The 72,089-nt window shown below is 38.0% G+C and overlaps 5 protein-coding genes across 8 annotated transcripts; 3 read left to right on the forward strand and 2 right to left on the reverse strand.

Moving 5' to 3' along the window:
* The first annotated feature begins 18,453 nt into the window (after positions 1 to 18,453).
* CSR1 (chlorsulfuron/imidazolinone resistant 1) lies at positions 18,454 to 20,730 on the forward strand. The gene has a single exon (XM_089628665.1). The coding sequence runs from the start codon at positions 18,598 to 18,600 to the stop codon at positions 20,581 to 20,583; it is 1,986 nt and encodes a 661-aa protein (XP_089484791.1). The 5' UTR covers positions 18,454 to 18,597; the 3' UTR covers positions 20,584 to 20,730.
* A 1,309-nt stretch (positions 20,731 to 22,039) lies between these two features.
* LOC149383256 (coiled coil protein) lies at positions 22,040 to 26,361 on the reverse strand. 4 transcript variants are annotated; one of them, XM_089628992.1, is made up of 8 exons: positions 25,924 to 26,361; positions 25,669 to 25,795; positions 25,244 to 25,583; positions 24,196 to 24,777; positions 23,816 to 24,037; positions 23,458 to 23,698; positions 22,717 to 23,047; positions 22,040 to 22,599 (listed from the first exon to the last, which is right to left on the reverse strand). In XM_089628992.1, the coding sequence occupies exons 1-5, from the start codon at positions 26,289 to 26,291 to the stop codon at positions 24,021 to 24,023; spliced, it is 1,434 nt and encodes a 477-aa protein (XP_089485118.1). In that variant the 5' UTR covers positions 26,292 to 26,361; the 3' UTR covers positions 22,040 to 22,599; positions 22,717 to 23,047; positions 23,458 to 23,698; positions 23,816 to 24,020. The 4 variants fall into 4 exon arrangements, with proteins under 4 accessions (XP_089485118.1, XP_089485117.1, XP_089485116.1 ...); XM_089628991.1 differs by having other exon boundaries at positions 22,040 to 22,595; positions 23,458 to 24,037; XM_089628990.1 differs by having other exon boundaries at positions 23,458 to 24,037.
* LOC149383257 (glucuronoxylan 4-O-methyltransferase-like protein (DUF579)) lies at positions 22,146 to 23,273 on the forward strand. The gene has a single exon (XM_089628994.1). It carries the CDS (start codon positions 22,215 to 22,217, stop codon positions 23,118 to 23,120), a length of 906 nt encoding a protein of 301 aa, XP_089485120.1. The 5' UTR covers positions 22,146 to 22,214; the 3' UTR covers positions 23,121 to 23,273.
* Positions 26,362 to 51,465: 25,104 nt separating the features above from the next.
* On the reverse strand, positions 51,466 to 52,375 carry LOC149383258 (SHOOT GRAVITROPISM-like protein). The gene has a single exon (XM_089628179.1). It carries the CDS (start codon positions 52,261 to 52,263, stop codon positions 51,691 to 51,693), a length of 573 nt encoding a protein of 190 aa, XP_089484305.1. The 5' UTR covers positions 52,264 to 52,375; the 3' UTR covers positions 51,466 to 51,690.
* A 2,626-nt stretch (positions 52,376 to 55,001) lies between these two features.
* Positions 55,002 to 56,697, forward strand: LOC149383259 (uncharacterized). The gene is made up of 3 exons (XM_089627724.1): positions 55,002 to 55,223; positions 55,317 to 55,464; positions 56,618 to 56,697. Exons 1-3 carry the CDS (start codon positions 55,002 to 55,004, stop codon positions 56,695 to 56,697), a joined length of 450 nt encoding a protein of 149 aa, XP_089483850.1.
* The last annotated feature ends 15,392 nt before the right edge of the window (positions 56,698 to 72,089 follow it).

Consider the following 72,089-nt stretch of genomic DNA (forward strand, 5'->3'; position numbering starts at 1 on the left):
CAAATGAGAATATGTAAGCTATGAAATGACATGTCTCATTTCATGATTGAGGTAAGCATGATGCAATTCATACATAATGACTACGAGACATAAGAGGTTAAATGGTTTGTTCTTATTCTGTCTCTAGAAGTGCACTGGTCAATTCAGTATCTTCAAAAGATACCTAGGAAGAACTATAGAGTCTCCAACTCTCTATGTCCCATAACCAAACATCATAGATTCTCCTAACAATCATACTGAGATCAATAGTCCTTTGATCCTTAGATTGTGAATATACTATTTTAAACAAACCATGAAGAGTTTGTTCATGCAAATCTATATTTGACTCTTCATTTGTTATTAGGTTTGTTTAAGGACTAAAGACTATAGTTTACCGTAAAGCTTCAAACAGACAAGGAAGAATGAATGAACGTTTCAACTTTTATTAATTATCCAGCAGTTACAAGCAAGAGTCTTCGTGAGACTTTATTCCATCAAATGTACATAAGTAATGACTACTACTATACTTGTGGGCACCATTGACAACAGAGAGAGGAGCAACGACACATGATGACGAGAAAGGAGAGACACATGAAGAAGAGAAAGAAAGAGAGCAAGAAGATGATGACACTCAAGCCAGCGGAGAAGACATGGAGAACAAAGAGAAGCGGGTATACGGAGAGAATGACATTTTTACTCAATCTCAGGTAGTCATTTTGACTCAAACATTACAAATTTATTTATTTATTTATTAATTTATTTATGTTTGTTTATTCAATTCCAGGTAATTGTTTATGGAGAATAGGGTTTTTTTTGAAGCATACTTCACAAGAACTGAGAGATATTGAAGTGGAAGAAGAGGCCGACATGTATGATGACGATGTAGTTGTTACCCAGGATATTGTAGACCGGGTCAAAGAGCAAGCTATCATCATTTTTCGATTCACCGGAAAAACATCGGACCCGGAGGCCCCCGGCAACATACACTCCTACACCGAAGTCGCGGTCATATGTTCTTTTCACCACCGGCCCGAGGAAAATGCCATCTCGCTATCCACTCTCGGATCCAACGGCACTGCCTTCCGTAGATGATGTTGATGTGGTGAAAACGTGGTTGAAAGTTGGTCTAAAACCCGGATACAAGGAGACAAATGTCGAGATTAAATACAATGACTTTGAAGAGTCATTGTCTCCATCTTGGGACTTCCGGGACATACGCATTGGCTCGAAGACATGGTTTTACACCTTGTGGACGGCAGACGAATGGCTAACCGATGAGGTACCAAACATAAATTCATTTATTGGTATTCTTTTCAATAATTCATGTCAATAAGTCAATTGATTTATTTCTATTAATGTGAATAAACACATGCGATTTATTGACATAAATGTCAATAAAAACTTGTGATTAATTGATATTCATGTCAATAAACACAAGTTTTTATTGACATTCATGTCAATAAATCATCTGATTTATTTCTATTCATGTCAATAAATCATCTGAATTCTATTTGCTTGCAGCACATGAGTGTACTATTCTACTACATTAGGAAGAAACGGAAGTACACGGAAGTCAGCTATGCATACACGACCACCAACACGCATTTCACCAAATATGTCGAAGAACTACACAACGAATGGAAATCTTGTGAGAATCCCGACAAGTTTGACTGGTCCAAGCAATCAATTGCTCAGAAGATCGTTTTAGGGATGAAATCTTCTGGGAATTGCGTCTGTCCATGGGTAGACGTGGGTATTATTTACATCCCGTTTCACTCAAATGATCATTGGATTCTTTTGGTTATCTTCATCCCCGCCAAGTCAATCATTGTTTATGACTCATTGAGCTATCGAAAGGGAACGAGAGAGAGTATAGCCGGTTTGGTTGAATTTCTTCCCATCTTGCTAGGCTCAATTGGTGCATTTGGAAGCTTGAAGATTGAGGATCAGACTTCTGAGCCATTCAAAATTATATTCGCCGATGATATACCTCAACAACATAACGGGTAGGGATTATAAATTTCTACTTTTAGATAGTAATTAAAATTTAATACTGTGTATTATATTGACAGCGGAGACTGCGGGATGTTTGTCATTAAGACCGCAGAGTTCTTGATGCACGGGCTTCCATTGACGGATTTGAAGCAAGACGACATGACCATGTACCGCAAAAAGCTAGTCATCGATTTTTATAGGCATGACAGTTTGAAGCAAGAGAATAGATGCATGTCCAACAATGATGTGTGATGTGTTGTATTAGTGATATTGATATGTATTATTTTATTTTGCTATCCCACAACTATGATATTAGGTAGGATTTGACTGAACAAGTATGATAGTTTTTACGTGTGGGTAATCTTTTGTGTGTGGTACTATGAGATGTGTTCAGGTACACTATTTAATGTCTTTAGGGTATGTTATTTTGATATTTATTTATATCTTTTTCTCTCTTCACGTAATTGAGATCTTATTGCATCATTGTCAATAAAATTGAGATCTTATTGACATCATTGTCAATAAAATTGAGGTTTTATTGACAGTTTTATTGACAATGATCTCAATAAACCTGAGATTTTGTCAATAAAACTGTTGATTTTAAGAGAAGTAGACAAATTTCGTATTCACAAAAGTCGACATCCATAATTATAAAGTATTACATCATACTCAGAATTACAAAATTCAAACTTATTCAACGACTACTTCTCTGAGACAAAGGAACAGGATCGTCACATGTCTTTCTATTGTGCCCTTCTTTGCCGCACCTGCTACATTTACGCCCACTAGGCACTTCACATTGGGATAGTATCTTTCTCTTTTTAGGTCTACCTGCCGGACGGCTCTTGAAGTGATGAGGAAGTAATATGATTTGTTTGACTTCAAGAGGAATGTCCCATGCTTTAACACTGCCATGGGGGTGGATGACACCTAAATAACACCATTTCCAGTACTCGGTGGTATAATAGGCATAACAAAAGTCCACATGTGGAAGGTTACGAATATGACATGCCGCAATCGCATGAGCGCATACAAAACTATCTGTTTGAAATTCTAAACATGAGCATGTTTTATGCTGCAAATTCACAACCCATCTCTCTCCATCTTTATCTAAAACCTCAAACTCGAAAACAGAAGAAGGTCTCACCTACAATGAACAAGTATTCACAGTGAGTTCTGGAACAATAATGTGACATTAATGTCAATAAAAAGTCACAGTGAGTTCTTGAAAAATAATTAATTCCTGTTCTTTTTTTTTATTCATATTAATGTCAATAAACATTGGAACTTATTGGTATTGATGTCAATAAAAAGTCACAGTGAGTTCTTAAAAAATAATTAATTCATGTTGTTTTTTTTATTCATATTAATTTCAATAAATATTGGAACTTATTGGTATTAATGTCAATCAAAAGTCACATTGAGTTCTTGAAAATAATTAATTCATGTTCTTTTTTTATTCATATTAATGTCAATAAATATTGGAACTTATTGGTATTAATGTCAATAAAAAGTCACAGTGAGTTATTGAAAAATAATTTTGAGAAAGAGGATATTGTTGGAATTGATCTAGGGTTAAGAAAAATTTTAACGCTACGAGCAAGCAGGGGAATTTAAAAATTTTCTTTTAAATAAGTAAAACGATTTTACTAACCTAGACAAAGAACAAGCACATGTTTATTTTAAATTAAAACTATTAAAGAGCATTACTCGTTTACTAACCTTTGCGAAGCTTGAACGTTGAGAAGCCTTAGGAAGGTTGAAACGTTCGTGTAATATATAAACTTTTGTAAACGCTCGACTTGTGAATTTGAATAAAATAGACGAGTTTTATTTCAAATTGTTGTTGCATATGGGACGTCCTTAAATTTTAAATATTTTGGAAAATAATAATATTTAAGGTCGACGTAATTTCGGAATAAGAATATTCGAGTGAACTCGATATTATTTACGAATAAAATTATTCGGAACATACTTGGAGAGTTAAAAATCTCGAGAGTAAAAATAAATTCCGGAATCCCTTAAATATATTCAAGGTGACGGGAATAAATGAGAATTTTCTCGGTTATTTTTCAAGATTATTATTTTTAATTAATTAAGGACGAAGTTATGAAGTTTTATTCTGAAAGGACTTATGTGCAACAAAGTGAAGGACGAGATTGAAAGAAAAAGTTGAGGAGGGGCTGTTTGGAGTGTGACGTGTCAAGGAATTGGTGGGCCACTTGTTCACGTGTGGCGTGACGAGAGAGTGCCACGTAGCCACTTATTCCACTCTCCCTCTCTCTTTCTCGGCCACCTCACTCTTCATTTCTCTCTCTTTTCTTTCTTTTCTTTCTTTCTTCTTCTTTCTTTCTTCTCTTTTCTTCTTCTTCTCTTGACCCGCGCGCGCACAACTGCAGACCAAGAAAAAAAATTGTTCGTTTGTTTGCACGTCATATGTTCTGCATTAGCTTGTTTTCTTTCCTAAGTTAGACTCCCGCTTGCTGAGTTATTCGACTCATAGTTTTATGTCCCTTGGTAATGTAGATAAGGGCAAAACGGCAATGTAAGCAACAGAGAAGGAAACCGAGACGGGACGGGTATCTCTTGACCAACGGGCTATGGGTTCTGGCTCGGGAAGTAATCTCTTATATAATATTTTGTATAATATCGACTCTTCCTAAAATATCATCATGTGTATATAAGTAAAGTCGAGAGCTTCTATGTACACATGTATCTATGTATAAGGGTCGATATACGACTTCTAAGTTCTAAACTAAAAATGAAAAATTTCCTGAGATTTTTGATAACCAGTTTGTATTAACCGCACTTTAAATAAAATTGTATTTCATTTATTATAAGTTTAATAGATTATACATTTGCCTTGAGTATTTATTACATTTCATTATTCATATGGTGACATGCTCCCGCTACGTGATTTTGGTTCCGTCGAGTCGCGGCTTGCGGGCGATGTGACGACGTTCGTGGGTCGTGACAGTTCGTCTCCCCACGAAGCTCATCATTCTTTGTTCTTCGAGAAACTCGAGTAACAACGAAAGTTTCTATCACAAGAATCACTCGAGAAAGAAAGGAATTAATGTGTGGGCACTTTTAAACACGACGACTCAAGAACAAGTCAAAGAGTCAAAGAGCTAAAAAACTAGGTCAAATATGGACCTAGGTGCCAAAACAAAAACGAAAAGAACTAGAGAGAGAGAGAGTTGGGCGGCCACAAGGTCTAGAGAGAGAAGCCATCAATCTCTAACTTATGTGGGATGAGAAAACAATGAGAATGAGGTCTTTATTTATAGGGGATGGATTACCTTCAACAAAGTAGTTTCCTCTACTATAAAATATCACATATTCATGATCAAATATTTCTTTTTCCTTCTCTCCCTTTGGACGTGCAAAGAGTTGCTTCTAGAAGCAAAATTGTTTCCTCATAGAGAAAATTTGTTTTCTCTTTTTATTTTGGCAAGTATCTTCATACATCAATGCAGAAAATAATTTCTCTTTCTCTTGGGTTTGGGCGTGTACACCTTCTAGAAGGTTTCTAGATTTTTCTTCATTTGTTCATGACAACATAAGAAAAGCCCATTAAGAATTTTCAAGTAAAATTCCATGAAATGAAATTAATCCTCAAGGCCCAAATACTTGTCATGGTCGAGTGTTAATATGTCATCATATGACAATGTCAAAAAAATTTATTGACATTCATTTCATCCTATGTCCAAAAAGACAAAAATACCATTTAGACAATTTTCGTAAAACTTGTCTCGTTTTTTTTTTACTTAGCTTCTAGTTTAACTAATCCTACTTGATATGATTTGTGATAGTGACCTCATGGATCCAAATGAACAAAGCTTGAGCTAACATACTTGGACTAAAAAGTTCACAAACCTTTTCCAAGTATAGCTTAATGTCAACTGACTCAACTAAAGAGTTGACACTGAGAATCTCTCGGTTCAAATGAATTTATTTTCTACTCAAGAATTCAACTTAATTGTGGTGAGTGGATCCACTGAATATTATCTATGTTTACCCTTCATGAATATCATCAGCTAGTCGGGATTTACAAAATTACCATTTTACCCTTCTATCTGTTATTTCCTCAACTCCTTTGTCGCTTGTGAATAAGTTAGAAACAATGTATTGACGAGGAGCTAACAAGTCACATTGATTCATCCAAAAAAGTCATGACTCAATTTGGACAATGGCCAATTCATTTATTCACATTCCAATGAACAAAGCATGAGGTGATATACATTGCATTTCAGAAATCTTGTACATGAATTCCATATCTATGAGATCTTCGGAAATTTACTCATGACATCTTCATAACTTAGTACTTCACCAATAGGTCATGTTCAGAATCACATAGTGAATTCGAACTCTGACTTTCTCAAATGAGAATACGTAAGCTATGAAATGACATGTCTTATTCCAAGATTAAGGTAATCATGATGCAATTCATACGTAGTGACTTCGAGACATAAGAGGTTAAATGGTTTGTTCTTATTCTGTCTCTAGAAGTGCACTGGTCAATTCAGTACCTTCAGAAGATACCTAGAAGACATCATAGATTCTTCTAACAATCGTACTAGGATCAAAGGACTATAGATATCAGTACGATTGTTAAGAGAATCTATGATGTCTGGTTATTGGACATTGAGAGTTGGAGACTCTATAGTTCTTCTAGGTATCTTCCGAAGGTACTGAATTGACCAGTGCACTTCTAGAGACAAGATAAGAACAAACCATTTAATCTCTTATGTCTCGAGGTCAGTACGTATGAATTGAATCATGCTTACCTCAATCCTAAAATGAGACATGTCATTTCATAGCTTACGTATTCTCATTTGAGAAAGTCAGATTTCGGATTCACTATGTGATTCTTAACATAACCTATTGGTGAAGTACTAAGTTATGAAGATGTCATGAGTAACTTTGTGAAGTTTTCATAGATATGGAATTCATGTACAAGATTGCTGAAATGCAATGTATATCACTTCATGCTTTGTTACTTGGAATGTGAATAAATGAACTGACCAGTGTCCAAAATGAGTCATGACTCTTTTGGATGAATCAATGTGACTTGTTAGCTCCTCGTCAATACATTGTTTCTAACTTATTCACAAGCGACAAAGGAGTTGAGGAAATAACAAATAGAAGAGTAAAATTGTAATTTTGTAAATCCCGACTAGCTGATGATATTCATGAAGGGTAAACATAGATAATATTCAGTGGATCCGCTCATCATAATTTGGTTGAATTCTTGAGTAGAAAATAAATTCATTTGAACCGAGAGATTTTCAATGTCAACTCTTTAGTGGAGTCAGTTGACATTATGCTAAACTTGGAAAAGGTTTGTGAACTTTTGAGTCCAAGTATTTAGCTCAAGCTTTGTTCATTTGGATCCATGAGGTCACTGTCACAAATCACATCGAGTAGGAATAGTTAAACTAGAAGCTAAGTCAAAACAAGAACGAGACAAGTTTTACGAAAATTGTCAAAATGGTATTTTTGTCTTTTTGGACATAGGGTGAAACGAATGTCAATAAATTTTTTGACATTGTCATATGATGACATATTATCACTCGGCCATAACAAGTTTATTGGGCCTTGTGGATTAATTTCATTTCATAGAATTTTACTTGAAAATTCTTAATGAGCCTTTTTCTTATGTTGTCATGAACAAATGAAGAAGCATCTAGAAGCCCATTCTAGGTGTCTTAGACGCCCAACCCAAAGAAAAAAGAGAGATTATTTTGTGCATTAATGTATGAAGATAATTTCCAAAAGAAAAAGAGGAAACAAATTTCCTCTATGAGGAAAGGGAGAATTCGGCCAACAAGGAAGCTAGACAAAAGAGGAAACAAATTTCCTTTATGAGGAAAGGGAGAATCCAGTTTTCTTCGAGCTCATGAAAATCCGCAGTAAAAGTGGCATAACTCTCAGCTCAGAATTCAAAATTTAATGATTCTTGAATAAAATTAAATTTATGTTTGTCCTTTTTCCAATGCAATTGGTTTTAGGTCAAAAGGACATCGGAGCCGCCAGTTATGACGATTTACTCTGAGGTGCGCGGCTGTTCCGAAAGTCCAGTTTTTTAGAATTCCGGATTTTAAACCCCACTACCATGAGTTATAGAACTTTAATGAGAAAATTTCCTTGAGAAAAATTGTTTTTTTTTATAAGATAATAAACATAATGTGTAAAAAAAATTATTTTTGAAAGTTTAATTGAAATTGAATTTTTACAAAGTTTGAATTTTGAAAAACCGTTTTAGCTTTCAAACTTGTAAATATTTTGTCATCCAAATCAAATAAGTTTTCAAAATGTTTTCAAAACTATATCTATATCACATATATTCAAAATCTATATGCTCTTGGAAATTTGAGTGGGAGGTCTTGTCGTAGACAAGCCGAAAAATAAAAGATGTGTAATCTCAAACTTTCAAGTGTTCGAGTGAGTAGAAGTTCACACTTCCCTTATGCACTTTCCCGAATAGAAAATAGGAATATGTATGAGTATGTACGTTGTGCCTTTATGCACTAACACTGCTCTTCCTTGAACATGAAGATCTAGGATTCCTTTCTAGTAGTCCACTCTATCACTCTATAACTAGGAAATTTGTTTCCGAACTTATAAAGACGATGTGCCAACTCCAAAAACTAAGTGGGAGGGTTATACTTGTTGTTTGTAACCCACGATCCACAACACTAATGAAAGAAGCAATTAACGTGAGACTAAGAGTAACTCTTGTGGCCCTCTCTTCAATGGGAGTACTCTATGGCGTTTTTGCTTCGATCATTGCTCAACGAGCTAAGTCCGAGAGTGAGACGATGAAGACAAGGCCTCCTCTTGGGGGATTGTTTTTCAAAGTTGACCTTTTAGACTAAGTGGTTGGTTGCACACTTAGACTCAATCCCTAGTAATCCTCCCTTGAGGCTCTATGAAAGGATGTGAGTGATCAAACCAATTTAAAAGTTGGCTAGTCAAAATTGATGTATTGACATCTTGGCTAAGCATTAATGAAGTGTCATTTACTTATAAATGGAGATTTTTTGCGGCCTTCTCTTGAGGGAGTAAATTATCATTTGGTTTATAACACCTTTGGATTTTATCAAATCTTAAAAACTTAAATCCTAAACCAAAAGACTAATCATAAACTTGTTTCAACTCTCGAAGGCAAAATGTCTCTCCACCTTCTCTCAAACATCCTTTCCTTAAATAAACTCGAAAGCGAGAACTACGTAGATTGGAAACATAACCTCGACATAATACTTACCATTAACAAGCACAAATGGGTACTCACCACCCCGTGTTGTCCTCAAACGAATGATGATTCGACTCAAGAGGACAAAGACGCCTTAGCGGCCTGGCTCCGCTCCAATGAGATTGTGAGGTGCAATATCTTAGCATCTATGAACAATGTGCTGAAACAGCAACATCGTGACATTGAGACAGTCGCCGACAGGCTCTACAATCTCCATGAGATGTTTGGAGGGCAAATGTGTTAGGCCAGACAACAAGCAGTCAGACAGTTTATGAACTGTCGCATGAAGGCTGGGACTCCTATCAGGGACCACATGATGCTGATCATTAGTTACCTGAATAAGATGGAAATACTAGGATCTGAGATTAACAAGGAGACCAAAATAGATATGATCTTGGAAACTCTCCCCGAATCTTTCGATACCTTCAAGCTGAACTACTCCATGAACAAGCTAGAGTACACTGTTACCGAGCTTATGAAGGAGCTTCACACTGCTGAAGGTCTCACTAAGAGAAAGAGGAACCAAGGAGAGGCATATGCTACTGAGCACAAAGCCTCCGCCTCTAGATCTAAGAATAGACCTCACAAGGCCGAGAAGAAGAACTGTCCTGCCTATCTCAAAGCAAAGGAACATAGTATTGTACTAATTACCGAAGCGTTCTTAATAGCTGATAATGTATCAACGTGGATTCTTTACTCCGCTGCTACTAACCATATTTGTTGTTCCTTGACTGGTTTTAAGAAAACCAAAAGCTTAGAGGAATGCGACTTCTACTTCAAGTAGGGTGATGAGAGCCTGGTGTCTGCGAAGGCTGTGGGATCTGTGATGCTGTCTTTCGAAGACTGCACTTTAAACTTGAATAATGTTTATTTCGTTCCTTCCTTTGGAAAGAACTTAATATCTGTTGCTCGTCTTCTTGAGCAAGATTATTGTTTAAAGTTCATTAAGAATGGAATTCGTATTTCGTTTCCTGGTAATTCTTTTGTCATTGATGCATGTATGAAGAATGTTCTTTTCTACATCTATCCCACTCAACCTTCTCTATTAGACACCGAAATAGATAATGATCTAGTTAGGGAGCCAAAGAGGATCAAACTTTCTGATTCCTCTGATCTAATAAACTCAACATATCTCTGGCACTTAAGGCTTGGTCATATCAGTCTAGACATGATTAAGAGACTTGTGAGGGACGGTCCAGTCTAAGCCTCTAAAATAGGTTCACTACCTACTTGAGAATCTTGCATAGAAGGAAAAATGACTAAGCGACCTTTCTCCGATAAGGGTCGAAGAGCCACTGAGTTGCTGGAACTAGTACATTCTGATGTATGTGGTCCGCTCAGTCAACAGGCACGTGGAGGATACGAATACTTCGTTACCTTTGCTGATAATTACTCAAGATACGGTTTTGTCTACTTGCTCAAACACAAATCCGAGACCTTTAACGTATTTAAGGTCTTTAGGGCTTTAGTGGAAAAGCAAACTAGCAAAGTGATCAAAACCCTTCGATCTGATCGAGGAGGTGAATATATGTCTGGAGAGTTCGATGACTTTCTTAAAGAAGAATGTATCGCTTCTCAGCTTACCGCACCTGGCACACCTCAACAAAATGGAGTGTCAGGGAGAAGAAACCGAACTCTTATGGAGATGGTTAGATCAATGATGAGTTACTCATTACTCCCTCTTTCCTTTTGAGGATATGCCCTCGAAACAGCCGCATATATTCTGAACCAAGTTCCATCTAAAACGGTTCCTGGTACTCCTTATGAACGATGGACTGGCCGTAAAGTAAATCTTGATCGCATCAAAATTTGGGAGGCAAAAGACTAGCAAGTTGGCTAGTAGGTTAGAATTGTGTCTGTTCGTTGGATATCCAAAGGAAACCAAAGGTTTCACATTCTATAGTCCCGAGGACGATAAGACTTTCGTTAGCACGAATGCTCATTTCCTTGAGGAGGACTTTATGAAAGATGTAAAACCTAGAAGCAAAATTGTGCTTGAAGAAAAGTTGGGTGATGAAGCTTCTACCTCATCTGTAAGAACTGTTCTTACCCCAAGTGAAACAAAACCTAACTCATCATAATCTCATCAAGTAGTATTTCGACGTAGTGTGAGGGCTACTAAAAAGCCTGACAGGTACATGTCTTATGGAGACACTCTCGTAGCCGTCTCTGACATGGATGACCCTGTTTCCTATAGCCAAGCGATGGCTTGTTCTGAATCAAACCTTTGGCTTGACGCCATGAAAGTTAAAATGCACTCGATGTATGTCAACAAAGTCTGGAAACTTGTAGACCTTCCTGAAGGGATTAAACCCGTAGGATGTAAGTGGATATACAAGAAGAAAAGAGGTCCGGATGGGAACGTCGAGACGTTCAAAGCACGACTTGTGGCTAAGGGTTATACCCAACAAGAAGGGATTGACTATGAAGAAACCTTCTCGCCAGTCGTGATGCTTAAATCCATCTGCATACTTCTATCCATAGCTGTAGCTCTCAACTATGAGATCTGGCAAATGGATGTCAAGACTGCCTTCTTGAATGGAAATCTTGACGAGCGCATTTATATGGCTCAACCAGACGGTTTCGTGGAAGAAGGTCAAGAGACCAAGGTTTGTGAGTTACTTAAATCCATTTATGGATTAAAGCAAAACATCTAGGTCATGGAATATTAGATTCGATGAAACTGTAAAGAGCTTCGGCTTTGAGCAGTCAATAGATGAGCCGTGTGTTTACAAGTTAATGCACGAAGGTAAAGTTGTGTTTCTGGTACTATATGTCGATGATATATTACTCATAGGTAATGATGTGGGCAAGTTATCTGAGGTTAATGTCTGGCTGGCAAAGCAATTCGAAATGAAGGATCTAGGAGAAGCCGCGTACATTCTGGGGATCCAAATCTTTCGAGATAGGAAGAACCAAACTCTGTCACTCTCTCAAGCATCTTATATTGATAAGGTGATGGATCGCTTCTCGATGCAAGACTCCAAGAAGGGCCAAACACCCTTTAGGCATGGAGTCTCACTCTCTAAGGACCAGTCTCCCAAGACTGCACAAGAGATTGCGGACATGATAAAAATTCTTTACGCCTCAGCCGTAGGAAGTCTCATATATGCTATGCTTTGCACTAGACCTGATATCTGCTTTGCAGTTGGCGTAGTTAGCCATTTTCAATCTAACCCTGGACCTGAGCACTGAATTGCTGTTAAGCATGTTCTTAAGTATCTTCGAAGAACTAGGAACTTGATGCTTACATATTCAGGTACTGACCTGACTATGACGGGATATACTGACTTAGATTTTCAAGCGGATAAGGATTCCAGGAAATCCACTTCGGGATTTGTGTTCGTCCTTAATGGTGGAGCTGTTGTGTGGAGGAGTATTAATCAATCTTGCATTGCTGACTCCACAATGGAAGCAGAATATGTGGCTTCATGTGAAGCATCCAAAGAGGCTGTATGGTTTAGAAAATTCCTTAAGTATTTGGAAGTTGTTCCAAATGTCGACGAGCCCATGACCCTTTATTATGATAATAGTGGGGCTGTCGCTAACTCAAAGGAACCTCGAAGCCATAAGCGCTCTAAACATATTGAGAGGAAATACCATTTGATTCGAGAGATCGTGCACCGCAGAGACGTGGAAGTGAAGAAGATCTCAACGGTGGACAACCTAGCAGATCCATTCACCAAGGCCCTAGCGAACAAGGTCTTCGACTAGCATCGGGAGGGATTAGGCATGAAGGACTACACACATCTTCTTTGAGTCAAGTGGGAGTTTGTTGTCAATGGTGCCCACAATAAGATTTGTAGTCTTTACTTATGTACATTTGATGTAATAAAGTCTCACGAAGACTCTTGCTTGTAATTGCTTATTCATTAATAAAATGTGAAACGTTCATTCATTCTTCCTTGTCTGAATCTTTATGATAAAACTTTAGTCTTTAGTCCATAAACAAACCTAACAACACATGAAGAGACAAATGTAGATTTGCATAAACAAACTCTTCATGGTTTTCTTAAAACAATATATTCGCAATCTAAGGATCAAAGGACTATTGATCTCAGTACGATTGTTAGGAGAATCTATGATGTCTGGTTATGGGACATTGAGAGTTGAAGACTCTATAGTTCTTCTAGGTATCTTCCGAAGGTACTGAATTGACCAGTGCACTTCTAGAGACATGATAAGAACAAACCATTTAACCTCTTATGTCTCGAGGTCACTACGTATGAATTGCATCATGCTTACCTCAATCCTGAAATGAGACATGCCATTTCATAGCTTACGTATTCTCATTTGAGAAAGTCAGAGTTCGGATTCACAATGTGATTCTTAACAGGACCTATTAGTGAAGTACTAAGTTATGAAGATGTCATGAGTAACTTTGTGAAGTTCTCATAGATATGGAATTCATGTACAAGATTGCTGAAATGCAATGTATATCACTTCATGCTTTGTTCCTTGGAATGTGAATAAATGAACTGGCTAGTGTCAAAATTGAGTCATGACTCTTTTGGATGAATCAAAGTGACTTGTTAGCTCCTCGTCAATACATTGTTTCTAACTTATTCACAAGCGACAAATGAGTTGAGCAAATAACAACTAGAAGGATAAAATTGTAATTTTGTAAATCCCGACTAGCTGATGATATTCATGAATGGTAAACATAGATAATATTCAGTGGATCCACTCATCACAATTTAGTTGAATTATTGAGTAGAAAATAAATTCATTTGAACCGAGAGATTCTCAGTGTCAATTCTTTAGTGGAGTCAGTTGACATTTGACGAGGATCCACAAAATTGTGTTTCACAACATCTCCTGTGAATAGCGCCGTGGCTTTTGGATTCTTTCTAGACTATACGGAACATGTATGCTCAGAATCAAACTTATAATAAGAAGAAATGAATGTCAGTTAATATATCACAAACCTATAAAATAAGATTGTTAATAAATCACAGTATTTATTGACATTAAAGTCAATAAAACTGAGGTTTTTATTGACATTAAAGTCAATAAATCATAGTATTTATTGACATTAAAGTCAATAAATCACAGTGTTTATTGATATTAAAGTCAATAAATCACAGTGTTTATTGATATTAAAATCAATAAATCACAGTGTTTGTTGAATTTAATGTCAATAAATACTATGATTTTAGTTTCTTGAATATAACTAAATAATGATGTAAAAAAGAGAAAGATTGGGAGAAACACATACTTCCTGATCTGAAAAACCTCGGTCTCCCTTAAACTAACCGCACGAATTTCCCACTCACAATTGTCACCAAGGCAAACGACGTGGAGATACTTCTTACAAGAACTCTTTGTCGTGAATGCAAAGTGTTTACTTATTGCATACATGGTCAAATGCTTCTTCAAAGCGTGTTTGGTAGCGTATAGAGCTTCTAGCTCGACTCTGATAGGCGAGTTCAAATCCATCACTTCATTCTCCCCAATGTGCTCACGGCCAGTCCTGGACGGTTTGGTAGGGGGCTGTGGAGGTCGTTGTGTCGAGGGAGTAGGTTGAGAGGGTCCTTGTGTAGAGGAATGTGGTTGTGGAGGTGGTTTATGTGTCGGTGGAGTTGGCTGTGACGGTCTCTGTGGCGGGGAAGGGGGCTGTGATGCCAACGCACGCGGCTGTTCAAATGTGTATTCTTCCAATCCAAGAGTGGACGGAGATGCAAACTCTTCAAATCTAGACTCTCCTTTCATTGGACTTGATTCTAGGCGAGACGAGGACGGCTGATTTGCTGCCTCATCGGGCGTTAGCTTAACTATCTCAATAATAAGATGAAAATTTGACATGGAATGGTCTCGGCTCCTCAAATACAAGTAACTTTTGATGTGCCTATCATTTGTAATCTTTATTGGCATTGTTGAAAATGGTGTCTCATATTTGACCACAATGGAATGAGTGGACGGTAAGAGCCCCATCTCAGCGTACAAGGCGTCCATGAGATGGTGGTATTCAAAACCATCCAAAAGCACAAGTACAAACGATGCACCCTCCTTGTATACACATGGTTTAACTCATGTACCACTATACTTGACATACACTAAAATATCACCCATTACTGCATAAAAAGAGGGTAATCGGGATGTTAATATCCTATTTTAAACGTTTAAAATTCCTTTATAAAGATTTAAAATCATAACAAAAAAATTAAAAAACTGTGAAGAAAATGCATTTTTTTTTACATTGATATCAATAAATCTTCAAAGGATTTTCTAGAATCGTTGAAGATAAATGCAACAATGTCAATAAATCCTCAACGAATTCTTAGAAATTTTCAGAAATTTTCCAGATTTTCCGGAATTCCGAGAATCATTCTTTCTTTGGTTTTTAACTTCAAATACCATAGGAATTCAACAACTAAAACGCTTGTAGAACGAGAAACTTTTTTCATGAAAATCTCTAAACCCTAAAGCGAAAATGACGAACTATAACATAATAAAAGTGAACGAAAATGAAGAAAAAAAGAGAGCAAACCTTTTTTCCTTGAGTTGAAACCACTGAAAAACGAGTTGAAGACTAGAGAGAGAGAGACGAGTTGAAGCTTGAAGACGAGAGAGAGAGGGAGAGAGAGAAGAAACGGTTGATGGAGGAAAATGTTAATAAAAAATAATACAATAATAAAATAATCCCAAGAAAAAAATTAATTAATATAAGTAAAAGTCAAATACTAAAATAAAAAAAGAAAGAAAATGTTAATAAAATTGAGGGTATTTTTGTACTTAAAGAAAATAGGTAGTCATAATTTAGGATTAAATTGAACTTATTTGATTTTGGTCCAATGAATTATTAGAGGTTATTTTCCTTATAATAAAGCTGTAAACAGTAAACAAAATTTTAATAGAGCTCAAAATAATAAACAAATTATTAAAAACATTTGTTAACAATTTGAAAAATATTAATTTTGCTTAAATTTTAGAAGTCTTAAACTTTAATAAACTCCCTGGACTTTAAATAAATTGAAGCATCCCTCTAATGGCGGATTGTCTCAGTTGTCTGATTCTTTCGACGGAACTTACTTTACCTCCATAATTATATTATTAGTGATGTCATTAATTAGCAAGACTTTTTTTGTTTTTTTTGGAAAATTCTCATTCAAGAGCTGACTATTTGGAATCTAACAGCACTTGTGAATTCAATTAGAACCGGTGGCTCTTATCGAAGTCTTTTTTTCTACTCGCGTCTCCGGTATTGAACCATCATTTATGTTTAATTACTTTTGGAACAGTTTTAAGGCCTATGAGGAGAATATAGTTGTCACATAATAGGATAACGATTTGTGAGGAAAAAAATAAAAAAATAGGATAACGATTTAAAAATTAAAAATGACGTGGGTTTTATTCATTTATTTTTGCTCGAACTTGGGTAACTTTATTGATCGGTGGACGAGAGGCAAGTACACAATTATTTATTTATTGATAGGCACTATCTTTGTCAAATTAAGCTATGTTTGTCTTTACCCAGAAAAGTAGAACATCTTACACTAAATGTTAAGAGTGAGTGCTTAACCATTATACTAGTGAGCGCGAGAAAATAATTATTATATGCTGAAAACATTTTTCTTATTTAAGCGCACGTGACACACCTTAACTCAAATGAAGTGAAGTAAACCATTAAATAAAACAAAACCTAATTTGATTTCATATCAATACTTAAAATTTAAATATATTTTAAAAGACTAATAATAGAGACATAAAACATATTATATATATATATATATATTACTATTCACTATTTTTTTTTTCTTTTTCTTAATAATATATTTTTTTTTTTATAAATTCGAGTAACTCCAATATGATTCAACAAGCGAGAAAAAATAGCTGAAAAGTTTAGCCTAGCCCTAATACTTTATTTACATTAAAAGGATTTCAATTAAATATAAATTAAAATTAGCAAATATGTATGCGGACAAATATATTTAAAATAAGTTAAATAACTAAAATTTATTAAACATTGTCGGTATTAGACGTGAGTAATATATATATTTTTATATTGATAAATGTTGGAGGGTTTTAAATTGCTTCCACACATTAGTTAATTATTTTGGCGCTGTAAAAAAAATTAGCAACATAAAATATTTTATTTTAATTTATCACTAATTAATTAAGTTCAAATCAAGGATCGAAATACCGTTACCGTTACCGTTCCGAGCCTTCGAATTTACTGGTAACCGCCCGTACCGTAAAGGAATACCGGGGGAAGCGAGAAAAAAAAAGGAAACCGGTACCGTTGAACTTACCGTTACCGTAGAGGAATACCGTCAAATACCGGTATTTATCGAGGGGAATTCAGAAAAGAAATATACAAAAAAAACATACAAAGTACGTAGGATAAAACAAGTCACAAAATTTCTTCATAAATCAATAAACAAGTTCATCATAACCTTAATCATCACTAACTAATCACAAAATTATCAAATAATTCGGATTAAATCCAAAAAAATTACAAACATCAACACAAAATTTCTAAAATTAAAAACAAGTCACAAATTTATTCATAAATCAGTAAACAAGTTCATCATAACCTTAATCATCACTAACTAATCACAAAATTATCAAATAATTCGGATTAAATAAAAAAAAATTACAAACATCAACACAAAATTTCTAAAATTAAAAACAAGTCACAAAATATCTTCATAAATCAATAAACCACTTCATCATAAGTTCATAACCTTAATCATCACTAAATAATCAAAAAATTACCAAATAATTCGGATTAATTACAAAAAATTAGAATCATGAACACAAACCTTAAATCAACACTACATTTAAGTTCACAACTATCAATTTATACTTAATCTTAAAAAATTATCAAGAAATTTCAAGTTTTAAACTCAAAATCATCAAAAAATAAAATTTGGCCGGGAAGTGGACCGGGAAAGGGGTTACCGACGGGATCTGGGAAGATTTGGCCTTCGTCGCGTCGGGAAATGGGCGGGACGGCGGGATCCGGTCGGAAAGCTGGCAAAAATGGTCTGGGTCGCGACGGTTTTCCCGGAACCACCGGAAAGTTCCGGTTTTGGTGGTTCCGGTGCCGGGGAGCTCCAAAAAAGGGGAACCGGACCGGTTCCCGTCCGGTTCCCCCGGTTTTTAAATCCTTGGTTCAAATAGCTATCTTTGTATCCTATAAATATAATCCTATTTCTATTCCTATTTCTTTTTCTTAATAAAAAATTTCTATAAAATCGAGTAGCCCCGAAGTTCTTCAACAGTCACTCAAACAAAGGCGAAACAAAAGGGCAAAAAAAAAAAAAAAAAAAAGGAAAAAAAAGCCTAATACTTTAGCGTAACTCCGTGGCCACAAATTCGACTTTAGCCACTCTCTCTCCCTCTCTCTGAGCTATCCTTTGATGTCAACAATGGCGGCCACAATACCTTCACCGTCCTCCTCCTCCACAATCCTTCCGAAACCCTCCTCCTCCGCCGCCGCCAGATTCGCCTTCCCCCTCAAAACCCCCTCTCTCCTCCGCCAAGCCCCACGCGCCGCCAAGCCCCTCCCACTCCCCATCTCCTGCTCCGCCGTCCCCCCACGCGCCGCCGCCTCCTTCGTCTCCACCGAAACAACAACGTCACCGACGACCTTCGTCTCCCGATTCGCCGCCGACGAGCCGCGCAAGGGCGCCGACGTCCTCGTGGAGGCCCTGGAGCGCGAGGGCGTCACCGACGTGTTCGCCTACCCCGGCGGCGCGTCGATGGAGATCCACCAAGCCCTGACCCGCTCGTCCTCGATCCGCAACGTCCTTCCCCGCCACGAACAAGGCGGGGTCTTCGCCGCCGAGGGCTACGCGCGCTCCTCCGGCCGCCCCGGCGTCTGCATCGCCACCTCCGGCCCCGGCGCCACCAACCTGGTCTCCGGCCTCGCCGACGCTCTCCTCGACTCCGTCCCCATCGTGGCCATCACCGGCCAAGTCCCCCGCCGCATGATCGGCACCGACGCCTTCCAAGAAACCCCCATCGTCGAGGTAACCCGTTCCATCACCAAGCACAATTACCTAGTCCTTGACGTTGAAGACATTCCTAGGGTCGTCAAAGAAGCTTTCTTTTTAGCGAATTCCGGTCGCCCCGGGCCGGTTTTGATCGACGTTCCCAAGGATATTCAGCAGCAGCTTGTTGTGCCCGATTGGGGAAGGAAGATGAAGCTTCCGGGGTACCTTTCGCGGGTCCCGAAGAATCCCGACCCGAAGCTTCTCGAGCAGATTGTGAGGCTCGTCTCCGAGGCGAAAAGGCCGGTGCTTTACGCTGGTGGAGGGTGTTTGGACTCGAGCGAAGAGCTGAGGCGATTCGTCGAGCTCACCGGAATCCCTGTTGCGAGTACTTTGATGGGGCTCGGAGCTTACCCGATGAACGGGGAACATTCTCTTCATATGCTGGGGATGCACGGGACGGTCTACGCGAACTACTCGGTGGATAAATCGGATTTGTTGCTGGCTTTCGGTGTTCGTTTCGACGATAGGGTCACGGGAAAGCTCGAGGCTTTCGCGAGCCGGGCGAAGATCGTCCACATCGACATCGACTCGGCTGAGATCGGGAAGAACAAGCAGCCACACGTGTCGATCTGCGGCGACCTGAAACCCGCCCTAACCGGACTCAACAAAATCCTCGGATCGAAGAAGACCAAGCTCGATTTCTCGGCTTGGCGGTCCGAGCTCGACGAGCAGAAGATGAAGTTTCCATTGAGCTACAACACGTTCGAGGACGACTCGCTGATCCCGCCACAGCTCGCGATCCGGACTTTGGACGAGTTGACCGACGGGTCGGCTTTCGTTTCGACCGGAGTTGGTCAACACCAAATGTGGGCGGCTCAATACTACAAGTACCGGCGGCCGAGGCAATGGCTGACCTCAGCCGGGCTCGGAGCGATGGGATTTGGGCTTCCGGCGGCGATCGGGGCCGCGGTGGCGAACCCGGGCCGGACTGTGATCGACATCGACGGAGACGGGAGCTTCGTGATGAACGTTCAAGAGCTCGCCACGGCTCGGGTCGAGAATCTTCCGGTCAAAGTGTTGCTTCTCAACAATCAGCATCTCGGGATGGTGGTCCAGTGGGAGGACCGGTTCTACAAGGCGAACCGGGCCCACACTTACCTCGGGGACCCGGCCAGGGAGGACGAGATATACCCGGATTTCGTGAAGATCGCTGAGGGGTTTGGGGTTCCGGCGAAGAGAGTGATTAGCCGGGACGAGCTAAGAGGAGCGATTAAAGTCATGTTGGAGACTCCCGGGCCGTACCTTCTTGACGTGATTGTTCCTCATCAGGAACATGTCTTGCCGATGATTCCGAGCGGAGGCGCGTTTAAGGATATCATCACCGAAGGCGATGGAAGAATCAAGTACTGAGAGAGACTGGTTTGCTTGCTTTTTTATTTTTATTTTTTATTGTGGTTGTGAGAGAAGGAACTTTTGGTTAGTATGTAATAGAAACTTATTGTCATGTTTTAGATTTCTTGATAGTGATAAACTGCTTGTTGTGTCTTCTTGTTATAATTATGTTGCTTTCCCATATGATTTTCCTCTCGAGCACTTTTGATTGATGAGATGAGGCCTCCATCTTAAATAAAAAAAAAAAAAAAAAAAAAAAAGACTAATTCAAGGGTGTTCTCGTAAAGCATCATCAAAGCCACAAATTATGTTTGCACTATTTCAGTTGGAAAAAAAAAATAAGATTGCAATTGGCTGTGACACTTCAAATCTTCTCTTCATTTTTTTTTTTTTAATTTAAACTAAAGTTTGGATCTTTATTCTTAGACAAAAACGAAGAAACTGTCATCCACAGAAAATAAGCCCTTTATTTTCCTTTTTTTAGACTTATGAATAAAGCGTTGTATTTTGAGAGATTGAACTTTGAAAGTCGTTACTAGAAGAATTAGACTTTTAGCGACTACCGTACCGAACTTCCGATTTAGTGGTATACCCTCTCCGACTATGTATACAGAGAAGAACTGGGGAGAGGGTCAAGTGAAAGTTATTCGTTTATTAATTAGTTGAGAGAGTTAATCTAACTAAACTGATAAATAGAACATCAGAGATAAGTACAAGACTCCTTGTTCCCCTTTGAAACTAAAACGTTACTATCTTGAAAATTTCAACCATGGTTTCTCTATGTATTTTTATTTCTTAATTACTATGATGTGTGTGGTCATTGGTTAGGCTTAGTCAAATCAGCTCGAGTGTAAAAAAAAATTGTAACGTATTGACAAGTTGTGGGCGGATCTAATGAGTGCCAACATGAGTATTGCACTATGTTAAAGAGATGATTTATGATCACAATTCCTTTTTTTTTTTTTTTGAGGGAAATCACAATTCATTTTTAAAAACATGTAATTCTGTGTGACACAGTTTTTTTAGACCATGATGTTACTTACAAGTATGTAGTTATGCTAAAAATGATGAAGAATGAACATGTTTATGCATTAAACTTGAATCGTGATAATAAACTTCGAAAGCGATACCAAAAATATTCTTGTCACTTGAGTATGAAAAATTAGTGGGAGGAGTTAGCTAGACATGAGAATTTTGTTAAAATTCATTAGTATGTCTGTTTACCATTTAATAAAAATGGGGTTGGCGTACATTAAGCTAAGTATATGTGAATAGCGTCACGCATATGAATTCGCTCTGTGGAAAAACTAAATCGAGCCCAGAAACTTATGAGGAAAATAAGAATCATGATGGATATGATCTGAGAATAACCAAATCTCATGACTTAAATATTTCTAAATAGAACATGCCAACAACAGTGGGTAGTTAGGTGAATCAAAAGGGCGAGGAAAAAAAGAAAAGAAAAAAAAAAAACTTGAAACAAAAGCAAAATCATTTCCTTATTTCCCACTCAAGTGTATCCACCAAGTAGAACCCATCTCCACCATAACTAACGTAAAAATCATTAAAACAAAAAAGATCAGTACTTGTTTACAAAGGACATTGTCTGTTCTGGTTTCTGGAACCAGAACAGAGACTTTGAAAGAAAAATGCCACCAGAAGTTCCGTATTGTCGCTCGATCATCATAACGCCACGGATTCTATCCTCTATTCCACTCAACAAACACAACCCCAAAACAAAAAACATGAACTTCACCATGAAAAGACTCATCCTATTCTTTCTCTTAGTCCTTTCAACCATTTCGATTCTCAGACTTCTTCTAATCACAGTCACGACATATTCTTCTTCTTCTTTGCCTCCATTACTTGCTTTGCAAGAAACTCAAGCCCCTTCAAACTCAAACCTACTAGGAGTCTATCCGAACCTGACCGCGGTCACAGAGAAGGAATTCCAACTCCTACAAAACCTGATCGCTCAAAGAGCTCCTTGCAATCTCTTGGTTTTCGGGCTAGAACCCGAATACTTGTCCCTATCTTCCATCAATCATAAAGGCAACACCGTATTCTTAGAGGACAATCCCAACAAGATACCAAACGCGACCCTTAAAAATTCCGAAACAACGAGAATCCACAAGGTAAAGTACGACATACCGGCGAAAGAGGCCTACGAGCTTCTGAGGCACGCGAGGAACAACCGGGCCTGTGCTAACTTCTCGGAGAAATGCAGATTGGCACTGAGAGGCTTGCCCCGAGAAGTGTATGAGCTCGAGTGGGACGTGGTGGTGATCGACGGGCCGAGTGGCGATTCCATGGAGGCTCCGGGGAGGATGGGAGTGATATACACTGTGGCTTCGATGGCGGTGTCGAGGAGGGACCAGGGTTTCACGGAGGTTGTGGTGCACGATGTGGACCGGACGATCGAGAGATGGTTCTCGTGGGAGTTTCTGCGCGATGAGAACCTCGTTTCAGCCAAAGGGAAGCTCTGGAGTTTTAGGATCAGGGGTCGGATGAATTCTACAAAGTTGTTTCCTTCGAAATCGGTTGTGATAGTCTAAAGTTACTCAGTACGGTAATGTATTGTGATCATCACTCGCTTTTATTAATAGAAAACAGGATAGACAGATATAAAAATAGTTGCCGAACTTTCGAGAGGTTCACTCCTTTACAATTAGCACGTCTTTCTCCTACCACAAAAGTACTTATTTGTAGACGACTTATAACTATATGATACTCCGACCCCTAATTATCATACTAATTATTATAAATCCTATATTACTCGGATCCTAACATAATGGTACTGCTGTTAGAAGCCCAAATAAAGGCCTATGTCTAAAAAGAGTGAATATGAAAATTGTCTAGTAGCAGCTTAAGCTAAAGAAAATAAAAACTTACACTTATGGTCTTTTTCAAGATTCTACGTTCCTTCCGCTTTTGTAGGCATGAATTCGAGCGGGGAAAGACTATCTGTGTTGATGTTTAAAAATTCCAGAGTGACCATGAAAAACGACCAAAGCAGTGCAGAAGAGCCGAACCCTGAGCTCCATTTTCAAATAGAGCACAATAGTTTTGGTTTTGAAGTGGTTCAAGTACAAATTAAAGCCTGGGATATGATCATCTCTTATGCTGATAAAGCCTGGTAATAATCATGCCATATATCAAGTTCTAAATAGAATTGAGTAAACAGAAAATGGTCAAAATGACACTGTACGAATGTTCTTCAAAAGAGATAGTACAGGTATTTAATTAGCACCTAAAACAATATACCGTCCTCGCTATCCAACTTTCTAACGAGTTGCTGATGTTTACTAAGAGCGGTAAAGTTAGACCCACCACAGATACTTCTAACTGTACACCTTATAAACTTATCTTCCTCTTCCATTCTATTCTGGCTCATGTTTCGATTCCAAGCTTTTTGGAGGTGATGTAGTAAGACTTTTTAGTGTAGTAGCTCTCATTTACTCGCATCTCTTAGCTGCAACAAGAACATGAATTCAGTTAAGTAAATGAACTAGCAGAAAACCAATTAAATCAAGTTAAGCAATTTTTGTGTTTTAACTGCTGTAAAAGATAACTTTGCGAGGACATAGAATACAAGCAAAGAGCAACAGCGAACAAACTTAAATCCAATACCTACTTGAAAATTGAATTTTACCATTCGTTTGCTAACGTAAGGATGTAATTTGACCGGCTCTGGAGGCAAAGTTTCAACCTTGGGTGAAATTTGTTCCCCAACGCAAAGCTGTGTATTATCCGACTCCAAAACCGGAGTTTCAACCTTTGCTAAACTTCGTTTGCTGACATAAGCCTGTATTCTAACTGGCTCAGGAGACCGGGTTTTAACCTCTGGTAAACTATTTTTACCAGATACGAATTCTTTCCTCGACTCTTTCCGGGTACCGGATTGCCAAACTCGCCCGAAATCGGGAAGCCAATTCGCATCAAACTCACTCTTCACGAGCTCTCCTCTCTTTTCCAGCTCCATCTCGATCTTTCTCCACTCTGCCCAAGCAGCTCCAACCCTTTTTGGATTCAATTTCTTTGACTTCCCTGGATGACTTGGCCCGGAAACAAAGCTATCCAAGACTGCCTGTGTTCCCTTATTTAGTTGATCGACTTCGTGCGATTGAAGCCAAGGAGGCAGAGCTCCAGTATGCACGTTTCCTCCGGCCGATCCCAGTGCCAAATTTTGAGCGAGATTCTGATTCCGAAGACCTAAAACGAAAGGGTCTCAAGTTAAGTGATGAATCTACGAGCGTCAAACAAAGTACAATCTACATAATATCTACCACCAGGGGCGGAGCCGGCAACTGAACTCGATGGGGACCAAGTTTTTATTTTAATTAAAAGGGCCATAAATATGTAAATTAAGATTTAGAAAACAAAAAATAAATTCTTACTGGTAAAAAAATAAGAGTAATAATTTTAAAAATTGTTACAAAAATGAAATAATTAGTCTGAAATAGATTAATTAAAAATTAAGAGAGTAATGAATAATTTACTATATAAAGATATCTAAAAGGACTAAAACACACATATTTTAAAGTTAGGGTCTATTTGCTGTCAATCCGCCACCTAAAGACATCAATGCCGATACTAGTATTTTAAGTAACACCTTTTGCACGTTATAATGGACAAAACCAAACACAGACGAGTTTATAGTATAAGTAAATAATGGTACCTGTGGAACCCTTGAAATTTATTGAACTTGTGCCAAAATTCGTCTTTGACGGGAAAGAAGAGCGGGCATTTTCTAAATGCAACCCATGATTCGCAACCTCAACATGTTTCGAACTAGATTTCTGATACTCAGTCGTATTGTATTGTAAAGGCATGACACAATTTGAAACCGTTGAATCAACAGGGAAAGCATTACTACTATTATTATTATATAAGCAGCTATTAGAATTAACATGGCCAAATTCACTGTGGATATCATTTGAAGGTCCAACAACCAGTCCTTCACACGCTTTACTAGATCGAGCCTCTTCTTTCTTTATCGAATTGCACTTTTTCTTCCACTGCAATGACAAGTCAATAACATATGAGAAAAGAAAAATCTCTGTTCTTGGACCAATATCAATGAAATTTGAGAGAGATCAGTACCTTTGAAAACTCATCGTCTGTTATCCTAAATTTGTCAACCAAGCCTGAATCTCCGCCGTGTTTCCATAAAAAATGCTTCAAATTCTTCAGATGATCAATGCTCGCGAGGTGAGTGAGGATATTTTCACTGTAACCTCGTTGCAAAGCACAAAAGTACCAATTAAAATTGCACGGTGTTCTAACTTATTGAAATCCAAACATGCGATGATCTTTTGTGTTTGTAACTAGAATCTCTCAGAGAGAAGCAAATCATACCAGGCTAATGAGCTTCCGATCTCGTCGACGTCACGGTCGCAGAAGAGGCACCATAGACGGTTGCGAGAGGCGTGTTCAGGACGGAGAGTGCTAGGGTTTTTCAGGAAGAATCGTATATCTGAGAGCTTGGCCTTTAATTTGGAGAAGACGATCGACAGTGACTTCTTGTGGCTCGGGAAGTACTTGTGACGCTGACCGTGGTCGTGATTGAGCTTGCAGACCTCGCAGAACGCGAAACTGGACGCGCTCTTCTTCGTTCCCTTCTGGTCGTTCTTCGTCTGGTTCGTGATATCGGATTGTTGATTAGGGTTCGATATGCCTGGCTTTTCAATCTCCATTGTTGTACATACGATTCTCTCTCTGTTCATTCCGTTTTGGCGTTATTTTATTTTTATTTTTTTAATTCGATCCCTGTAGACGAAGATCATGAACGACATATACACTTGTCGTTTGTTTACGATATAATAGAAAAATGGTTATGGAGTAAAAAAAACTTAAATATTTGAGGCATTAAATTTAGAAAATGCTATTAGAATTTAGAACTAGAAGTGATCTTTCTATTCATCTTTTTTTTTTTTTTGAAAAGCATCTCATTCATACCCCACGTATTGTAATTGTGGGCCACAGTTACATATGATTTAATACTTATTAAAGTAATTTGGTAACAAAACAAAATCAATTGCCATAAAAAGCGGTACATTACATCTATCCAAATCTCTAGAATTGTTGAATGATTTTATTTTAGTCTTACCGTCGATAAATCAAGGGTCCAACTGTTAAATGGCCAAATAAAATTTAAAGATTTTCAAAATAGCCCAAGTTTGTCAAGTACATGCAAAATGGCCAATGAAAACAGGACTAAAATTAATGAAGGCAAGATTAAAATTAATGAAGACATGATTAAAATTAATAAAGACATGATTAAAATTAATGACAATCTGAAAATCCAATTCGCGAACAGCATGAACACCGACACGTTAATGGCGGAGCCGGCGATCGTCTTCTCAGGCCACACGTTCGAGCGAGCCTGCACCGATGCTTGCAGAGCCCTGACCTTCTCTCCGATCATGTCCAACTCCTCCACCGCGGATTTCACCTCCGTGATCCCGAACCTAGCTCTGAAATCCGCCATCGCCGCCTGACGCGAGACCTCCTCCGTCGGAGCTTCGGTTCCGCTCGATCCCGTGCGCGAGGTCGGCGGCCATCTGGATCCGCTAGATCCAGGTGTCGAGGACTGTGAAGTTAGGGTTTCTAGGGTTTCGGAGGCAATCGGCGAGGCTGACTCCAGCGAGAAAGTCGGAGACGGAGGCACCGAGGAGATTGACAATGCTAGTGTGGTGACTCCGGCAGATGACGACAATGCACTGGCGGAGGTCGGAGTTGTCGATCTCGTCGAGGCTGTGGCTCCTCAGATCGGGGACGGGGCTGAGGACCGAGAGCTGTGCTAGGTTAGGGCTGGGGCTATTTTACCAAACTAATGAAACTATGGCTATTTTGCTAAACAATTAGTTTGAATTGACCATTTCATACTAATTTTCCATAAATCAAAGGTTGATTAATACTTAATTAATATGTATATGTACACGATATATTATTATTGGGCAGTGTAGCAAAATAGCCAAAATGGAACTACGAAATTTGTTTTTAGCCTACGTTTCACAACTTTTAGGGAAATAGCCAACAGATTTATGTGGCAATAATTAAGGTCTGATTTGACTTTATTTATTAACAAATTCGTCATTTTATCTCTCTTACTTTTTTCATACACTTTTTTTACATAAAAACTTCAAAAAACCATATCTATCTCATATGAACTCAAAATTGAGTGATTCCAAATCCTACGGATTCGTGACCCCGAGATCTTCAAAAATAGATCCATTGTGTTTGATGAAAAATCATGCTTAATACCATAGATATAGAAAAATCACATTACTACATTAAATATGGAAATAACTGAATTTTTTTAAAATTATCAAAAAATAAATGGAAACGTAAATATGATGCATTAAACATAATGAAAAAATATACAATGAGTCTATTTTTAAAGATCTCGACGCCACGATTTTGTAGAATATGAAATCACTCAATTTCGAGTTCGTATGAGAAATATACGAATTTTTGAAGTTTTGATGAAAAAAAAAAAAGAAAAAATAGGAGAGAGAAATGATAATTTGTTAATAAATAAGGGCAAATCAGACATTAATTATTGCCACATAAGCCATTTGACTATATCCCTAAAAATTTTCAAAACGTAGGCTAGATCCAAAATCACATGTTTAAATTGGCCTAATTGTTACAAATCTCTATTATTATACTTAAACAAAATATTTTGGTTTTACATTTATTCTTCTTATTATCAACCAAATTTCCACGTCACCAAATTGACTAATTTTCACTGTTATTATAACGAGTAATTTTTTAAATTCTTATAAATATCTTATGGATCCGTATCTTTTTTACACTTTTTTTAAGGGGAAAAGGGTTATGAAAAAACCTTACCGCCCCCAGTAGGTGCGACGGCAAGGAAAAAGAACAATCCATAATGATGGGAGCGTGATCGGAGCCCACAATAGGAAGTACCTTGACTCCCGCCGCATGAAATTTGAGAAGCCACTCCGGACTAGCAATCGCTCGGTCAAGTCTTTCCCTAACCCGAGCATCCGCCTTCCTCCTGTTGCACCACGTGAAATGACCACCTTGGCCGCCCAAACCCACCCCCCCCCCCCCCCCCCCCCCGGACTTGTTGAAGAAATTCCTGAGAATACCGCATTTCCTTCGAGAAGCCGGGGCACCCCAACCTTATCCTCTTTGGAGCCAATCTGGTTGAGATCTCCAATCAAGAACCACGGCCTCCCAACATTAGAGATCATGTGGAGAAGAGAATTCCAAAAGGCTTGATGATCTCTCGCATAAGAAGGTCCATACACCCCGAAAAAGTCTCAATCCTCATTCCGAGTAGCTCCCCGAATGATCACCCATATCAAGTTATTATCAACAAAATTTCCACGTCACCAAATTGAATAATTTTCACTGTTATTATCACTTCCAAGTTGTAACGTGATCAAAATGACTAATTTCTAAAATTATTAACCAAACATTGACTAAAATACAAATGATAAATCTCATGTGACTTAGCTATAATTTTGTAATTTGTTACATGTAAGAAATATAATAACAAATATAAACCTATACTTCAAATGTAAATGTTTAAATAAATATAAATAATAAGTTGTATTAAAAACAATTTAATAAAGAAAATCATACGAAATAGATCCCTTAACACTTTAAGATTGCAAAATAATAAGCGTTTCAGGATTTTCAATTAAATTGCCAAATTTTTATACGTGGAAGTTATAAAAAAATATACACCTAATATAACTATATTAGTTTTCATAGTGAAATAATTTTTTATTGGATTTTCAATTAATATGCGTTTTGATTTTTCACACACACAAATTATCAGCAAATCTAGGAGAGGCAAAGTGAGATTCGGAGTCGATGCTACAAGTCGAACCTCGAGTATTTACCTTTTCTATTGTATCTTTGTTCTAACTGATATTAGTACAACTTGTAACAGCATTGATTCACGATAGCTTGTATTTAAACAATTTGACTATCATCTTTCATTACTTTATGTTCAATATTGTGGGACTTTTCTTAACTTTTATTTTTTAACTAATTTTTTTAATGCTAGAATCGGACATGTGATATGGGTAAAAGTTAAAACTAGTGCGACTAAGTAATATGATATTTTGAGAAGTTGTGTTTTTTAAACGTTAAAATGGATCTCATTAAAATCTTCCCGATATCTTAAAAAAGTGCGAAAAAAATACCTCGCATTAACAAACGGTAATAGCCGTACATTTATCCCGCACATAACTAGATTTTCCTTACAAAAAATCCAGAAACTTGAGATTCTAAGGCCCATTACAAAGTTCATTGCCCGAAATTGAAGTTTCGTCAAACTCAAACAAAAGAAATAGAATTGAAAGAGGCACTTAGGTCCACTATAGCCATAAACAATTAGGATGCATACGCCATGAAGGGTTCTTGCCTCTAGCTTCAACACTTGTATGAGCTCAGGATGTCGACAAAAAGTTTTAGATTAGAGATAGTTCTAAACCGAGCAAGGACTCCCAAGTGAATAGCAATTCACTCCGTCTCCAAGGCATTATTCCCGTGATGCATACCCCTTAAAAGCCATACGGAAACCCGAGAGCAGCAATCCCAAGGTCCAACACACAACACGCGTGGATAGAGAGAGAGAGAGAGAGAGAGAGAGAGAGAGAGAGAGAGAGAGAGAGAGAGAGAGAGAGAGAGTACTTGAGATTCGCCGATGTGGCAGCAACGACCAACATATACATAGAGGGAAAATTTGAGATTAAGGAGTAATGAAGAAATGATGAAGAATAAGGAATCAATCGAAGTAATAACCTAGGTCAAATCTTTGGTGAGAATGTCATAAAAAATTCCTCTATTTAAAATTTGGCTATACTGAATATCAATTGAATCTTCTTTGATAAATTATCCGAAGATCTTCGCAAAATATTTATCTTCAACGGCAGCATCGCGCCATATATATTAGCGAATAAATGTGATACATATTTACGCCATTTATTTCACATTTTTCTTTTCATGTGAACTTTATGTTCGGACAGCTTTCATAAGTAAATAAAGTTAATTAAAAAGTTTATAAGAATTAGTTTTGATCAAATTTCTTTTTAACTTCACGTTCTTGATTAACAATTTTCCTAAGTAAACCTAACAATGTTTAACCAAATCAAATTATATATACAACATTCGACACACTCTATCGAGACTAATTTTGGTTATAATATAGGTAATATAATATACTATGAGAGTAATACTTGTGGGATAATGATAAATTTGTTGTCTATGGTCGTGTGAATAAGAGTAGCCTAGTCATCAATGCCAGCTCAGCATATCAGGCTCGTGTGTAACTAATTCTCAGTGGCTGTAACTAACTCGTCAGTTAGGAGTCGCTGACTATATAAGTGTAATTATAACTGACTGTAATCAATCAATCAATCTGAATGAAATTCTGTTAGAACGAATTGTTCAACAGTTCCCAAATTCTCTCTCTCTCTCTCTCTCTCTCTCTCTCTCTCTCTCTCTCTCTCTCTTGTTCAGTCTTCTTCTTCTTCATTTCTTCTCTTGGTATCAGAGCATTCCGACTAGCATCAATGGCGTATCCTGGAAATGCGTTCCCAATCGCTGCTCATCTGGTTCCGACGACACTCAAGCTCGATCGCGACAATTTCTTTTTCTGGAGGTCACAAGTGCTTGCAGCGATTCGCGCGCACGACCTAGAAGGTTTTCTCGATGGATCTAAGTCAATTCCGACTCAGTTTGTTCAAATCGAAGAAAATTCAGTGACGGAATCAATGGCGATCGAAACTGAGAACACAGTCCGTGAAAACGCCTCCGTCCTCAGAACCAGGCCAAATCCTGAGTTCTTGATCTGGCATCGCACAGATCAAGCCATTATGTCCTGGCTCATGTCTTCAGTATCGGAATCTATGCTTGGCTACGTGTCGAGATGCCAAACCTCTGCTCAGATCTGGTCCGCACTTCTCCAACTGTTCGCCGTAAGTTCGAAGGCAAGGCTTCTTCAACTCCGAGTTCAACTTCAAACAATCAAGAAAGGTGCGCTCAGCATCAGTGAATTCATCATGAAAGTACGTGTGATCGCGGACAATCTCGCTGCCGCTGGACAACCAGTAAGCGATGATGAGCTACTTCTCTATGTGCTCGGAGGACTTGATGCAGAGTTCAATTCCGTTGTGGCTATCCTCACCGCTCGACCAGACTCAGTCTCGCTGTCTGAAGCTCAATTCCTGCTTCAGTGCCATGAGACACGACTTGATCAGCAAAACTCAGCTCTTACTCTGGATCTGAGCTATTCCTCGGCTAATGTTGCTGAAAATCGGTCAAGAAGACGTGGATCTCAACAATCCAGGGGGCGTGGACGTGGAGCTAGAGGACGTGGAGGTCGTGGAAATCGACTAGTCTGTCAGATCTGCACAAGGTCAGGTCATCTAGCCTCAGTGTGTTGGTTCAGGTTTGACCAAGCGTATCAGACTCCAAGTGCCTCTACAGCACAAAATCAATCTCCTCATACCACTGCACTCATTGCAACTCAAGACACAATTGATGATCCGTCCTGGTATGTTGATAGTGGAGCAACAAGCCACATCACATCAAGTCTCTCCAATCTTGCTGTCTCAGAGAACTACAAAGGCAAGGAGAAACTTGTTGTTGGTAATGGTAATACTATCCCTATCTTGAACATAGGAAACTTTGCAGCCAAAGAATATTGTTCTGAAAAATATTCTACACGTGCCTAAAATCACTAAGAACTTAGTAAGTGTCTCAAAAATCACTAGAGATAACAATGTGGTTGCTGAATTTTCGTGTGATGGCTGTGAAATCAAGGACAAGAGTTTGAGGCAGGTCCTTCTAATAGGGGAGCTCAAGGATGATCTCTACAAACTTGATCTCTCAAAGCTCAAGGACTCAAGAGGACAAGTTTCAAGTCAATCTCAATCTACATCAGCACTTCTCACATCAACCATCTCAGATAAAGATCAGAATTTACATACTTGTACTAGCAATAATACTATGTCCAGTGATCTAAACCTATGGCACAAGAGGTTAGGACATCCTTGTACAAAAGTCCTCTCTATAGCATTAGAAAAAGCCAATGTCAAAAAAGGCAATGCAAAACACTTAGACTTCTGTACTGCTTGCAAAATTGGAAAATCAAAGAATGTTGTGTTTCCAAGATCTGACTCTCATGCCAAAAATCCTCTAGACATTGTGTATGCTGACTTGTGGGGACCAGCACCTATACTAACAAGTGAGGGTTATAGATACTATATTGCTTTCCTGGATGTGTCGGGGATGATTCCCCCATATAACCATATAAATGCGGAAAAGTAATTAATTACGCTAATCATGAGCTAATTAATTCAATGATTATATGACAAGATCTAGATTTACGTTAATTAATATTATGAGAGAGCATATAAGTCAAGCAACCAAAACAAGAGTAAACAAGTACTTACATTGATTTTCGGTTCACGAACTGAAAGCTTTCACAATCCGTCTTCGTCTTGAACATACAAGCTTCCACACGATCCAACAAAGAACTCCTTCTTCAAGGACTCGATGTGATGACACCTTAGTCTTCCGAAACGTAATCTCCGAGACGAATAAGAAAGATGAGTGGGCACAGTCTTTATCTCACTAGATCACGAAACTAGGTGTCTCGAGATCTCTCTCTTATTTTACTAAGAATGGAAATGAATTTCCGAGGGGAGGGGAGGCAGAAGTGCACGGCCAAGAGGAGGCTAGGTTGCACGAAATTGCTCTCAAAATTTGCTTAAAATAATTGCTTATTTTCGCCTTCTCATGAACCCCTATTTATAGTAGTAAAAAGGAGATATTCATGGAATCTTCTAGAATATTTTATTTCCTTTTATTGTGTTCACACTAGTGGATTAAATCTAGGCCATTGGATCTCATCTAGTGAATCCTACTTTTTCTCTCATCCATCAGATCAATATCTATGAGATATTATTCTTTTATTTAAATAGAGAATAATTTATTTAGTGAGATAATAAAGGAGAATATATTATTCTCCTAAATATTCTCCTAAATACTTTCCTTTAAATAAGGAGAAAATATAGGACAATATCTTATATTTTTCTCTCTCCTTTATTTAAACAACTAAAGAGAAAATATTGGTAAATACCAATATTGAAAAAATCGGATTTGGAGGCACACGGCCAAGGGGATTTGCGCAAGTCCTTATGCCAAAATTCCCGATTCGATTTTTCCATGTGTGCAAGGCCCAATTGCTTAAAACCCAATTAATCATTTATTTACTTGGTCCAACAATAAACAAATAATTAATAATTGTTTATTTACTTGATCAAACAATAAATAAACAATTCTACCATAAATATTTATTTAATTATGCGAATACCCGTTTTCCAGAATTAATGTTGTCAATCACAATTACAGCAAGTGAGATTAATAATGATAAACATTATTATACGAAAGTTCTTATCCGCCTTTATCAGAGCCGAATCGGGGACTATGGACCTAGTAATAGGAGCTTAACAAATCCGATGAAAAAGACGAAATAGTCATTTCTCTTTTGTCCATCGATTCGTCTAATCTTGGTCAAATACTCCACCTTGTAAGCCAAGACTGAACTCTCCTTTATACTAGATTTATATTTACTCATCGTGACGAGTGTCCACTGATATAGTCAGTTCGTGATCAAGATCCTCCAGGATCAACCCGTGTCAAGAGAAGTCAATTTTCCGTTATACTTCTCTTGATACATATCAGCCCTAAGCATTGTTGCTTCCCCAGCGAAAGATTCTTTCGAACGTTACTTACTTCGAAAGTGCGCGCAATCTATCGGTTCTGGAATCAACCCTTAGGTGAGAGAAGATTAACTTTCTTTCAGGAAGGCTGAATTCCGTATCTGTTAATCATTTCCCACTCGAATTATGCTCTGAGAAAACTCCCAAGACATAAGCTGTGATTAGTATGAATAGCCTTTTAGCGAATGAGTCAAAGAGCTCAGTAACATAACCCAGTGTCCATGATCACTTCAGGATTTAGATCAAGTCTCACTGTGACCATCATAGTGGCCTCGGTTAGTGTGTCGTAACGGTCCTTAAACGACACATCTACAGCAAGACCCGTCCGGGTCGTACACTTACCACAAGTGTAGAATGCTCCCACATAGTGATCAGCCTTCACCTATGTGTTCCACATATATGACTTTAGATATAGTTTTCCAGGCGTATATCAGTCATCGACCATGTTTTAGCACACCGTCCGAACTCAGGTGCCCAGCACGTGACTCAGTTAGATACGGAGGCTATGGAATAATGAATGTTTAATAAATCTCATTAAATAAGAAATAACGCTTTCAATTCAAATAGATAATAAATGTCAAACTTTATTTTATTAATAATTTCAACGAGAATTTACATAAGTATCTTCTCGTGGGCAAGAATTCCTAACAATCTCTCACTTTGACCTAGAGAAGATATGGCATGTATCTAAGGCCCATTCCTTCCACGTGTTTCATGAACACATGTTCAGATAGTCCCTTTGTCATTGGATCCGCAATGTTGTCCAACGTCGAGATCTTCATGACTGCCACGTCTCCTCTTCGAACTATTTCTCTTATAAGGTGGTATTTTCGTTCTATATGCTTTCCTCTCTTATGGCTGCGAGGTTCCTTCGAGTTTGTGATGGCTCCAGTGTTATCACAGTGGAGTTGCACATGCTCGTTCATTTTAGGAACTACCTCCAGTTCAGCTAAGAAATTCTTAAGCCAAACAACCTCTTTGGCTGCCTCGAAAGCTGCAATATATTCAGCTTCCATAGTAGAGTCTGCGATACTAGATTGCTTAATGCTTCTCCAGACAATCGCTCCTCCATTGAGAGTGAACACTGATCCAGACGTTGACTTCAACATGTCACGGTCTGCCTGAAAATCAGAGTCAGTGTATCCTTGTATCACCAAGTCATTACTTGTGTATACAAGCATCATGTCTCTAGTTCTCTTAAGATATTTTAGGATATGCTTAACAACTATCCAATGTTCTTGACCAGGGTTTGACTGGTATCTACTAACAACTCCCACTGCATAGCATATGTCGGGTCTAGTACACAACATGGCATACATCAGACTCCCAACTGCTGAGGCATATGGAACTCGACTCATATCCTCCACTTCTTGCGGTGTCTTAGGACACTGCTCTTTCGACAAGAACTTTCCTGAACGAATTGGCAACAACACCCCATGGGCATTTTGCATCGAGAAGCGAGAAAGTACCTTATCTATATAAGTACCTTGAGACAGAGCTAGTAGTTTGTTCTTCCTATCACGAATGATTTGGATTCCTAGAACAAAGGCAGCATTCCCCAAATCCTTCATTTGGAATTGCTTTGCCAGCCACTCCTTTATGTCAGACATTACTTTAATATCGCTTCCTATAAGGAGGATATCGTCCACATAAAGGATTAAGAAAACAACTACTTTCTTCGAGTACTTGTAAACACAAGGCTCAGAAAGGTTTTGTTCGAAACCATAGGTCTTGATCACCTCATCAAACCTTTGGTTCCAGGATCTAGATGCTTGCTTGAGTCCATAAATGGACTTCAATAATTTGCAAACCTTGTGCTCTTGACCCTTTTCTATGAATCCGTCTGGTTGAGCCATATAGATTTCTTCTTCCAGATAGCCATTCAAGAATGCCATCTTTACGTCCATTTGCCAAATCTCATAATCGTAATGAGCGGCAATGGCCAGAAGAATTCTGATGGATTTAAACATGGCTATATGAGAGAAGGTTTCGTCGTAGTCGATTCCTTCTCTTTGGGTAAAACCCTTAGCCACAAGTCTAGCCTTAAAGGTTTCAACTTGTCCATCAGCTCCTTTCTTCCTCTTATAGATCCACTTGCACCCAATCGGTCTAATTTGTTCGGGTGCATCTACAAGAGTCCAGACTGAGTTCGAGTGCATAGACTCTATCTCTAGATTCATGGCTTCTAGCCATTTTTCTTTGTCCAAGTCGACCATGGCGTCTTTAAATGACACGGGGTCGTCGTCGTTCGCATACAAGGCAACGACGTTTGCTTCAAAACCAAGATATCGGTCGGGCTCTCTAGAGACCCTCCCACTACGACGAGGCAGTGTAGCACTTGGACCAACGTTTGTGTTTTCTTCTTCATCTCCCACTCTCACAACAATTGTAGGTGGAGATGGATCCCCTTGGACGTTAGTCTTCGGGGTTGGTCTAACAGTTTCCTCGAGTATAATTGTACTTCGAGGCTTATGATTTTTAACATAATCATCTTCAAGAAAAGTAGCATGAGTTGAAACGAATGTTTTCCTATCAATAGGATCATAAAATATACCTCCTTTTGTCCCTTCTGGATAACCAACAAAGAAAAAAACGTTTGTTCTTAGTTCCAGCTTGCTCGATTTCTTTTTCAAGACATGAGCGGGACAACCCCAAATACGGAAGTGACGCAAACCTTCAGGTGCTCCATTCCATAGTACTTTGGGTGTTTCGGATACAGATTTTGAAGGAACTTGATTTAAGATATACATGGCAGTCTTTAATGCATAACCCCAGAAAGATGTTGAAAGTGAAGAGTAGCTAATCATGGATCTTACCATGTCTAATAAAGTTCTATTTCTCCTTTCAGCAACCCCATTTTGTTGAGGGTTACCAGGAGCCGATAATTGCGACTCAATCCCATGCTCAAGCAAGTAATCGGTGAACTCATTGTCTAAGAACTCGCCTCCCCGATCCGATCGAAAGGTCTTAATAGTCTTACCCAATTGGTTTTCAACACAAGCACGAAATTCTTTGAACTCACTAAAAGTTTCAGATTTTCGTTGCATTAGGTAAATGAAACCATATCTAGAATAGTCGTCAGTAAATGTGACGAAGTATTCATAACCGCCTCTCGCAGCCTCACTCATTGGTCCACAGACGTCAGAGTGAACAAGTTGCAGAGGTTCGGTGGCTCTTAATCCTTTTCCAGCAAAAGATCGCTTGGTCATTTTTCCTTCAATACAGGATTCACAAACAGGCAGAGTTCCCACTTGAAGGTGTTTCAACGGCCCAAGCCTTGAAAGCCTCTCTAGCCTCTTTATATTTATATGACCAAGTCTTAAGTGCCATAAATAAGTTTGTTCATCACTAGACAGTTTAATTTTCTTATTAGATGTGGGTTTAGCTACTTTAAACATTTCAGCATTAAATGAACATTTATTTTCAGGAGTTAATACATATAAACCATTATATAATAAGGCATCACATATTAATCTTCCATCTAAAGAAACACTCATAGTTTTCTCATTCACAGATAAAGAAAATTTTTGTTTAAGTAATTCAGAAACTGAAATTAGGTTTCTACAGAACCCAGGAATAAAATAAACTGAATCTAATATCAAATATTTATTTCCAAATCGGAGTCGAACTATTCCTAAAGCTTTAGCCGTGATGGACTCTCCGTTCCCCACTCTAAGCTATAGTTCGTCTCCCCTCAGTTCCTCCCACGAGTCAAACACCTGTAAGGTTGTACAAACATGATTAGTTGTCCCCTAATCAATTATCCAGGACGAGAGAGAATCTCCAGCATATAATGCTTCTAATACATGTAAGTGAGTGAACGATACATTACCTTTACACGACTCAGGGCTGATGTCATCATCATCAGGAATCACTATAAGTGATGGCCCTTCCATTACAAGAATATTCTCTAATGGTAAATCTTCTGGTGAAGGTGGACAAGGCTGTGGTGCCAAACTCGGTTGCACCTGATGGTAAGCATACTCTACCAAACCATCACGCCAAGAAAGAAGTTCGCTTTGAAACTTCGTCATTTTATAATCCGGGCCAAAACCACGAAAGTAAATGACAAAATCGGCGTATTCCTCGGCGAGTAAATTCAGAATGATTTCAACCCGAGTTGCCTCATCAATCTTTGTGCCCCGAAAGGCAGCTAGATTCATCCAATCCGACATGTTTCTCACATAGAGAACTGCGCATTCACCAGACTTCATTTTGTTATCCATAATATACTTCAAGAGATCATAATTCGAAGTCATGCTGAAATTAATAAAATACAAGTACATAAATTACTAATGAAAAGAAAAAAGATTCATCATATAAATTTAGGAAATAAAAAACATAATGCATAAGCACGGGGAAAAATACTAAAGATATTAAAAGACCCAGTTTTTTATATTCTAAGGTAATTCGACTAATAGTCACAGTCCGTTTCACTCTGGTGACGTAACGGAGTGCACCTAGTGAAAATGAGAACCATCTCAGATTAGTGAACAATCACAGTACATGTACCTTCATAACTATGCTCACTAACTACCATTTTAATAGGAATCGTTGGCCACATGAGCAACCACCGGTTGGTTCATGCATGAGTCGACCCAACATTTCAGTGAAAGAAATCTAGCCCATACGCACTAGCGTAACTAGTACACGCAGGGATCAACCCTCCCACCTATCGTCAGAGACACAACCTTGGTATTGGAATCAGAAAAGCCCTTCCGAATGGAACTGACCACCATGTTTAGAAAACCGCCGGTCACGAGGGGATCTTTCATCCTCACGGTGTTGTGTCAATGTTGGAGGCCTAAGACTCAATATACTTTTAGTATTTTGATTTCCTATCATTAACTTTAATCTAGGTGATACACTCGTGTTTACTAAATCATATTAAAAGCTCGAGTGATTCTAAGCTACCCTTAAAAACAATAAGTTTCGATATAGCTTAGTCATTAGGAAATTGTGACATTCTAGTCTTGATTATCCTAATAGTATTCCTTCACGGAAAAGCTCCCAGTAGAGAAGGTGAGACACTAGGTCTTCTTAAATACCTCTCAGCTTAGCCTCTTATCGGCTTGGTGACAAAGCTCTCCGATCCGTTCAACTCATTCATTATTTAACTATCCTAATCTAATTAGACAATTTTAATGAATGAAAGCTCATGACAACCATAAACATACGATACACGATCTAAGTTATAGCATACAAGCATGGCAAAGCAATTAAATAAATAAGCATAGCAAGCATGGTTTGATTTGTGTTGATCGTATCCTAATTGACTCTTTTAAAAATAAATCAAGATGAGCCCAATCATATTGACCCATGGATTCAATTAGGTCCATTCTTATGTCCTATAGAAAAATAAATCAATATCAAATTATTTAATTTTTCTAAGTTTTTTTTTTTTATGAGTGGGCCCGTGGGCCCACTAGGGTTTCCGGACTGAGGTCCGGACGAATCCTCTAATCTTGACCTAGGTCAAGTTTAGACTTGAGGCTGCACTGGACCGCCGCCGCCACGAGGACGCGGCCTTGCAAGAAGAGGATGGCCGAAACTTGTCACAAAAATTTTGTGACAAGTTTTCTTTTGGCGTAGTCGTTAAGGCTTTCTTCGTCCGTCATGCTTCTTCGTTGTATGTCCGTCTCATATCTCGCCGATCGTCGTGATCAAGAATGTCGCTCGTCGGATTACAACAACAATAATAATAATAAAAGATTTACAAAAAACCTATACCCTTTGAATTTCGGGTGTACAAAAAATCTAGAAAAGCGAGAATCAAAAAATCTACGATCAACCACAAATCACAATTCACATAATCATATATTGAATTGCATGAACTTCATACCAAAATATAAATTCATTCAAACCATGTTAAATTTAATCACATGAACGAATCAATTAATTAAGTAAATCGACTAGCTCTGATACCACTTGTCGGGGATGATTCCCCCCATATAACCATATAAATGCGGAAAAGTAATTAATTACGCTAATCATGAGCTAATTAATTCAATGATTATATGACAAGATCTAGATTTACATTAATTAATATTATGAGAGAGCATATAAGTCAAGCAACCGAAACAAGAGTAAACAAGTACTTACATTGATTTTCGGTTCACGAACTGAAAGCTTTCACAATCCGTCTTCGTCTTGAACGTACAAGCTTCCACACGATCCAACAAAGAACTCCTTCTTCAAGGACTCGATGTGATGACACCTTAGTCTTCCGAAACGTAATCTCTGAGACGAATAAGAAAGATGAGTGGGCACAGTCTTTATCTCACTAGATCACGAAACTAGGTGTCTCGAGATCTCTCTCTTATTTTACTAAGAATGGAAAAGAATTTCCGAGGGGAGGGGAGGCAGAAGTGCACGGCCAAGAGGAGGCTAGGTTGCACGAAATTTCTCTCAAAATTTGCTTAAAATAATTGCTTATTTTTGCCTTCTCATGAACCCCTATTTATAGTAGTAAAAAAGAGATATTCATGGAATCTTCCAGAATATTTTATTTCCTTTTATTGTGTTCACACTAGTGGATTAAATCTAGGCCATTGGATCTCATCTAGTGAATCCTACTTTTTCTCTCATCCATCAGATCAATATCTATGGGATATTATTCTTTTATTTAAATAGAGAATAATTTATTTAGTGAGATAATAAAGGAGAATATATTATTCTCCTAAATATTCTCCTAAATACTTTCTTTTAAATAAGGAGAAAATATAGGACAATATCTTATATTTTTCTCTCTCCTTTATTTAAACAACTAAAGAGAAAATATTGGTAAATACCAATATTGAAAAAATCGGATTTGGAGGCACACGGCCAAGGGGATTTGCGGAAGTCCTTATGCCGAAATTCCCAATTCGATTTTTCCATGTGTGCAAGGCCCACTTGCTTAAAACCCAATTAATCATTTATTTACTTGGTCCAACAATAAACAAATAATTAATAATTGTTTATTTACTTGATCAAACAATAAATAAACAATTCTACCATAAATATTTATTTAATTCTGCGAATACCCGTTTTCCAGAATTAATGTTGTCAATCACAATTACAGCAAGTGAGATTAATAATGATAAACATTATTATACGAAAGTTCTTATCCGTATTTATCAGAGCCGAATCGGGGACTATGGACCTAGTAATAGGAGCTTAACAAATCCGATGAAAAAGACGAAATAGTCATTTCTCTTTTGTCCATCGATTCGTCTAATCTTGGTCAAATACTCCACCTTGTAAGCCAAGACTGAACTCTCCTTTATACTAGAATTATATTTACTCATCGTGACGAGTGTCCACTGATATAGTCAGTTCGTGATCAAGATCCTCCAGGTTCAACTCGTGTCAAGAGAAGTCAATTTTCCGTTATACTTCTCTTGATACATATCAGCCCTAAGCATTGTTGCTTCCCCAGCGAAAGATTCTTTCGAACGTTACTTACTTCGAAAGTGCGCGCAATCTATCGGTTCTGGAATCAACCCTTAGGTGAGAGAAGATTAACCTTCTTTCAGGAAGGCTGGATTCCGTATCTGTAAATCATTTCCCACTCGAATTATGCTCTGAGAAAACTCCCAAGACATAAGCTGTGATTAGTATGAATAGCCTTTTAGCGAATGAGTCAAAGAGCTCAGTAACATAACCCAGTGTCCATGATCACTTCAGGATTTAGATCAAGTCTCACTGTGACCATCATAGTGGCCTCGGTTAGTGTGTCGTAACGGTCCTTAAACGACACATCTACAGCAAGACCCGTCCGGGTCGTACACTTACCACAAGTGTAGAATGCTCCCACATAGTGATCAGCCTTCACCTATGTGTTCCACATATATGACTTTAGATATAGTTTTCCAGGCGTATATCAGTCATCGACCATGTTTTAGCACACCGCCCGAACTCAGGTGCCCAGCACGTGACTCAGTTAGATACGGAGGCTATGGAATAATGAATGTTTAATAAATCTCATTAAATAAGAAATAACGCTTTCAATTCAAATAGATAATAAATGTCAAACTTTATTTTATTAATAATTTCAACGAGAATTTACATAAGTATCTTCTCGTGGGCAAGAATTCCTAACAGGATGATCATACCAGGTTCACATGGCTTTATCCCCTGAAGATAAAAGATGAAGCAAAACAGGTCTTTGTGAGGTTCAAGTCTCATGTTGAACGTTTCTTCCACTGCAAGCTAAAATGTCTACAGACTGATTGGGGAGGAGAGTTCAGGTCCTTTGCAACCCTGCTGAGTCATCTTGGGATAATCTTCAGACATCCCTGCCCTCACACTCATGCTCAGAATGGTCGCGTGGAACGCAAGCATCGTCATACAGTGGAGTTAGGCTTGACTTTACTCGTTGAGAGTCACATGCCTCTGACATTCTGGTGGCATGCTTTCTCATCTGCTATCTTCCTGATCAACAGGTTACCTTCGTCAACACTCAACTACAAGTCTCCGTTTAAAGTTGTTTTCAAAGTGTCTTTTGATCTCAAAGCTTTGAAGGTATTTGGCTGTGCTTGCTATCCACACATTCGTGCATACAATGCACACAAGCTAGATCACAGGGCAATATTATGCACCTTCATTGGCTATAGTTATAAACACAAAGGCTACAAGTGCCTTCATAAGTCAGGAAGGGTATACATAGCCAAAAGCGTTGCTTTCGATGAGTCACATTTTCCTTATGCCCTGTCAGACAAAACCACAAACATCTCTTCCACAGCTATTACAACTGAAAATGGCACTCCATTTCTTACAACTCATATACCACCAACAACCACCAGTGACTCTATTCCCTCCTCAAACAATCCAGTTGACCCAAATAACCCCTAAAATACCACCATCAACTCAAACTCTCAGGACTCAAACTCCCAGCTACAAATTGTACCCATCAGTTCAACCTCAGACCCTACAAACAGCCAGTTAGCCACAAACACCTTACCCCCAATGTTCAGACCAGCCACAAACTCGTCACATCCCATGGCCACTCGTGCTCGTTCAGCCATTTTCAAGCCAAAGGCATTGACAGCACAGTTAGCACTTCTAAGCCATGCTGCTGAAGCGGAACCACACAATGTCTCAGCTGCACTATCAGACAATCGTTGGCTGACTGCTATGGAGGATGAACTGTCTGCCCTTCACAAGAACAACACATGAGAGCTTGTCGCCATGCCATCTTATGCACCCATAGTGGACAACCGATGGGTTTTCAGAGTCAAGTACAAGCCAAATGGGTCTATACATCGATTCAAAGCACGCCTAGTTGCAAAAGGGTTTCAGCAGACTCATGGTCTTGATTATTTTGAAACATTCAGTCCAGTCATCAAACAACCAACTGTTCGAGTCATGCTCACTCTTGCCGTCACCTACAATTAGGATATTCAGCAGATAGATGTTAATAATGCATTCCTCAATGGCGATCTGCAAGAGACTGTATACATGCATCAACCTCCTGGCTTCGTTGATCAAGCTAATCCGAATCATGTGTGTAGACTTATCGAAGCCATCTACGGCCTCAAACAGGCTCCAAGGGCGTGGTATGATAAACTGCATTCATATCTGATCTCATGGGGCTTTCACAACAGCAAGAGTGACACGTCATTGTTCTTCTACAACTCTGGGTCAGTATGGCTTTATCTAATTGTCTATGTGGATGACATCCTCATCACAGGGAATGACAATTCAGAAATCAAATGAGTGATCAGTGACTTGAATGCTAATTTTGCCCTAAAGTCACTTGGATCTCTTGGTTCTTCAAGTCATTTTCTAGGCTTTGAATCAACTCGCCTGAAGACTGGCCTCAGACTCACTCAAACCAAGTATGCATTTGACTTGCTGGCCAAGGCAAACCTGGTTGAGGCAAAACCATGTCCTACTCCCATGATCTCTTCCAAGTCACTTACAGCTGATGATGACACGCCATTGCTAGAGTCTCCTACAGTCTACAGGTCGCTGGTGGGAGGTCTTCAGTACTTGACACTCACCAGACCTGATCTAGCATTTGCCATAAACAAGTTGAGTCAATATATGCAGAGTCCTCGTGAATCTCACTGGAAGGCCTGCAAGAGGGTACTTCGCTATGTCATGGGGACACTTCACTACGGTCTCTCCTTTCAACCAGCTCCACGACTTGCCATTGAAGCCTTTTCTGACGCTGACTGGGTAGGCTGCTCTGACAATCGTCGATCCACAACTGGCTATGTGGTGCTGCTTGGTGGTAACCTGATAACTTGGTCAGCACGTAAGCAAAATGTTGTGTCTCGATCAAGCACAGAGTCCGAGTACAGGGCACTTGCTCAAACGTCAACTGAACTGGTATGGCTTTGCTCCTTGCTGAGTGAGCTGAACGTTTGTCCTTCACCGTCAACGGCGATCATCTGGTGTGACAACTTAGGTGCTGGTGCACTGGCTTCGAATCCTGTTTTTCATGCTCGAACCAAACACATCGAAGTAGATGTTCACTTCATTCGTGATCTGGTAGCTGGCAAGTCAATAGAAGTACGATATGTGCCCACCGAAGATAATCTTGCTGACATGTTCACCAAAGCTCTCCCTGAAACTCGATTTCATGAACTCAGCTCTCGCCTGCATCTAGACGCTGAGGACGACCGTCCAGCTCAAGGGGGCGTGTGAATAAGAGTAGCCTAGTCATCAATGCCAGCTCAGCATATCAGGCTCGAGTGTAACTAATTCTCAGTGGCTGTAACTAACTCGTCAGTTAAGAGTCGCTGACTATATAAGTGTAATTATAACTGACTGTAATCAATCAATCAATCTGAATGAAATTCTGTTAGAACGAATTGTTCAACAGTTCCCAAATTCTCTCTCTCTCTCTCTCTCTCTCTCTCTCTCTCTCTCTCTCTCTCTCTCTCTCTCTCTCTCTCTCTCTCTCTCTCTCTCTCTCTCTCTCTCTCTCTCTCTCTCTCTCTCTCTCTCTCTCTCTCTCTCTCTCCAGTCTTCTTCTTCATTTCTTCTCTGGTCGGTCATTGTTTTTATATTATTAGACGGTGGGATATTTAATGCAAGTGGATTTAGTAGGGGATATTACTAGCTCGTTAAATCGGATGTGTTTGTGATTGCTTTTAAATGGTGCTTTTAGTTATTTTAACTGTTTATAAGTGTTTGGTTAAAATAAATTTTTATAAAAGTTGAAAAGTATTTTTTTTTATATATATATTACACTAAATAACTAAGCTAGGAATTTAGTGCTTTTGAGTTACGTAGCTTTTACATATTCTCTTTCCTCAATTTTTCCTTTTATATATTTATATTTTTCAATTTTTAACCACAATTATCTAATAATTCTTTTATCAACTAATTTTTTTAATATCACCAAAAGTCTTAGTTTATTGTTTAGAATCTATAGGCACCCACTTTAATAGATTTTAATATATTTTTTATGTACCAAAAACTATATGTAATTTCGTATGAATAGAAAATATATCTATTCATTTTATTTTTATTAATTTTAATAAACACAAAATCTAATTCTAGCAACAATTATTCTAAAAATATTTATCAAACACTTATATACTTTTTACAACAGTATTATTTTTTTTCTACAATAGAATTAAAATCAATTTTTTTTTTAAAACATAGCAATACCAAATTAGCTCATTAGTTAATAGGTGGTATTATTTTATGGTTAATATGATATCACGTCATATATGCGAATGTATAAATATACACAGTTTTTTTTTCATTCATTATTTAGAGAAGTTTTTAATTCTTTCTACTGAAATGCAAAGACAATAATTCATCAGTTGATTGGTGGGAAATGAAATATAGTACGTATAATATATAGAGAAATATACACAATGGCTTAAAAAAAAAAATATACTCGTTTTTTACAGTACTTTTTATTTTGCGGACAAAATAAAAAATAAATTGGCCGTGATATCACAATGGCTTCTTATTTTTCATGTGGGATCCGCATCTCTCTATTATTACATAACCCCTTTTGGTATCCTTTACATATATATAATATCTTAGGTTTGTGAAGACTTGTGATTGTGTGATTCACACTTCAAAACGATGGACTTATTGCTCAATTAAAAAATAAAAATAATTTTTTTTTCTAGCCCCACCACGATTCCAAAATATCCAGCTCTCTTTTCGTGTTACTCTTCTTCATCTCTTTCTTCATCTTCAATTGGTTCGAAAATGACGTGAGAGTGAGAGTGAGAGTGGGAGTGAGACTAACAATCTCCTAACGGTTTAATGCATGCATGCATATTAGCTATAAATAATTTGGTACCAAGTCCTCTTCTGTTTTTTTTTAGGAATTTTGTTAATCCATATCTCAGCCGGTTGTATTTTTTTCCCTTTCGAAAAAAACTTATCTATTAATGAATCATCACGTGTCTTGCTGAAGAAACCACCATTTTATGTCCCCTATAAAAACTTGATCAACTTTGCATTATTGTGTTTTTTTTTTCCTACAGTACCCTTACAACTTTTAACATAAAATAAAACCGGAAACATCCGAACTTCATTTTCACATGAAGTGAAACATTGAAACATGGCATAAGAAAGAAACTATTATTATAGCGCTATACCCATTATTTTATATACACATTCAATTCCACTTCCTTTTCATTTTCCTTTGTGTTGGTATTTGTTTGGTGTATAGTGGTTATATATATATATATATATATATATATATATGTTAAGCATATATATAATCCTAAGGTGATATCAATTTGACGATCATATATCTCTTGCCATGATGCAAATATATATATATATATATATATATATATATATATATATATATACACACACTGTATACATGTTTCATGATATATCATATCATATTCCCAAACACAAAGAAACAGTATAATCCATGATCATATGTGGACAATGTGAAAAGACAAATGTTAAGGTTTTTGGTAATAGTGATTGCCTTGATGGGCTCAGAAAAACCATGCCCTACATCTTTGTATTTATTTTTTCTTTCTCATATATATTAACTTTCTTCAGAGAAATATGGTCCTCGTATTTAATCAATTAAAATTATTTATAAAAAAAATAAAAAAAGATAAAGACAAGGTATATATTATGCAAGTGGACATACATGTCGGACTATTGCTTGTATATCATCATGGTCACTAAGATTTTTCAGTTAGTATTATAGCTCAATTAGGGGTGGTTCCATGATTTATATGGAAAAAAATAATATTATTGAATTTTTATGTAGTTTCGTTTGCAGATTATGTATTATTATCTGCTAACCTATATATTGAGTTATGAGATTAAAGTGCACCATATATATATATATATATATATATATATGTATATATATCGATAATTCATGATATCATGATAATCTGTAGTTCAATTGATTAGTACATTCAGTCATATATATATTTGATCATAAAAAAAATGGTATAAGGTAGGGTTTGCTAGCTAGGAAATAAAAGAAAGATTTTAACTGAAGCAGAGAGGCTTCAATAATTAACTTAATTGATTACCAGGTCAATGACCAGCATTTATTTTTTAGATTCGCCAAACTTGCTCCATTCCTCAAAATCACGATTAAAATGCTAAATGTCGATAATTAGCTAGTGAAGGTCACTACTAGAAAAATGGATTTTGACGTGGCTATTAATTAAAGCTAAATTTTCGAAATAATAGTGGATTAAGTTAAAGTGGAAAATAAAGTGTGTCGCATGAACACAAAAAAGCGCCTCTATTTCAAGTTCAATGGCCGTTGGTAATGCTAATGTCGGATTTTCGTTTTTCATTTAAATTTTTCTCCAATTTTCGACAAAAAATTTGTTACCAAAATGGATTTTCCAAGAAACTCGATGGCCTTTTCTGAAATCTCGACGATTTTTGTTTTTATAAAATAAAAAGAAATAAAATTCCTATCGCCAACATATAGGAACAATTTTTTTTTTGGGGGCGGTGTTACTCGAATTTTCAATCCTTGATCCAAAGTCCGCAATCCTTTTGTGCATTGTACTTTTTTTTTCTTCTCAGAATCAATTCATTTCTCTGAACTTTGAAGAAGAAAAAAATGCTCTTGATGGTACACGATATCCTTTCGCCGGCCCATGCTGGATTGCATCATATCATATCATATCTTATATATGATTTTGACCGATTAATAATTTAACCTTTTCCTATGACATTTTAATTGTTTTATTTTGTGTGTGTGTGTGTGTGTGTGAATATCTTAAGGTTTGCTGACATATATATTCCAATCTACGTTAATAAATTTATAGCCACAAATAAAAAAAACAATGTTTTGTATGATTGACATATATCAGAGCTCAGCTAGCCAACTAGTGGTTGATATATTGTTCAACATTACTAATCATATCAATAAAGAAAACAATAATTACAGTTTAATTGATTGACATGTATTGTATGTATATATAGTTGGTTTTTAGTATTTGGGGTCTATATGTAGTAGTACTAGTAAGAGCAAAAGTTAAGAGCTTGAATACAAGTGGATACAGCTATCTATCTCTGTCCTATTTTGGTGAATAACTTGCTTTTTGTTCTGATTCATATTTGCCTTTCTATCTATATCATCAAAGGTTCCAAACTTGACTCCTTTTTCCGTCAGATTTGACTATTTCTTCTCATAGCTCATGTGTCTTCTTCAAAGTCCGTATATTTTATGATCATAAGTAGTTTTCCTAAAATAATAGGTGAGTACTGTTTTTTTCTTCTTCTTATTCTTCATATAATCTTCAGAGAAAAATACATCTTTCCTCTCGAGGGTCTTTTACATTTAGTGATTATATGCTAAAGAGGTACTCTAGGATATAGCCATAGTCTATGTGTTTGTGATTTTTTTTTTATCTTAACTAAATTGAATGAAATTTTTTAGTACTTCTTTGTCGCGTGTAAATATTAAAATACTGTTTTCATGATGAATGAGCAATAGTTTCGTTTAATATATGATGGCGAAGAAATACCACGATTATTTCTTCATAAATTTAAGCGTCCTTTCGAAATATTGGATGGCAAAGAAATATCTAATTATTCGCTGGATTTTTGTCAAAATTGTAAAAAAAAAAAGAACAAAATTTGGTAACGACACAATACATTGGATGCTCAGTAGCCAGTGTTTGAAACAATTGGATTAAATATCACATTAATATAAACAAATAGTTCATTTTGTGACGACAATTTGAGTGAGATCCACTCGTCGAAATCATCAGGTTTAATCAGATTGTCATTTCTTATATAGATGTTTAAAATTAGTTATTTATTTGTCAATAATAGAGCTAAGAGGGATGTGTAATCATGCTCAAAGAATGCTAAAACATACCATAAGTTTGTTACGAAGCGATATACGTGCCAAAGTCTCACATAGAAAGAGAATGCGTCTCTTTGAGTGCATGCTATCAATTCTAATCAATTCTAATACTTATGGCGGAACGATAAAAAAAAACATCAAACGAGTCTCGACGCTTCTCTTTTTTATTTTTCTTCTTCTGGTATTCTATGTTAAGGTCTACAATTCGTGTTATGAAACTTGTTTATATATTGTGTATTTATGTGTCTACTATTTTCATATTTTACCATTCTCATTAATAATCTAATTATTTACAATTATCTACATGTATATTCCCGCGCATATATATATATATATATATATATATATATATATATAGATATAGATATATAATACTGCTAACAACTCGTGTTTAGAAAACAAAAAGGTTTAGCGAATGGCTTTTCGATTTGAAAATAGCGGGTTATTGTATATGATAACATTTGTGTAGGGAATTGGAAAAGTGTTTGTTTGTATATTAGTATGTATATGTATCATTATCTTAATTTCGTTTCTTCTATGTCCTAAAGACTTTATTAATATACATTTAATTATTGTTTGACTTTATAAGAATCCTAATCATAACATCATGCAATGTACTTGTTAACGTTGTTTATTTATGTTGATTTTTTTATTGACATTCCCCAAGTACATGCACTACCAGTTACTTAATTTAATGGTTTAACACATGCAATGTCATCATCAACCCATTAAAATTATATTATAACCATAGTACTGAAGTGATTATTAGTACTGTATACATACATACCTATACACACACACACACACACACACACACACACACACACACACACACACACACACACATATATATATATATATATATTGGAAATGCATGATCTCTACTTTGTTTTGCAATTATAAATTGGTTCAGTGAAACTACTATAACTATATACACATCCTAAACAAATATTTGATATATTTTGTGGTCAAGAATTCAAAGATTTTTATCCGTGGGTTTAAATTTATAATCGATCTATGAACTGCTAGTTAATTACTAAGCTCTGTCACACATTGCCTATATAATTTGGCTTTCTATTGGAATTTTGGAACCCATTTCATGATAATCGAAGGAAAATCAATGTATATATACATCAAAATTTTCATTGATTATTAAGTTATAAATGATATATACTTGGATGCATAGAAATTACAATCTAAATATACCTAATTCTGGAGATCGAAGGATCATGATAAAGCAAATTTTTCTTTTCGAAGAGATATAAGACAATTAAACCTATGCACAAAAACTGAAGAGGAATAGAGACTTTTCTCAGGGAATCCCAGATGTTTGAAGTTTGAACATAATAAGATATTTTTCATATTTCCCTTTACAGCTGATAGGGAAACAAGTTAATTATCCTCTCTATTATGATTATAAGTACATATATAATTTACTATACAATAGAAACCCTCCACTGAATTTGAATATTCAAATAATCATTAACATGATCAGGGCCAAATACAACTTGTATAATGGTTAACTACTCATCAGGGCCATATAATGATATAAATGCGATCTTCATGATCAGACATCAATCATATATACACATATGTATGTATATGTATGTATATATATGTATCAATGTATACATCCCTGATGAAATTGATATATACAGCTTTTCATTTAAAAAAAAAAAAAAACCCAGTTCCAAAAGGGAAAACCTTTTTGTGTTCTACTTTACTCATGATCTCAAGCTAATGGAGAAGAGATAAAGAGAAGAAAAAAAAATCAGGTAATCCTAAATCAACAGAAATAATTAGTAACCCCAGTAATATCATAATTCATAAATCACTAGAGAAATATAAAGATAGAAAAATAACAATATATATAAACCGATTTGATCATCAACAAATTAGGGTTTCGCAATTTTTTTTTTTCTGGTCTAATTTTAAACTAATTCACGAAATCAATGGTCATATATAATACACTATATCCCATGAAAACACCCTCTTATACTTATAAGTAACAAGACCAATAATTGCTCAAATAATCATAAACAACAAAGATTGTATTCCCATAATAATTAATCAGTTATTGGGCCTGAACCTTTGGCGGCAGGAGTGGCAGGTGATCTCCATGCAGGTTCCGGCGGCGGCGGCAGCGGCGGTGGCGCGTTCCTTCATCCTCTCCGCACGCTCCACCTCCTCACGCGCCCTCTGCCACACGTGCCTGGCACGTGCGAACTCCGACTGGGCAGTCTCAATCTCTCTCCTCGTCATCTCCCTCACCCTCTCCGCGTACGCCTTCTCCACCGCCGCCATCCTTATCTGCTCCGCCGCCTCCCACCTCAGCGCCGCCACGCCGCTCTTCCCTCGGTGCCTGCGCCTTTCTCTCTCCGCCACGTCATCATCGTCGTCGTCGTCGTCCTCGGCGACGATCAGGTTGTTGTTGTTGTTGTTAACGCTGATCGAGAGCTGGAGGTCCACCACGCCGAGGTTTGGGGATCGGCGGCTGTGGTGGTTGTATCGGATGATCGACGGCGGTGGAGGAGGGGGCTCCGATGGGACTGGCCGCACCGGATAATTGGTGTCGTTTCCGGGGATTGTTGTCGTTGGAGCTGCGGGTAAGAGCTGTAGCTCTTTGTGTTCGTCTTCTTCCATTATTGAAGAAAAAAGAAAGAAAAAGAAGAGAGAGAGAGAGAGAGAGAGGTGTTGATAATGATAACGATCAGGTTCGTGTTATTGTGTGACAGACACAAACTTTGTTGCGTTTTCGTGTATATATATACATTGTGTGGAAACGTTAAATACATAATTGCCAAGCGACTAAAAATGTTTGTGGTTTTACTGTTTGGTCCTTTGTTTGGTCGAATTTTCGTTCTTGTGCATGTGAGTCATTATTGGTGTTTTGAGAGAGAGAGAGAGACTCGTATTTTGTTGATTATCCAATTTTCTCTCTCGTTATATTAGAGATTGTGACGTGATATAAATTTATTATTATATGTTTCGGTATACTGTTTTGCTCAACGTCTAATTTATAGCTTATAACACTCTGTCTGTGTGTATCAAAATTTGAAACATTTTAATTACCAATCATCGCCTACCAGATTTTTATTTCTTATTTTGCAAACAATAAAAAAAAAACTTAAATCTATAAAATGTTGTAGTTTAGAATTATATGATGAAAAGACATCGTAGTGTATTATATAGTCACCTTAGCGTGTCACTCAGCAAATGTAGCTCTTTTCGAGAAACTCTTTAAAGTACGAAGGACATGTGTGTTTTGACTAAAAAGGGTGTATCTTTCAGAGCTATTCAACACCAAAATTGCTCATATTCATGTATGTACTTCCAGTAAATTATTAATTATTACTGTGTCCTATTCAACCAAAGGGTGGATTCGGTAAAGAATGTTAAAACGTATTAAACAGCGGGAAAATCCGTTACACCTAGAAAGAGCCAAAAACGTATATTTTTGGTGGAAATATAACGGATCACGTTATTATAAGGCTATGAGTAGACTGTTGCACAGAATTTATACAATATTTAATTTCACATCCTATTTTATTCATTGCCTTTGATATATGATATGAGGATCCAGGACCGTGGGTATCTAATAATTAAAGTCGCACGTGCGTTGTGAGTTTGAGGGTCTTCTTTTTTTATCATTAAAATATATATATATATATATATATATATATATATTTATTGAATGAAATGTGTGAGAGTATTAGAGGGAGATTGAGATATTAGCTTTTAAAAAGTGGGCCTGGGTTTGTCGGGCCTGAGTCCAAAAAAAGGCTTCTACTTTGTGTGAAGATGCAGCCCACGCTCTGGTCAGGTTGGCACGTGGGATGGGCACTGCCTCTTGGCCCCTTCATTTCTCTGTGGGTCCCACATACTCCTCCTCTTCCTTTGTTTCATCTTTCATGTCATGTGATGAGTGAGAATGGTGTGATTACTATGGTATATAGATATGATTTTTAATTGATATTTTATTTATTTATTTTGTGTTTTTATTGTAAGAAACTTAATTCATAATTCAAGGGGTCTTAATAGTAGTGTATTTATGACCGCTAATTTGATGAATATAATTCCAAATTTGGTTTATTAATTCGACAGTAATAGTGGTTTATGAAAGTATATGCGGTTGAAAGCTGTCGAATTCTAATGCTTTGGAATTTTCGTGTTTCTTGTACAAATACATATACACCTGATGGACATTACAAATTGATTCATATAGGCTGGACCTTAATGATTTTATTTTAAACATGAAAAATATATAATTTGGATATTGATTTATCTTTCATGGGACATTGCTTATGGGCCCAAATAAGAATCCATGAGCCAATATGATTAGACTTATCTCAATTTCTTTATAGGATCAAATAGGAAACTATCAAAACCAAAACAAACCATGCTCGTCAGTTTATGCTTGTTTATTTAATTGCTTTGCCATATATGCTTGCTATGCTTGGATATTGTATCGTGGGTTCCTTGCTTGTGGGTTTTCATTCATATTAAAATATCTAATCGGATTATGATAGTTTTAATGAATTAGTTGAACGGATCGGAGAGCTTTGTCACCAAGCCGATAAGAGGCTAAGCGGGGAGGTTATTAAAAGACGATGTCTTCCCTCCCTACTGGGAGCTCATCCGAGAAGGGATGCTATTAGGTTAATCAAGACTAGTCGTCACGAAAACCTAATCACTAAACTATATCGAAACTTAATTGTTTTTAAGGGTAGTTTAGAAACACTCTTGAGTTTTTAATATGATTTAGTAAACTTGAGTGGATCACCTAGATTAATGTTAATGCTAGGAAAATTAAAATACTAAAAGTATATTGAGTCTTAGGTCTCCAACATTGCCACAACACAGTGAGGATGATGGATCCCTGCTTGATCGGCGGTCTTATTTAAGACATGGTGATATGCTCCTAAGGACAGGCTTTTCTTGATTCCAATACCAAGGTTGTGTCTCTGGCGATAGGTGGGAGGGTCGAATCCGGCGTGTACTGGCTAAGTCAGTGCGTTTGGGCTAGGCTTCTTTCATCGAAATGTTGGGTCGACTCAAGCATGAACCAACCTTTGGTTGCTCATGTGGCCAACGATTCCTATAAAACTGAGTAGTTAGTGAGCATAGTTATGAATGTACATGAACCATGATTGCTCACTAATCTGAGATGATACTCATTTTCACTAGGTGCACTTCGTTACGCCACCATAGTGGGACGGAGTGTGGCTATTGGTGGATTACCTTGGAATATAAAAACTGGGTTCTTTTGTCTTGGTGTTTTATCTCGTGCTTGTTTGCATTATGTTTTTATTTCCTAAACTTGTTAGATAGTTGTTTCTTTTCATATTGCTAATAGAAGTTCTTTTATATATTCAGTAATCATGTCAAACCATATTATGGCCTTGTTATCGAAAGACGTACTTACTGGTGAAAACTTCCCTAAGTGGAAGTCGAACCTGAACATTGTGCTATTGAGTGAAAGCATTCGCTTTATCCTCACTGAAGACAGACCTCCACTTCCTGGTCCTAATGCCTCTAGAAACTTAAAAGAGGATTATGACAAGTGGGTCACGGCCAATAATAAAGATGTGGCTTACATGCTCGCAAGCATATCTGATGCGTTGCGAACAAAGATGGAAGGGAAAGAGACGGCTGTGGAGATCCTTGATACACTGCAACAAATGTTTGGGATGCAGAGCGAGCAAGTCCGTATTGAACTCACCCGTAAGTGCACTAACACTAGGATGATTCCGGGAACTCCGGTAAGAGACCACGTCATGAAAATGACTAACTACTTTATCGAAGCTGAGCTCCATGGGGCACAGATGGACGAGGATCACTCAGGTGGGAATCATACTTGAACTCCCTTTCAAGTGACTTCATACAGTTCACGTCCAACTATATTATGAATAAGTTGAACTATGGACTGTATCGGCTGTTGAATGAATAGCAGACTCTCGAGTCTATTTCTCAACATGGGAAGAACAAAGGGTCGGTTAGTTGAGCTGACGAGAATTCTTTGCCAAAAGCCAAGAAGAAGTTGACTTCTGGTGCTGAGACATCTAAAGGTACACCTTTGTACTTCTATGAGGAAAGATCATGCAAGAAGGAAAAGAGAAAATTCAAGAGAAACATAAAAAGGGAAATAAAAGAAGCGTGATAGCGTTGGTAATATTTACCACTGCAACGATAATGGTCATTGGAAAAGACATTGATCTTTATGCTTAACTGAGATTGAAAACATCAAGAAGAATGCTGGTATGGTACCTTAAAGTTCATGATTAAAGATATCCTAAACTTGGTTTGAGGATAATTAATCATGAGCATTCATCTTTTAAAGTTGCAGAGCAGATTTGATGGAGCTCAATAGAGTTGAGGAGCTTGCTAAACAATTCGGATTCAAGCCCGATTTGTAAAGAAGCTCATGCTCCAAATGAAAATATAATATCTCGTTAGTTTTGTTACTTTCATATATTGGATTAATATTATTTATGAACATACTGATGTGTCAGAATAATAATCCAAGTTCTCTGGATTGTAACCATTTTATGGTTATTTCAGATAATATGGATATTATCTTTCTTTATGATTTATTTCATTATTTATGAACACATGGTTGTGCCATTAAATATTTCCTTCTTCATTATTGAATGCCTTTATGATATTCTGATATGCATGAATGACAAGTCTTAAAATAATATAGATATGAAGGTTTTAGATTACCGTTCATATACTATAAGTATGAAGGATCTGAATGTCCGTTCATATAAACACAATGGTTTTATTTTCTATGTTATAAATCTCTGTTAGAAATTTAGTTATCATTTATTGTTATCTTTATTTCTTGTTATTGAATATGTTTGAATGTTAAGAACTATTTAGAGCAATAGCTGCGTCTAAATAAATATTACCTTATATCGACAATAAATATTACCTTGAGAAGATACATTGGCAACAATTTTACTCTTCTATATAATACTACGAACACAATCATTAGGATCTTCCGAATGGAAGGTGAACAATCCAAACCAATTGGATAAGGTTCTGAAAACTTATGACAAGGATCATAGTAGTTGATCCAATTGCTAAACGAATATGATAGTTCGTAAAATAATCGATATTTTGAAAATGATCGATTAATGAATCTCCAAAATAATTGTCATAAATAAATTCATTACCCGTTGGTATTGGACTAAATTGTGACACATTGAAAATTGACTGAGCTAACAGTTTCTTCAACATAAAGTTTGGAAACGACAAGCTCATTCCATTTTGTCTCACACATACTTATTTGATATAAAGTATGAGCTCGATTGTCGAGGCTAAGAACTTTTTCATTAAAAGATCTTCTATTAATCAGATTCTTTGAAAAAAGTAAATTTATGAGAAACGTCAAAGTGTTAAACACTAAGGTTTCTAGAAATAAAGTGACACTTAGTTATTAAATATAGTAATTCCTTAAAGTCCTGTGTATATTGGATATGAACGCGACTGATAAGGCAAACTATAAATAACCAAGTAATGGAAATAGGTCAATAGAAGTTCTTAATAAACATGATTCAATAATTCACACTATGGTTAGTGGTGAAAGAGTAATACATGCTTAGTGCAACTTGTTTTGGCACCAAAAGGGTCATACACCGAGAATAGGTAGACTTATGATCTTTAAAAGATATAAGGTCTGGTGTATGATACGCGAAGTATTAATATGTTTGAAAGTAAATTATTTACTGCGAGCAATTTGACTTGACCTTGATTGGTAAGTCAAAAGATCACTTGCTAAAGAGCATGAACTAGAAGAAAACTAAATGAGACATACGTCGAAAGACATAATTGATAGAGATATAAATTAAGGTGAGAATACATAAGATGAGAGTCTCAACCCTGATCAGAAATCTGAACCGTCTGTTGTACGATGGCAAAGCATTAATGACGTGGGGGAGTTTCCTTATCTTCTCTGGTCAAAGTGGGAGATTGTTAGGAATATTGCCCACTGAAGATAAATGATTATTGAATTCAACAAGAAGAATACTGTAGCATTTATATTTAGTGGGTTGAATTATGATATTAATATATAGAATCAATAACAACTATTCCCATAGCCCTCCGTATTAAACCGGATTACATGTTGGGCATCTAAGTTCGGGAGGTATGCTAAAACATGGTCGATGATTGATACACGCCAGGGAAGCTGTATCTAAAATCATATATGTGGAACACTAAGTGAAGGCTGATCACTTAATGAGAGCATTCTACACTTTTGGTAAGTGTACGACCTGGACAGACCTTGCTTGAGATGTGACGTTTAAGCACCGTTACGATACACTAGCCGAGGTCACTATGATGGTCACAGTGAGACTTGATCTAAATCCTGAAGTGTTCATGGACTTCTAGGTCTTGTTACTTATTTCTTTGATTCATCACGTAAAAGGCCAATTGAGGTTGCATAAATAGATGTTTTGGGAACTCAAGACTTGATCGTAGAAGGGAAGTGTTGTTGGAATTGATCTAGGGTTTAAGAAAAAGATTAAACGCTTCGGGAAGCGGCGGAATTTTAAAAAATTTCTTTACAAGTAAAAACAGTTTTTACTAACCTAGACAAAGAGCAAGTACATGTAATTAAAAACTAATATGAGCTAGAAGTTTACTAACCTTTCTTGAAGCTTGAATTTTGAAGAAGCTTTTGGAAAGTTTGCAACGCTCGTCTCCCCTCGCAGCACGTCTCTCTTTCTTTCCTCGGCACCTCGAGCAACCACGAAAGTTTCTATCACTAAATCACTCGAAAAGAAGGAATCAGTGAGTGGGCACTTTTAAACACTACGACTTAAGAACGAGTCTCAAAGTCGCAGAGCTAAACACTAGGTCGAGTGAGGACCTAGGTGCCAAGACAAGAAAAAATCAAAAATAAACTAGAGAGAGAGAGAGAGAGGATTTTCGGCCACAAGTTCTAGAGAGAGAGTCTCTCAAATCTCTTAAACTTGGATGAATCAATTGTGAGGAAATGAGGCTCCTATTTATAGGAGAGGCTTTACCTTCAATAAGGTAGTTTCCTCTTCTATAGAATATCACATATTCATGAGCAAATATTGCCTCTTTCCCACTTGAGAAACTCGGCCAAACAAGGCTTCTAGAAGCCTTGATTTGTTTCCAATTTTGTTCATGGCTTGCCTTTTCTCTCAACATGGCCGATTACCCTAGTGCATCTACATGCAAATTTGTTTCCTCTTTTTATTTTGGCAAGTATCTAAACACATTTATGCACAAAATAAACTCCCTTTCTTTCTTAGGGTTGGGCGCCCAAGGCCTTCTAGAAAAGGCTTCTAGAAGCTTTTCCATTTGGTCATGACAACATGAAAAAGGCCCATTAAGAATTTTCAATAAAATTCTTATGAAATGAAATTAATTCACAAGGCCCAGTCAATCATATTATGGCCGAGTGACATTAAGTCATCAAATGAACTTGTCAAAATTTATTGACATCCATTTCATCCTTATGTCTCAAAAGATAAAAATACCCTTTCGACAATTTTCGTTCTTGTTTTGACTTAGCTTCCAGTTTAACAATTCCTATCGATGTGATTCGTGACAGTAACCTCATGGACCCAAATGAACAAAGCTTGAGCTAAACACTTGGACTCAAAAGTTCACAAACCTTTTCCAAGTTTAGCTTAATGCCAACTGACTCCACTAAAGAGCTGACACTGAAAATCTCTCGGTTCAAATGAATTTATTTTCTACTCAAGAATTCGACCTAATTATGATGAGCGGATCCACTGAATATTATCTATGTTTACCCTTCATGAATGTCATCAGCTAGTCGGGATTTACTAAATTACCATTTTACCCTTCTAGCTGTTATTTCCTCAACTCCTTTGTCGCTTGTGAATAAGTTAGAAACAATGTATTGACGAGGAGCTAACAAGTCACATTGTTTCATCCAAAAGAGTCAGGACTCAATTTGGACACTGGCCAGTTCATTTATTCACACTCCAAGGAACAAAGCATGAGGTGACATACATTGCATTTCAGCAATCTTGTACATGAATTCCATATCTATGAGAACTTCACAAAGTTACTCATGACAGACTCACAACTTAGTACTTCACCAATAGGCCTTGTTCGGAATCACACAGTGAGTCCGAACTTTGACTTTCTCAAATGAGAATACTAAGGTGTGAAATGGCATGTCTCATTTCAGGATTAAGGTAAGCATGATGCAATTCATACATAGTGACTTTGAGACATAAGAGGTTAAATGGTTTGTTCTTATATTGTCTCTAGAAGTGCACTGGTCAATTCAGTACCTTCGGAAGATACCTAGAAGAACTATAGAGTCTCCAACTCTCAATGCCTCATAACCAGACATCATAGATTCTTCTAACAATCATACTGAGGTCAATAGTCCTTTGACCCTAAGATTGCGAATATATCGTTTTAAGCAAACTACGAAGAGTTTGTTCATGCAAATCTACATTTGTCTCTTCGTAAGTTGTTAAGTTTGTTTATGGACTAAAAGACTAAGGTTTTATCATAAAGCTTCAAACAAAGAAAGAATGAAAGAACGTTTCAACTTTATTATTAATGAATAAGCAATTACAAGCAAGAGTCTTCGTAAGACTATATGACATCAAATGTACATAAATAGACACTACTACTCTTCTTGTGGGCACCATTGACAACAAACTCCCACTTGACTCAAAGAAGATGTGAGTAGTCCTACATGCCTAATCCCTCTCGAAGTTGGTCGAAGACCATGTTCGCTAGGGCCTTGGTGAATGGATCTGCGAGGTTGTCCACCGTTGAGATCTTCTTCACTTCCACGTCTCCGCGCTGCACGATCTCTCGAATCAAATGGTATTTCCTCTCAATATGCTTAGAGCGCTTATGGCTTCTAGGTTCCTTTGAGTTAGCGACAGCCCCACTATTATCACAATAAAGGGTCATGGGCTCGTCGACGTTTGGAACAATTTCCAAATACTTAAGGAACTTTCTAAGCCATACAGCCTCTTTGGATGCTTCACAAGCAGCCACATATTCTGCTTCCATTGTGGAGTCAGCAATGCAAGATTGCTTAATACTTCTCCACACAACAGCTCCACCATTAAGGATGAACACAGATCCCGAAGTGGATTTCCTGGAATCCTTATCCGCTTGAAAATCGGAGTCGGTATATCCCGTCATAGTCAGGTCAGTACCTGAGTATGTAAGCATCAAGTTCCTAGTTCTTCGAAGATACTTAAGAACATGCTTAACAGCAATCCAGTGCTCGGGTCCAGGGTTGGATTGGAAACGGCTAACTACGCCAACGGCGAAACATATATCAGGTCTAGTGCAAAGCATAGCATACATGAGGCTTCCTACGGCAGAGGCGTAAGGAATCTTCCTCATGTCTTCAATCTCTTGTGCAGTCTTGGGAGACTGGTCCTTAGAGAGTGAAACTCCATGCCTAAAGGGTGTTTGACCCCTCTTGCAGTCTTGCATCGAGAAGCGATCCATCACCTTATCAATATAAGATGCTTGAGAGAGCGACAGGGTCCGGTTTTTCCTATCTCGAAAGATTTGGATTCCCAGAATGTATGCGGCTTCTCCTAGATCCTTCATATCGAATTGCTTTGCCAGCCAGACCTTAACCTCAGATAACTTACCCACGTCATTACCAATGAGTAGTATATCATCGACATATAGTACCAGAAACACAACTTTGCCTTCGTGTATTAACTTGTAAACACAAGGCTCATCTATTGACTGTTCAAAGCCGAAGCTCTTTACAGTTTCATCGAATATAATATTCCATGACCTAGATGCTTGCTTTAGTCCATAAATGGATTTAAGCAACTCACAAACCTTGGTCTCTTGACCTTTATCCACGAAACCGTCTGGTTGAGCCATGTAAATGCGCTCGTCAAGATTGCCATTCAGAAATGCTGTCTTGACATCCATTTGCCAGATCTCATAGTCGAGAGCTGCAGCTATGGATAGGAGTATGCGGATGGATTTAAGCATTGCGACTGGCGAGAAGGTTTCTTCATAGTCAATCCCTTCTTGTTGGGTATAACCCTTCGCCACAAGTCGTGCTTTGAACGTCTCGACGTTCCCATCAGGACCCCTTTTCTTCTTGTATATCCACTTACACCCTACGGGTTTAATCCCTTCAGGAAGGTCTACAAGTTTCCAGACTTTGTTGACATACATCGAGTGCATTTCAACTTTCATGGCGTCAAGCCAAAGGTTTGATTCAGAACAAGCCATCGCTTGGCTATAGGAAACAGGGTCATCCATGTCGGAGACGGCTACAAGAGAGTCTCCATAAGACATGTACCTGTCAGGCTTTTGAGTAGCCCTCCCACTACGTCGAAGTACTACTTGACGAGATTCTGATGAGTTAGGTTGTGTTTCAGTTGGGGTAAGAACAGTTCTTACAGATGAGGTAGAAGCTTCCTCACCCAACTTTTCTTCAAGCACAATTTTGCTTCTAGGTTTCGCATCCTTCATAAAGTCCTCCTCAAGGAAACGAGCATTCGTGCTAACGAAAGTCTTATCGTCCTCGGGACTATAGCAAGTAAAACCTTTGGTTTCCTTTGGATATCCTACAAACAGGCACAATTCTGACCTACTAGCCAACTTGCTAGTCTTTTGCCTCAGCACGTGTGCAGGGCAACCCCAAATTCGGATGCGGCCAAGATTCACTTTACGGCCAGTCCATCGTTCATATGGAGTACCAGGAACCATTTTGGACGGAACTTGGTTCAGAATGTAGGCGGCTGTTTCGAGGGCATATCCCCAAAAGGAAAGCGGGAGTGATGAGTAACTCATCATCGATCTAACCATCTCCATAAGAGTTCGGTTTCTTCTCTCTGACACTCCGTTTTGTTGAGGTGTGCCAGGTGCGGTAAGCTGAGAAGCGATACCTTCTTCTTTAAGAAAGTCATCGAACTCTCCAGACATATACTCACCACCTCGATCAGATCGAAGGGTTTTGATCACTTTGCCAGTTTGCTTTTCCACTAAAGCCCTAAAGACCTTAAATACGTTAAAGGTCTCGGATTTGTGTTTAAGCAAATAGACAAACCCATATCTTGAGTAATCATCAGTGAAGGTAACGAAGTATTCGTATCCTCCACGTGCCTGTTGGTTGAGCGGACCACATACATCAGAATGTATTAGTTCCAGCAACTCAGTGGCTCTTCGACCTTTATCAGAGAAAGTTCGCTTAGTCATTTTTCCTTCTATGCAGGATTCACAAGTAGGTAGTGAACCTATTGCAGAGGCTTGGAGTGGACCATCCATTACAAGTCTCTTAATCCTTTCTAGACTGATATGACCAAGTCTTAAGTGCCATAGGTGTGTTGATTTTGTTAGATCGGAGGATTCAGAAAGTTTGATCCTCTTTGGCTCCCTAATTAGATCGTTATCTATTTCGGTGTCTAAAAGAGAAGGTTGAGTGGGATAGATGTAAAAAAGACCATTCTTCATACATGCATCAGTGACGAAAGAATTAGAAAAAGAAATACGAATTCCATTCTTTATAAACTTTAAATAATAATCTTGCTCGAAAAGTTGAGCAACAGATACTAGGTTTTTCCCAAAGGAAGGAACATAATAAACATTATTCAAATTTAAAGTTCGATCTTCAAAAGATAGCGTCACGGATCCCACAGCCTTCGCAGACACCACGCTCTCATCACCCCACTTGAAGCAGAAGTCGCCATCCTCTAAGCTTTTGCTTTTCCTAAAACCAGTCAAGGAGCAGCAAATATGGTTAGTAGCAGCGGAGTCAATAATCCACAATGATACATTATCAGCTACTAAACAGGCTTCAGTAACAAGTACAATACCTTTTGCTTTGGTTTTGAGGTAGGCAGGACAGTTCCTACGCCAGTGACCAGGCTCGTTGCAGTGGTGGCACTTGTCGTTAGACTTGTCCACCTTTGGAGCCTTTGGCGCCTTCTTCTTCGTGTGAACCTTAGGTTGGTTCTTCTTCTCGGCATTGCGAGGTCTCTTCTTAGATCCAGAGGTGGAGGCAGTAGCATGTACTTCTCCTTGAGCCCTCTTTTTCTTAGTGAGTGCCTCAGCGGTTTGAAGTTCCTTCATGAGCTCGGTAACAGTGTACTCCAGCTTGTTCATGGAATAATTCAACTTGAAGGTATCAAAGGTTTCGGGGAGAGTTTCCAAGATCATATCTATTTTAGTTTCCCCATCAATCTCAGATCCAAGAATCTCCATCTCGTTGAGATAGCTAATGATCAGCATCATATGATCTCTAACGGGAGTTCCAGCCTTCATACGACAGTTCATGAATTGTCGGACCGCTTGTTGCCTAGCTTGACGTCCTTGCCCTCCAAACATCTCATGGAGATTGTAGAGCATATCGGTGGCAGTTTCATAATCACGATGTTGTTGTTGCAACACATTGTTCATCGATGCCAAAATATAGCATCTCGCAATCTCATCGGATCGAAGCCAGGCCGCCAGGACGTCTTTCTCCTCTTGCGTCGAATCATCATTCGTTTGAGGACAGGGGGTGGTGAGAACCCATTTGTGCTTGTCGACAGTAAGGACTATGTCGAGGTTACGTTTCCAGTCGACGTAATTGTCGCCTTCGAGTTTATTCGAGGAAAGAATTGTAGAGAGAGGGTTGAGAGACATATTGCCTATAAAAGTTGAAACAAGTTTATGATTAGTCTTTGGTTTAGGATTTAAGTTTCATTAAGACTTTTGTAAAATCCAAAGGTGTTATAAACCAAACGATAATTTACTTCCTCAAGAGAAGGCCGCAAAAAATCTCCATTTATAAGTAAATGACACATCATTAATGCTAAGCCAAGATGTCAATACATCTATTTTGACTAGCCACCTTTTAAATTGGTTTGATCACTCACATCCTTTCGCAGAGCCTCAAGGGAGGATACTAGGGATTGAGCCTAAGTGTGCAACCAACCACTTAGTCCAAAAGATCAGCTTTGAAAAACAATCCCCCAAGGGGAGGCCTTGCCATCATTGCATCACTCTCGGACGTAGCTCATTGAGCAATGATCGAAGCAATAACGCCTTGGAGTACTCACATTTAAGTGAGGGTCGCAAGAGCGGCTCTTAGTCCCACGTTATTGCATCTTTCACTAGTGTTGGGGATCGTGGGTTACAAACAACGAATATAACCCTCCCACTTAGTTTTTGGAGTTGGTTCATCGACTCTTATAAGTTCGGAAACAAATTTCCTAGTTAGAGAGCGACAGAGCGGACAACTAGAAGAGAATCCTAGATCGATATGTTCAGAGCAGTATTAGTGCATAAAGGCACAAGGTACATACTCGATCTTTTCCTATTTTCTATTTCGGGAAAGTGCGTGAGGGAAGTGTGAACTTCAACTCACTCGAACACTTGAAAGTTTGAGATTACACATCTTTTTATTTTTCGGCTTGTCTACAAGGAGACCTCCCACTCAAAATTTCAAGAGCATATAGATTTTGAACATATGTGATATAGATATAGTTTTGAAAACATTTTGAAAACTTATTTGATTTGGATGACAAAAATTTTCAAGTTTGAAAGTGAAAACGGTTTTTCAAAATTCAAACTAGTTTTGTAAAAATTCAATTTCAATTAAACTTTCAAAAATCAAAAAATTTTAATCTTACACATCATGTTTATAATCATATGAAAAACATTTTTGCTCAAGAAAGTTTTCTCATTAGAGTTCTATAACTCATGGTAGTGGGGTTTGAAAATCCGGATTTCTAAAAAACTGGAGTTTCAGACAGCCGCGCACCTCGGAGTAAAATCGCCATATCTGGCGGCTCCGATGTCCTTTTCAGCCGAAAACGGTGGCATTGGACAGAGGACAGACAGAGCTTTAATTTGATTCAAGAATCATTAAATTTCGATTTCTGAGCAGAGAGTTATGTCACTTTTAATGCGGGTTTACTCCAGCTCGAAGAAAAAGAAATAAATTAAAACTTGGTCCTACTTAGGTGCGAAAAAGAATCAAGTGTAACGGAACGTTTTAAGATGTTGTTTAAAGCTTTTATTTGTGTTTTATTAGCAAGGTAATAACAAGGCATAAAAGAAATAACAACAAGCATAAAACGATTCAAGTAAAAATAAGAAACTAGCAAGGTAACAAAACTAGTCACAAAATTTTACTCGAAAATTCTCAAACCTTTAAAACACGTTTTTCAATATAAAAAATTAAAAACTTTTAGAACTGATTCTAATGTGTTTTAACATCATCCCAAACTCATAGAAAATCAACATGGTTTTTAATTTAGAGACAAGAGCAATAAATTAAAAAAAAAAACTAAGATTACAATTCTAACTTGTCACAAAATTAGTAAACTTTCGAAAACGATTTTCAAGCTCATAATTTAAAAACATGCACATGCATTCCTTTGACCATAGCTCTGATACCATTTGTTGGAATTGATCTAGGGTTTAAGAAAAAGATTAAACGCTTCGGGAAGCGGCGGAATTTTAAAAACTTTCTTTACAAGTAAAAACAGTTTTTACTAACCTAGACAAAGAGCAAGTACATGTAATTAAAAACTAATATGAGCTAGAAGTTTACTAACCTTTCTTGAAGCTTGAATTTTGAAGAAGCTTTTGGAAAGTTTGCAACGCTCGTCTCCCCTCGCAGCACGTCTCTCTTTCTTTCCTCGGCACCTCGAGCAACCACGAAAGTTTCTATCACTAAATCACTCGAAAAGAAGGAATCAGTGAGTGGGCACTTTTAAACACTACGACTTAAGAACGAGTCTCAAAGTCGCAGAGCTAAACACTAGGTCGAGTGAGGACCTAGGTGCCAAGACAAGAAAAAATCGAAAATAAACTAGAGAGAGAGAGAGAGAGGATTTTCGGCCACAAGTTCTAGAGAGAGAGTCTCTCAAATCTCTTAAACTTGGATGAATCAATTGTGAGGAAATGAGGCTCCTATTTATAGGAGAGGCTTTACCTTCAATAAGGTAGTTTCCTCTTCTATAGAATATCACATATTCATGAGCAAATATTGCCTCTTTCCCACTTGAGAAACTCGGCCAAACAAGGCTTCTAGAAGCCTTGATTTGTTTCCAATTTTGTTCATGGCTTGCCTTTTCTCTCAACATGGCCGATTACCCTAGTGCATCTACATGCAAATTTGTTTCCTCTTTTTATTTTGGCAAGTATCTAAACACATTTATGCACAAAATAAACTCCCTTTCTTTCTTAGGGTTGGGCGCCCAAGGCCTTCTAGAAAAGGCTTCTAGAAGCTTTTCCATTTGTTCATGACAACATGAAAAAGGCCCATTAAGAATTTTCAATAAAATTCTTATGAAATGAAATTAATTCACAAGGCCCAGTCAATCATATTATGGCCGAGTGACATTAAGTCATCAAATGAACTTGTCAAAATTTATTGACATCCATTTCATCCTTATGTCTCAAAAGACAAAAATACCCTTTCGACAATTTTCGTTCTTGTTTTGACTTAGCTTCCAGTTTAACAATTCCTATCGATGTGATTCGTGACAGTGACCTCATGGACCCAAATGAACAAAGCTTGAGCTAAACACTTGGACTCAAAAGTTCACAAACCTTTTCCAAGTTTAGCTTAATGCCAACTGACTCCACTAAAGAGCTGACACTGAAAATCTCTCGGTTCAAATGAATTTATTTTCTACTCAAGAATTCGACCTAATTATGATGAGCGGATCCACTGAATATTATCTATGTTTACCCTTCATGAATGTCATCAGCTAGTCGGGATTTACTAAATTACCATTTTACCCTTCTAGCTGTTATTTCCTCAACTCCTTTGTCGCTTGTGAATAAGTTAGAAACAATGTATTGACGAGGAGCTAACAAGTCACATTGTTTCATCCAAAAGAGTCAGGACTCAATTTGGACACTGGCCAGTTCATTTATTCACACTCCAAGGAACAAAGCATGAGGTGACATACATTGCATTTCAGCAATCTTGTACATGAATTCCATATCTATGAGAACTTCACAAAGTTACTCATGACAACTCACAACTTAGTACTTCACCAATAGGCCTTGTTCGGAATCACACAGTGAGTCCGAACTTTGACTTTCTCAAATGAGAATACTAAGGTGTGAAATGGCATGTCTCATTTCAGGATTAAGGTAAGCATGATGCAATTCATACATAGTGACTTCGAGACATAAGAGGTTAAATGGTTTGTTCTTATATTGTCTCTAGAAGTGCACTGGTCAATTCAGTACCTTCGGAAGATACCTAGAAGAACTATAGAGTCTCCAACTCTCAATGCCTCATAACCAGACATCATAGATTCTTCTAACAATCATACTGAGGTCAATAGTCCTTTGACCCTAAGATTGCGAATATATCGTTTTAAGCAAACTACGAAGAGTTTGTTCATGCAAATCTACATTTGTCTCTTCGTAAGTTGTTAAGTTTGTTTATGGACTAAAAGACTAAGGTTTTATCATAAAGCTTCAAACAAAGAAAGAATGAAAGAACGTTTCAACTTTATTATTAATGAATAAGCAATTACAAGCAAGAGTCTTCGTAAGACTATATGACATCAAATGTACATAAATAGACACTACTACTCTTCTTGTGGGCACCATTGACAACAAACTCCCACTTGACTCAAAGAAGATGTGAGTAGTCCTACATGCCTAATCCCTCTCGAAGTTGGTCGAAGACCATGTTCGCTAGGGCCTTGGTGAATGGATCTGCGAGGTTGTCCACCGTTGAGATCTTCTTCACTTCCACGTCTCCGCGCTGCACGATCTCTCGAATCAAATGGTATTTCCTCTCAATATGCTTAGAGCGCTTATGGCTTCTAGGTTCCTTTGAGTTAGCGACAGCCCCACTATTATCACAATAAAGGGTCATGGGCTCGTCGACGTTTGGAACAATTTCCAAATACTTAAGGAACTTTCTAAGCCATACAGCCTCTTTGGATGCTTCACAAGCAGCCACATATTCTGCTTCCATTGTGGAGTCAGCAATGCAAGATTGCTTAATACTTCTCCACACAACAGCTCCACCATTAAGGATGAACACAGATCCCGAAGTGGATTTCCTGGAATCCTTATCCGCTTGAAAATCGGAGTCGGTATATCCCGTCATAGTCAGGTCAGTACCTGAGTATGTAAGCATCAAGTTCCTAGTTCTTCGAAGATACTTAAGAACATGCTTAACAGCAATCCAGTGCTCGGGTCCAGGGTTGGATTGGAAACGGCTAACTACGCCAACGGCGAAACATATATCAGGTCTAGTGCAAAGCATAGCATACATGAGGCTTCCTACGGCAGAGGCGTAAGGAATCTTCCTCATGTCTTCAATCTCTTGTGCAGTCTTGGGAGACTGGTCCTTAGAGAGTGAAACTCCATGCCTAAAGGGTGTTTGACCCCTCTTGCAGTCTTGCATCGAGAAGCGATCCATCACCTTATCAATATAAGATGCTTGAGAGAGCGACAGGGTCCGGTTTTTCCTATCTCGAAAGATTTGGATTCCCAGAATGTATGCGGCTTCTCCTAGATCCTTCATATCGAATTGCTTTGCCAGCCAGACCTTAACCTCAGATAACTTACCCACGTCATTACCAATGAGTAGTATATCATCGACATATAGTACCAGAAACACAACTTTGCCTTCGTGTATTAACTTGTAAACACAAGGCTCATCTATTGACTGTTCAAAGCCGAAGCTCTTTACAGTTTCATCGAATCTAATATTCCATGACCTAGATGCTTGCTTTAGTCCATAAATGGATTTAAGCAACTCACAAACCTTGGTCTCTTGACCTTTATCCACGAAACCGTCTGGTTGAGCCATGTAAATGCGCTCGTCAAGATTGCCATTCAGAAATGCTGTCTTGACATCCATTTGCCAGATCTCATAGTCGAGAGCTGCAGCTATGGATAGGAGTATGCGGATGGATTTAAGCATTGCGACTGGCGAGAAGGTTTCTTCATAGTCAATCCCTTCTTGTTGGGTATAACCCTTCGCCACAAGTCGTGCTTTGAACGTCTCGACGTTCCCATCAGGACCCCTTTTCTTCTTGTATATCCACTTACACCCTACGGGTTTAATCCCTTCAGGAAGGTCTACAAGTTTCCAGACTTTGTTGACATACATCGAGTGCATTTCAACTTTCATGGCGTCAAGCCAAAGGTTTGATTCAGAACAAGCCATCGCTTGGCTATAGGAAACAGGGTCATCCATGTCGGAGACGGCTACAAGAGAGTCTCCATAAGACATGTACCTGTCAGGCTTTTGAGTAGCCCTCCCACTACGTCGAAGTACTACTTGACGAGATTCTGATGAGTTAGGTTGTGTTTCAGTTGGGGTAAGAACAGTTCTTACAGATGAGGTAGAAGCTTCCTCACCCAACTTTTCTTCAAGCACAATTTTGCTTCTAGGTTTCGCATCCTTCATAAAGTCCTCCTCAAGGAAACGAGCATTTGTGCTAACGAAAGTCTTATCGTCCTCGGGACTATAGAAAGTAAAACCTTTGGTTTCCTTCGGATATCCTACAAACAGGCACAATTCTGACCTACTAGCCAACTTGCTAGTCTTTTGCCTCAGCACGTGTGCAGGGCAACCCCAAATTCGGATGCGGCCAAGATTCACTTTACGGCCAGTCCATCGTTCATATGGAGTACCAGGAACCGTTTTGGACGGAACTTGGTTCAGAATGTAGGCGGCTGTTTCGAGGGCATATCCCCAAAAGGAAAGCGGGAGTGATGAGTAACTCATCATCGATCTAACCATCTCCATAAGAGTTCGGTTTCTTCTCTCTGACACTCCGTTTTGTTGAGGTGTGCCAGGTGCGGTAAGCTGAGAAGCGATACCTTCTTCTTTAAGAAAGTCATCGAACTCTCCAGACATATACTCACCACCTCGATCAGATCGAAGGGTTTTGATCACTTTGCCAGTTTGCTTTTCCACTAAAGCCCTAAAGACCTTAAATACGTTAAAGGTCTCGGATTTGTGTTTAAGCAAATAGACAAACCCATATCTTGAGTAATCATCAGTGAAGGTAACGAAGTATTCGTATCCTCCACGTGCCTGTTGGTTGAGCGGACCACATACATCAGAATGTATTAGTTCCAGCAACTCAGTGGCTCTTCGACCTTTATCAGAGAAAGTTCGCTTAGTCATTTTTCCTTCTATGCAGGATTCACAAGTAGGTAGTGAACCTATTGCAGAGGCTTGGAGTGGACCATCCATTACAAGTCTCTTAATCCTTTCTAGACTGATATGACCAAGTCTTAAGTGCCATAGGTGTGTTGATTTTGTTAGATCGGAGGATTCAGAAAGTTTGATCCTCTTTGGCTCCCTAATTAGATCGTTATCTATTTCGGTGTCTAAAAGAGAAGGTTGAGTGGGATAGATGTAAAAAAGACCATTCTTCATACATGCATCAGTGACGAAAGAATTAGAAAAAGAAATACGAATTCCATTCTTTATAAACTTTAAATAATAATCTTGCTCGAAAAGTTGAGCAACAGATACTAGGTTTTTCCCAAAGGAAGGAACATAATAAACATTATTCAAATTTAAAGTTCGATCTTCAAAAGATAGCGTCACGGATCCCACAGCCTTCGCAGACACCACGCTCTCATCACCCCACTTGAAGCAGAAGTCGCCATCCTCTAAGCTTTTGCTTTTCCTAAAACCAGTCAAGGAGCAGCAAATATGGTTAGTAGCAGCGGAGTCAATAATCCACAATGATACATTATCAGCTACTAAACAGGCTTCAGTAACAAGTACAATACCTTTTGCTTTGGTTTTGAGGTAGGCAGGACAGTTCCTACGCCAGTGACCAGGCTCGTTGCAGTGGTGGCACTTGTCGTTAGACTTGTCCACCTTTGGAGCCTTTGGCGCCTTCTTCTTCGTGTGAACCTTAGGTTGGTTCTTCTTCTCGGCATTGCGAGGTCTCTTCTTAGATCCAGAGGTGGAGGCAGTAGCATGTACTTCTCCTTGAGCCCTCTTTTTCTTAGTGAGTGCCTCAGCGGTTTGAAGTTCCTTCATGAGCTCGGTAACAGTGTACTCCAGCTTGTTCATGGAATAATTCAACTTGAAGGTATCAAAGGTTTCGGGGAGAGTTTCCAAGATCATATCTATTTTAGTTTCCCCATCAATCTCAGATCCAAGAATCTCCATCTCGTTGAGATAGCTAATGATCAGCATCATATGATCTCTAACGGGAGTTCCAGCCTTCATACGACAGTTCATGAATTGTCGGACCGCTTGTTGCCTAGCTTGACGTCCTTGCCCTCCAAACATCTCATGGAGATTGTAGAGCATATCGGTGGCAGTTTCATAATCACGATGTTGTTGTTGCAACACATTGTTCATCGATGCCAAAATATAGCATCTCGCAATCTCATCGGATCGAAGCCAGGCCGCCAGGACGTCTTTCTCCTCTTGCGTCGAATCATCATTCGTTTGAGGACAGGGGGTGGTGAGAACCCATTTGTGCTTGTCGACAGTAAGG

Source organism: Urtica dioica, chromosome 10 (genome assembly GCF_054948205.1).
Source record: "Urtica dioica subsp. dioica isolate 48M chromosome 10, U.dioica_male_clone48M_v1_H2, whole genome shotgun sequence".
NCBI classification, from domain to species: domain Eukaryota; kingdom Viridiplantae; phylum Streptophyta; class Magnoliopsida; order Rosales; family Urticaceae; genus Urtica; species Urtica dioica.

Coding starts and splice junctions, on each gene's coding strand:
- LOC149383259 (XM_089627724.1), top strand. CDS start 55,002: ATGTCAAACCATATTATGGCCTTGTTATCGAAAGACGTACTTACTGGT. Junction 55,224..55,316: donor AAGATGTGGCTTACATGCTC/GCAAGCATATCT, acceptor TTTGGGATGCAG/AGCGAGCAAGTCCGTATTGA. Junction 55,465..56,617: donor GATGGACGAGGATCACTCAG/GTGGGAATCATA, acceptor CACAATCATTAG/GATCTTCCGAATGGAAGGTG.
- LOC149383256 (XM_089628992.1), bottom strand. CDS start 26,291: ATGAACAGAGAGAGAATCGTATGTACAACAATGGAGATTGAAAAGCCA. Junction 25,584..25,668: donor CAGACGATGAGTTTTCAAAG/GTACTGATCTCT, acceptor TTGTCATTGCAG/TGGAAGAAAAAGTGCAATTC. Junction 24,778..25,243: donor AAATTTCAAGGGTTCCACAG/GTACCATTATTT, acceptor CTTTCGTTTTAG/GTCTTCGGAATCAGAATCTC.
- LOC149383258 (XM_089628179.1), bottom strand. CDS start 52,263: ATGGAAGAAGACGAACACAAAGAGCTACAGCTCTTACCCGCAGCTCCA.
- LOC149383257 (XM_089628994.1), top strand. CDS start 22,215: ATGCCACCAGAAGTTCCGTATTGTCGCTCGATCATCATAACGCCACGG.
- CSR1 (XM_089628665.1), top strand. CDS start 18,598: ATGTCAACAATGGCGGCCACAATACCTTCACCGTCCTCCTCCTCCACA.